This window comes from Cheilinus undulatus, linkage group 19, assembly GCF_018320785.1.
Source record: "Cheilinus undulatus linkage group 19, ASM1832078v1, whole genome shotgun sequence".
NCBI classification, from domain to species: Eukaryota; Metazoa; Chordata; class Actinopteri; order Labriformes; family Labridae; genus Cheilinus; species Cheilinus undulatus.
The window spans coordinates 17,195,492-17,267,580 of record NC_054883.1 but is presented as its reverse complement, the minus strand read 5'-3'; positions in this window follow the sequence as shown (position 1 = coordinate 17,267,580).

Genomic DNA, 72,089 nt, shown 5'->3' with positions numbered 1-72,089 from the left:
AAACCAAACAGTCACTATCAAACAAAACATCTCTGTGACTTGTTAATAAATATGTTGGTACAAACTGTTCCACGCTGTCAATATGAACTTTATCTAAAAAGTAGAAAAAATAAAAAAAAACAATACATATTTATTTTTTAAACACACCATTTAAACTGCAAAATTTGACTCCAGATATCCCATTATTTGAAGTTCTTTGTAGAAGAAGATGATGAAAATATTCAACATTTTTCTGCAGGATGAGGCTGCAAAAAGTGAACATTTTACACTCATAATATTTATTAGATATTCATCACAGTTTGTCGCTCAGGGATAAAAGCCGGATATTGCTTACAGAAATGTACGATTGAATGCTGCTACAGAAGATGAAAATAAAAGGCTAAATAGATCCAAAAGCTACAAATGCATGTTATCTGTTATCCAGGGTTCACTAGAGTGAATCCAAATAAAAGCCGTACACTGTGCTTTTATCTGTCTAACTCAAGTGATCAATGAGTTTGTGCTCATGTGTTTATGTATCTCTCTTTCCCCTCTGTCAATTTCTAAAAAGAAATAGTCTCTTTTCATGGCTAAAGGTTAGCTTTTGATTTTGAGAACCATTAGTGACATATCGATTTTTTAAAAGAAGAAGAAGGAAATAAGAAAGAATGACTGAAGGGGCCTAAGAGGAATATGTTTCCTTTGCTCTCCCCATGTCAAACACCAGGAAAAATGTAGCAGTGTATTGAAAGAGAGCTGACGACTGGAAAGGAAGATTTTCTTTTTGTTAAAGGAAAATACATGTAATGCTTGTTTGGTGTGGATGTCTGTGTTTGATTCTGAGCAATCCTTCCACACAAATCTGCATTAAAGGTGTATATTGTACAACATAATTTTGTTACATACAAAGATTACAGGCTACATACCCAGCCTACAGAGAAAAAAACATTGCCCTCTCTCATAGGAGGAGACCTGAGGAGACTCTGCAAAAGGGGTCCAGGGCTGAGTTTCCATTAGCTGGCTTTTCCGGTCTTTGGCCGTTTTCAAGTTCGGATGTCAGGCAGATAAATATTACCGGTCTGGCAGAAAGCATGCTAGTGAACAGAAAAGTAAATACTGAATACTTACTTAATGTATTTTGTGTTACCTTGAAGATATGCTGCGAGAATCCTTTCATATAAAGTCAAAGTAGCCTAATCTTACAACTCTTACTGTCCTTGTGGTGCTGGGGTTGTTTATCTCCTCAGACAGCAAGCACATGGCTAATTTAGTTGCGTTTGTATTCAAGATGACACGAATGACGTCAAACCAAGCCAATCTCTGAGTGTGCTCAGTGCAACTGGAAACTGTGCAGGGAAAGTTGGCCGTATTTCTAGAGGACTGTCGGTCATTTTGACCAGCAACAAAAAAGTCTAGCAGAAACTCTGGTCCAAGGTGGTGAAAAGTCTCGTATGCTTTCCTCAGTGGCCATTGCCTACACTTTCAGGCAGCAGATCAGCTTAAGTTTCAGCACAGTTGGCAGTCAGCTGGTTGAGTTGGGTTTCTTCCCTTCCTTTGATATCACCCAGACAGGAGTGCTGCAGAAAGCCCACTGGTATCCGAAGGACACACAAACTCTTTTCATGCCTCAGAAGGATGATACCAGGCCTGCTCTCCTCCTAAAGTTGAATCGTGATGCCACGAGACTCTTAACTTGCTGGAACCGTGGAAGGAGCTTTAAAAAAATGCTTCAATTTTCTTATTATATCACTCACAATTGACCGGGGAATATAGAGGAGGATGACATTTCAACAACCATCCTATTGCACAGGTGGCATCCATCACTAGATCATGCTTGAAGTCTCTGAGCTCTTCAGAGTGACTGGTCAGATTGAAACACCTGAATCATTAAGTAACAGGCCTGGCCAAATACTATTGTAAATATGGTGTGGATAGATCGACAGATAGATAGATCGATGATAGAAAACCAATAGTTCCTGCATATAAGGGGCAGACTTGCCACTTCCAACACAGCAGTCAAGCACAGTTAATGCAGCATCTACATATATAATTTGGTTGTACCCTCCTTAACAGGAAGTAGTCCAGATTGGCTGTCTGATTGGTGGCTCCACTGGCCAATCAGAGGGCCAATAATGGGTTGGTGCCTGCTTTGCGTTAATCTGACCCAACACACATATTTTTCTAAGATTGTCATTGTTACACTCTCTGGTTCAGCTGGTTTGGGCATTTGAGATCTCTTATAATTCCCCTGGGTAAGGTCTGGTTGAGTTCAGGGTTGCATGCATGTGTTAAAGGTGGTTGATCCACACTTAGACACAGCCATGGATTCCAGCACAGCAGAGCAGGAGAGTGTTACACAGCAGTGTGGGCTGGTGTTACTCTGGCAGCGTTAACGCTCTCATCAATGCCATTCACTGTCCCACTGGATTCCCCGTTCATGTGTGGGTACATGTCAGTATTTAGATGTGGCAGGGGTATGTGCACACAAACACACAAGTGTTCCTTTATGTCTGTGCTTCTTTGTGTCGATAGGATGGAGGCAGAGGTAAAAATGAATGAATCTGTCAAGTGAGTTGATGTACTGCAACCTCAGGTGTGTGCAGGTGTGGTGAAAAAATGAGAAAACCTAGGAGGGAGGCCTGAGTGTGGTTGTATCCCAGGATTAGCCCCAGGCGAGGTCACGGTGGGGTGAGGTCCACTGAGGCCAAGCTGCCGATGGAGGTGTAGCAGAAAGAAGGGCTTACTGTCGGTTTAACACCAGGTATAACACACATACACACATTACAATACCTGGGTCACACCCTCACTGGAGCACTGTTACAGAGTGTAGATGTGTGTGTCAGTGAGCTGTACATCCATTGAGTGTGTGTGGAGATCAGGGAGGGGTGAGAGTGGGGTTGATGGAGTCTACTTGTCACCTCTATCCCATTTGGGAAGGCTGGAGAACAGCCAGAGGGGGTTTTAATTTGAGAATTGTGGGGAAGGAGGGGGAGTGAGGGGGATGCAGGAGGAAGAAGGGAACGGATGATGGACAGAAGAGAAGGATGGATGGGAGCAGAACATCAGGGGACTTAAAAAGGAGTCCTTGATTTTTCTAAGCAACTATTTTAGGAGAATAAAATTAGCTAATTGGTTATGGTTAGATCATTAAGTGTTATTGATAATAATACCCTTTATCAGTACTCCTTTTTGATTCGAGTCCTAATGTAGAACTATCAATCCTTTTCTGTTGTTTGGTTGAAACTGTTTATTTCGTCAACTAAAACTATGACTAAAAATGTTAGCCAACTATTTGTCACGTCAAAACAAAATTATAAAAATAATCCCTAGCTTTGAAAACTTTTGGAAAAATTAAAAACTAATGTAGAAATTTGTCTGAAACCTACACTGCCAAAAACAAAAATCACCCCTTTGGATATTTTATCCATTTATTAATTTTATAATTCAATCAAAGTCAGTACAATTTGTTTTTTCACAAAGATAGAAGTTCTTTCATGTCAAAGTGAGAACAGATTTGTACAAAATACTGTCAATAGAACTAAAAAGTAATAATAAATAAGTGACTGCATAAATATTCACCCCCTTTAAAGTGACTGACCTAATCCAACAAAGGTCCAGCCAGTTAGTGCTAGTAGTCTTCCAATTAGTGACATGGGATCACCTGAGTGCAGTGAATGTGTCTCAAGTGACTGTAGTATAAAGACACCTGTTTTTGTTAGGTCCAGTCACTGGTTAATCAGTATTCTTGGCCGCCAACTGAGTGAGCGTGCAAGAAGGAGACTAGATAGAGAAGCCACCAAGACACCTATGACTACGCTGAAGGAGTCCCAAGCTTCAGCAGCTGAAATGGGAGAGACTCTGCAGACAACAACTGTTGGCCAGGTTTTTCATCAGTCAAAGCTTTCTGGGAGAGGGGCAAAGAGAAAGCCACTGTTGAAGAAAACTCAGATTAAATCTGGACTACAGTTCACCAGAAGGCATGTGGGAGACTCTGTGGTCAAGTGAAAGAAAGTTCTTTGGTCTAATGGGACCAAAATGGTGCTGTTTGGCCATTAGACAAAACATCTGGTGGACCCCAAGGACTGCATATCACCACGAACACACTATCCCCACTGTGAAGCACGGTGGTGGCAGCATCATGGTGTTTGGGATACTTCTCAGCAGCCAGCCCTGGAAGGCTTGCAAAGGTAGAGGGTGAAATTAATGCGGCAAAATGTAGGAACATCCTCAAGGACAATCTTATTCAGTCTGCAAGAGAATTACCTCTAGGGGGAAGATTTATTTCCAGCAAGACAATGACCGAAGCATACAGCGAAAGCTAAATAGAAATGGTTGAAGGACAACAAGGTGAATGTTCTTGAGCAGCAGAGTCAAAGCCAAGACCTTAATCCAATATAGAATTTGTGACTGGACTTGAAAAGGGATGTTAATGTCTGATCCCTGTGCAACACGTGAGAGCTTGAGCAGTTTTGCAAAGAAGAATGTACAAAAATTGCAGAGTCCAGATGAGCAAGCCTGATTTGAGTCTTATCCACACAAACTCAGTGTTGTGAATTCAGCCAAAGGTGCATCTACGAAATACTGACTTGAAGGGGGTGAATATTTTTACAGTCACTTATTTTACAATACATAATATTTAATTGACATTACTTTGTAGAAATTACTTTGACATTAAAGAGTCTTTTTCTAAAACAGTCATATTTTATTGACCATGGTTGATTTATCAGATCAATAACAGGGTAAAACATCCAAAGGGGTGAATATTGTTTATAGGCACTGTACATACACTCCTGATCAAAATCTTAAGACCAGTTGAAAAATTGCAAGAATTCACATTTTGCATTATTGGATCTTAAGAAGGATCTAAGTAGAGCTTCGAAATGCAAAAAGAAGAAATGGGAGTGAGACAAAAAACATCTCAGTAAGCAAATTTATTGAAAACAACAATTAAACTGAAATAAGCCATTCATCAGCTGATCAAGAGTTTAAGACCTTGGGCTCTAATTTCATGGTGCAGCGCAAGGTGGCGCAGAGTGGCAGAGCGTGGCACACCCCGCGCAGTGGTAATTTCGTCCGGCGCACCACCATGCGCAGCCAATTTGGCAATTTGGTAGACCAGGGGGAGGTGTTGACAGATTCAGCTTGGCGCAGTGACAATTTCGTGCCAAAACACTGCGCGGAAGGTGCGCTGAAAGCCCGCCAGCTCCAACCTGGTCTATTCTCGGCACAGGCGAAGCGTGCCCGGTGTAGTGGTAATTTAGCTGACAGGCGCGCAGTGTGCACACGTCACCAAGACCTCACAGGCAGGTTTCCAGAGAGCCAGGCACATTCAATGCAATAAATGATCACAACAACCACTATTTAATGTAACCGTCTGAAACAGCATATACATTTGTATCTATATAAATTGTCCTGTCACATCTGATGTCAGATCAAAGATGTTTGTCACGCGTAATTGAAACTCAACCTGATGGCAGCTGGGACTGATAAAAACTAGCGAGTTCACATCTCTCAGCCAACCACAAACACCCACGGCATCCGATACGGAGTATATATTTGGCTTCTCTCATCTCATGAAATTCAAAAGAAAAGAAAAAAGAGAGAGACGCTCGCTGAATAAATGTAAGTCAGTCGGTGTCTTAAGGATTTACCTGTCATTGCCCATATTTCTCTGTTTTAATCTTTACTCTTAACGTGATCTAAAAAGATGAAGTACATTATTGCAAGGAGGATGAGGAGGAGATACCGGGAGAGAATATATCACCAAAGGTTCTCCTATTTGGCGATGACAGAGCAGGAATGCAGGTGGATCACAAGCATGATGCCTGGATTAGCCTGCTGCTGTGTTTAATGTAATTGTCACTTAATTTTGTACTCCTATTCATGACACAGGAACAGATTACATCTGTCTCGCGAGGTGGTCCACGCGGTGATGCACATCGTGGCCTCTGATGCACAGCCCGGTGGCAACTGTGTGCCTTCTTTGCTCTGACAGCTTTTTTTTTGGCCCTTCTCCTTACATCATTGAACCGTTTTTTTACATTGGGCAGTGGTTCTCAGAATATCTGGGCAAACTTGATTGACAATATTAGTCTGTTAGCATTACCATATATTCTGGTACTGCGAGCTTAGACCTCCCGGACCAGCACATCAGTTTCCTCCTGGGAGAAGTTTGGCTGCCTGGAGCTGCTGCTGCTGTCTTCGTCCATGGTGGTGGCGAGGTGAAATTGGCACTGCGCCTTGCCCGCAGCGCATTTAAAGGCAAGGAGAGGCGTTCATTTGATTGGTGAAGATTACACTCGGCTGTGTTAAACCCACTCACACCTTCTCTCCTCCCTCTTTGCCACTTGCGCTGGTGGGAGGGACGGAGGCGTGAGTGCGCCGGACTGCGCCGTGCACGAAAATTGCAAAATGCCCTGGACACACCCCGTTGGCGCGGCGCAAGCGCGGCGCAGGGCAGGTGCGCCGCGCCTGCGCCTGGTCTACGAAAATAGAGCCCCATAGCTCAAAAATAAAAAATGACAACCCCCTCAAAACAAATAAAATTTCTTAAAAGGACTCTGTAATGAGTAGCTCCACTGTTCTTGTTCATCACTTCAAAAATTCATTTGGGCATGCTTGATGCGAGTGTTTCTGGCTAGTGAGAACGTTGCTCCAAGTGGTGAAGATGGCCTCCCGAAGGGCATCCATAGTCTGGAACTGATGTCCAGTTTTATAAACTCTTTTAAGAAATTCAAAATGACTGCCTGCAACTTCAGCAGCGATGGCGTGTTGCGAGAGGCCTGGCTTCAATAAATTCAATAAATTGCTAACTCAAATGTTTTTTTTTTTTGTCTCACTCCCATTACTTCTTTTTGCATTTTGAAGCTCTACTTAGAACCTTCTTAAGATCCAATAGTGCAAAATGCGAATTCTTGCAATTTTTCAACTGGTCTTAAGATTTTGATCAGTAGTGTATATAATGGTGGTAGTGGTCTTTTAAATTAATACTGACATATTCTACATAATGGCCAAATTACACTTGGCACTGTCTGTATAGCCTCCATGTAAGAACCGTGGTCAGCCAGGAGCTCTGCTAAGTGTTATCTCCTGTACAATTGACACTCACCTGTGATAAGCCCCTCTTACAATCCCACTCAGAAATGAAAAAACCTTGTCCTTTTAAGAGCAGGTTTTTGACAATCAATGCCATCAACTGCCTAAAGGTAGAAACACTCTATGTATGCATGGTCACAGCTCTTAAAGACCAACATGCCTGAGGGGGAAGATGAGTGCAAATACATTTCAAGCTTATGCAACGCAGATAGGCTCCAACATGACAGCTTCGCACTGTTAGAAAATGCTCTCAGTGTTACATTAGAGCTCCTGACGAAGAAATGAAATATGTTCCTCAACCCAAAGCCTGATGGATGGCATGAATGAGCAAGCTGTGAAAAGGCAAGAGAAACTGCGTGTTAATAGGCCATTAAAGAAAATCTCTCTCCAATTTCCATATAACAAGGACTAATGTTTTCTCAGTGCAAGGAAAGAAAGAGAGGGGGAATGAGCATGTGGCACACTGAGTGATGGAATGATATTGCTCTCTCTTTTAGTTCATGCCGGGGTTACCTGCCCCGAAGGCAGGAGCCTTTGATTAGCTTTTTGTCTTACAGCTGAGAAAGCTCCAGCGAAGAGGGGAACATAACTCAGGAAATTTACAGGCACCCGGAGAGAGAAAATAGCTCTGTCTCTGCGCCTCTTCTCTCTGAAGGAAAAGGAAAACTGAACACTTCATTCCCGGAAATAACAGCCAAGATGGCAAGATGGATTTTGTGGTTTTTCTCCTTTTGCAGTTTTGTTGGATCTGGAAATGAGGGGAACTGATTTGTCTTTGTGGATGTGTTTCTATGTGTATTTTATTAGTCAAACTTTTGCTGCTTAAACATGCCACATTTAAGGAGTAGCTTAAGCCCCCAATCACATCTATGGATTAACAGCTACAGTATGTGTCAGAGTAAATTTCATTTACTAAAACTTTACAAAAAATGTTCGTCAACTTACCCTCCCAATCTTGCGTCTGGGCTATATTCCAGACACGCAGTGGTTTACTCCAAAAATGGCGTTGATTTGTCATTATTAATTTCAGTGTTATTCTGATTTTGTTGCTTCCACCATGGGTGAGTCCATTAGGAAGTTAAAAGGTTCCTGTTTGCTGCAAAGGATGGTCACATTTTGAGGTTTTCCTCCTCAAAGGTGAACTTTTCTCCCATCAGTAGTAGCTCTGTGCGAACTGATGATCTTGTGACCTGTTGCTCATGCTACAAGATGAGATGTAATGATGATATAGTGATGATCTATCATTAGAAGTGCCTGGATCGTGGTTGTTGTTTGGATGCTTCACACATTCCTGCTGTTTGGAGTTGGTCTGCTTCATGTGGATTAACACAGTTTGGCAGAGGCCAGCATTGCAAATACAAAGGGGTGCATATCTAGAGTGGAGTGGGATGGCACTTTTGGGCTGTGCCAACACCTGAGCATGTGCAGCGAAACTGCAGAGATTGACTAAAGAGAGATTGATTTGCCTACGCTTTGCATGATGATAGCTGCGCAAGTGTGGTATGTGGATTTTGGGGGTATCCTTTTTTCCACAAGGATGACGAGACAGAGACTAGCTCAGAATTGTATGTTTAGGTTTTTGTCAAGGAAACTATAACGAGGCTAAAATGGGCTAGACTGTCAGATGTTCAAAATCCATACTAAATTCTCCTATGTGCCTATAATCTGTCAAAACACAAGCAGAGATGAGGTGAGAGAGCATTCAGGGTATGCAAGCAGGCCCACCTCTCCTTATATGCAGATCACACATAGCACATAGGGCCTTGTCATATTTAGGGGGTCTTGCTTTCTTTATTGTTTCTCTCTTTCTGCACATCAGGCCAGTGTTTGCATGACAAATATGATAAGCGGAATGTATATAAAGCGTTGGCCAAACATCAGCTTTAACTGGGCATTAGACGCGTACCCAATGAATCTGAATATGATTCAGATCTCGGGGGTTTATTTACCTTTAGAATTAAAAGACAAAAAAACAGTCATTTAAGGCATTGTTATGTTTACTTGATCTGATTCCAAAAGACAATATTTGTATCCTGATTTGGAAGATGTGAACATATTAGTGTCAGTTCCTTTTTGTTTCTGAAGAAAGTCAAAGTGAAAACAGCCTCTTTTCTTTCAAGCTCAGATTTAGTCAGAAATGTGTTGATGAAGCCCTCACTCCATTTCTGCGTGATGATTCATATCAAAGAGTGAAGCAATAATTCACTCACTTCAAAGTGTCTGACAATAACAAAAGCAGACTAGCTCGGCAAACACTCCATTTAATTCAGAATCAAAGCTGATGGAGCAAAGGGAAATCGGCAGCTGAACAGCGAGCCGCTGCATAATATTGTGAGGATTATTAAATTTGCCGGGTGATTCCATTAAATAGGTTTTTATGGTGGAATAAGGGGTAGTGTCAGTACACTTGCAGGCATGAGCGACCCTCCTCTGGAGTGGAGTGTTGGCTATAAAATGTTGAACCTCACTTGGCTGATTGTTTCACCGTGCTCTTGTACTCTAGCACTCACAGCTGATTTAACTGCAGAGTGCACAGAGGGAGAGCGTGGCGTACGACTGAATGCACTCCAGCTGGTGAAGCGGCCTGCAGCCCCCGTGCAGAATTAGTAGTGCACACGGTTCGAGGAGAGGCTCTCAGTCAGAAAGAGAACTTGAATCACTGTGAGATGTGTTCAATCACCAAATTATAAACATGCACATATCAATTTGCACAGGCACAGTTATGCAAGTGCATGCACAAATAAACACTTGCATGGCTGCTATGATGCACAATCACACACAAGCAAAGGCCAGCCAACCAAGTTCAATCAAATTAGCCACCATCCACCACTTTCTGATCACCCACAGTTAGGGTGAGATTATTGTAATGATGTTAATCATTCAAAAACTGAAGTGCATGTGTAATTAGCTGAAGTTTGTCTCTTATAATCGCTTTAGGTTTCCTATGGAAGCTAGAGGAATGTAAGTGCTGTGGCAAGAGAAAGGCTGTAAAGCGCAGTCTGAAGTATTTCTCTTTAAAAAAAATAGATTTAAAACCTCCTGGGTTCTGATTATAAACTGTATGATCTACAGTCCCTCAATGTGGGGCAAAACATTAAATACAGTGACGATGAAAACTACTTACCCCTTTGGATGTTGTACCCTTTTACTGATTTTACAAATAAATCATGATCATTATAATTGGCTTTTATTTTTGACAAAAATAAAAGTAAAAATAACAGCTCTTTAATGTCAGAGTGAAAAATAATGTCAGTAGAAGTCTCACAGTGAAACAGTTAATCAGTATTCCTGGCTACCATTACACCATGAAGACAAGAGAACACTCCAATCAACTCAGAGAAAAGGTTAATGAAAATAATAAATCAGGGGATAGATACAAAACATTTTCCAAGGCACTGAACACACCCCAGAGTTCAGTCAAATCCTTCATCAAGAAATGAAAGAATATGGCACATGTGCTAATCTGCCTAGATCAGGCTGTCCTCACAAACTGAGTGAACATGCAAGACAGAGACTAGTGAGAGAGGCCACCGAGACACCTACTCTGAAGGACTTCCAAGCTTCAGCAGCTGAGATGGGAGAGACTCTGCAGACAACAACTGTTTCTGGGTTCTTCACCTGTCAGAGATTTATGAGAGAGTGGCAAAGAGAAAGCCACTGTTGAAGAAAACTTCTCTGGACTACAGTTCACCAACAGGCATGTGGGAGACTCCATGGTCAAGTGGAAGAAAGTTCTTTGGTCTGATGAGACCAAAATGGTGCTGTTTGGCCATCAGACAAGTCTCCTAAACACTGCACAGCACCTCAAACATACCATCCCCACTGTGGAGCACGGTGGTGGCAGCATCATGCTGTGGAGATGCTTCTCAGCAGCCAGCCCTGGAAGGCTCTCAAAGGTAGAGGGTTAACCTATTTAATTTGCAAGAGAACCACGGCTTGGGAGAAGATTTATTTTCCAGAAAGACTTGAAGCATGCAGCGAAAGCTACACTGAAATTGTTTGAAGATAACAAAGTGAATGTTCTGGAGTAGCCGAGTCAAAGCCCAGGCCCTCTTGATATCGAAGGATCTTGCGTAACAATCTCCAAAATCTCACTCTTTCATGTTGCAGAATCTAGAGAATGCTAGGGGACTGTCCAGTGTTTATTTATATTTGATAGATGCAACAGTGAAGATGACCTCATGACTTCTAAGGACATGTTCTCAAAATATAGAATCACAGTTGTTGTCTCATTTGTATTTATATTTAAATTTATTTCTTGCTTTCATATTTTATACTCATGCACTTTACCTTGACTTTTTATGAGGATTGAGTTTGTCTGTATGGGTTGATTTGATTGTATTTCTGAGTGTGCAGTTTGAGTGTTTTTGTAGTTTTTGCCTGGAGGGACATGTGTGTGTAATTTCATTGTATATATGCAATGACAATAATCTGTTCTGTTCTGTTCTATTTTATTCTACATCTCATTTCCAGGATTCTTTTTCTCCAGGGAGACTGTGATTCACTTCACCCTTGTGTCCTATTAATCACCAGAAGTGCATTAACAACCTGAATTATGGCTTTAAAAATGCAATCATTTCTGCCACTATTTGAGATTCCTCCATTAAAGCGTTACTCCTTCAACAATCTTGGTTCTGAAAAATAATGGCAGACAACTTGTCGGCTCATATGATTGAACATTTTGGTATTTTCTATCCCTGTTATGATGAATGGTTAGCTTTGAGGGAGTGATTCGGGGATGTGAGGTTTTAGTGATTTTTAAGCTCAGATTAAGTTTTGATTCATTACCAAATCTTGTCCAAGTAATTAAAGAAAAAATGTGTCATTTATTATATTTCATTTAGAATGTATGACTCCATGTCTTCACTGAAGTGGCTTTACGATCTGCAGCCCATGAGAGCCTGTTGTCTTTTCAGTCATTGGTGTTGCAGTCAAACAAACAAGCTGGCTCCAGTACACGGCTCACAGGGAAGATTTTGTCAGCCAGAAGCAAAAGGGAGTGGACTAAGACTTACTGGTACAGTAGAGCAGGGGTTCTCAATGTTGGGGTTGGGACCCTATTGGGGGTTGCGAGACACTGAGAGAGGGTCTCCAGATACCTTTAAAAAACGAAGAATATTTTTAGATAACACTCTTGCAACTTTACACCAATTTTGTCAAATCTTAACACATTTTTTTTCATTTTCAACCCATTTTTTGTCTATTTTAAACCCTGTCCACCACTTTTTTCTACCTGTTTTTGCCACTTCTAAACCAAATCTTGCCACTCTCCACCTACTTTTAGCTCTGTTGATAATTATTGCAACTGTTAACCCCTATTTACCACTTTTTATGCCACATTTCACAATTTGATATGCCCATTATTGCCAATTTAACCCATTTCTGCCTATTTCTGCCCCAGCTACCCTTTTTTGCCAGTTAATATCAATCTTCATCCCATTTCACTAAATTTCCACCATTGTTGCCACTTTCACACCATTTCAGCCACTTTTTAATCCCCTCTTACCACTTACCGGTTTTGCCACTTTAACCACATACCTTTATAAGGCAAGTGACTATATATGGTCACTTCAGCGGCCTTCCAAAATGGCGTCGCTATGTGGCCCAGTGAGGTCAACATATCATGTGACTTCTCTCGGCCATTCACCAGAACTTACACTATGTCACAGATAGTGACATCACGCCTTCGGACCAATCAGCAGTGCCCCAGAGCTTCTCTAACTTTCCTCTTTCCCAGCGCAAAGTAGGGATTTCTTCCCCTACCTACTCACAGAAAAAGTGCAATAAGACCAGAACTTAAGATGGTAAGTTGATGAAACTCACACATCATATGTTTGAATAGTTGTGCTAAGTGTGTAGATAGGTGTTGTTTGTTTAGGATTAGCAATATTAGTCAAATTTCTAGTGTGAAAAATGAAGTGATCATATTTGATCATTCGCCTGGATCAGGTAAATGACGAGATGTCTATTTTTAGACATACGTCCGATGCCGGTAGTAGGTCACACTACGTACTGTTTTACATATCATGCGTGATAATGTAGGACAATAGTACTCAATAGTGAAATAGATGTTGCCACAAGTTTAAAAACATTATACAGTGATGCAGTGAGACATTTACACCCATGTTTAGCTATAAATACTGAAATATTTGTGATTTTGGTGTGATTGTGGTGTGAATAAATTATGGTTTCTGTGAAAAGCTTTGAGTGTCATGAAAGGTTCTGTATAAAATCATTAATATTATTATCATCAACAGCAAAGCAGCAGCCTGCAGGAAAACCACCTGGAAGAAGCCTGATCTGGATAACATGTACCTGCCTGAAAACCAACACCCTCTCCCTCAATCCTCAGATTGTCTCATTCTTAGACTGTCTCCATATATATTAGCTATTTATATTATTTTAGTTTTCAAAATATATATCTATTATGTATGTTTTTCACATATATTTGCACATAAGTTTATATAAACTTAAAACAAAAAGTAAAGAAATTTGTGTTTGGTGCATTATTTCCTTGTTGTAACAATGCTTCTTGGTAATAAATCTTATACCGTTGGAAAGCCTGTTTAGTACCCTTTTAAATTATGCCACATTTGTAAGGATCATGCATTTGTGGGATGAGCAGCAGAGCTGAGTATGTGGGTTGTGCCCATTAAATTTAACAATTTATTCATTTAACAAACAGAAGCCTCAGTAGCGTTTGGAAGAACCACACACAGCCACACCAGCCTGGCACCTCCTCCTCATGCTAGTCCCAAGCCTGGTCACACACTGCTGTGGGATGGCATCCCATTCTTCAACCAGCATTTGTCGCAAGTCAGCCAGCGTGGTTGTGTTGGTCACTCTGGCACCAACAACACACCCAAGCTGATCCCACAAGTGTTCAATAGGGTTGAGGTCAGGACTGCTGGCAGGACATTCCATCCTCTCCACTCCCAAATTCTGGAGGTAGTCTCTGATAAGCCCCGCTCTGTGGGGGCAAGTGTTGTCATCCTGGAGGATAGAGTTCTTGCTGACAGGGTGAAAAAACAGTATTCTTGGGGTGTTGTCTTCTTGGGATGCCCACTTCGCAGCCTGTCTCTGACATTCCTCGTTATATGGAACTTGGCCTTCAGTTTGGAGATGGTACTAGGGCTTACCCCAAACAATGCTGCAACTTGGTTTTGCGGAACACCAGCTTGAAGTTGCCCAACTGACCTGCCCTATCCAGATCAGTCAAACATGGCATGTCGATTCTTGCAGCAGACATCTACTGACCACTGTAGCAGGGCCCATGCTCACAGGTGCTGCCCATCAGGCACCTGATGGGCAGCACCTGGGGGTACCAGAAGCTCAAAACAAGAGTCAATAGCAACAGCAAAATACGCTGTTTGGCATTGGCAGAGAAGATTTGGCACATTTTTCATGGGTGCAACCCACATACTCAGCTCTGCTGCTCATCCCACAAATGCATGATCCAAATGTGGCACCATTTAAAAGGGTAATAAACAGGCTTTCCAATGGTATAAGATTTATTGCCAAGAAGCTTTGTTACAACAAAGAAATACGGTACCAAACACAAATTGCCTTACTTTTTGTTTTAAGTATATATGTCGTCATATTGTTACATATAGTCTAAATTTGTTATTTATGTTGTAGCATTATATAACATATTTACATGTGTGTGTGTGTGTGTGTGTGTGTGAGAGAGAGAGAGAGAGAGAGAGAGAGAGAACGAGAGATTTATATGTTTGATGAAACATGTTAAAATTAAATGTTCTTTCAAGTTTTTATGTGTTTTTCTTATATTTTTTTTTATCCATACATCTTTATGAAAAAGTTTTACCCTAAACGGGCAAGGAACCATATTTGGTCACTTCATTGATCTTGATATTCTAGTTGAAGATGTGAAATTTTCAAAAGTGTAACAAAAGTAAATCACTACTGTGTTGCCCTGCAATGACACTCTAAGGTTGAAATTTTCAATTTCCAGGTATTTCGATGAGTGCCTGATAAAGGGTTAAGAAAAGATTGTATTTAACTACAAGGCTTCATGCATAGCTACCCAGTACTTTTACTTGAGTAGATTTTAGACCAGTACTTCTACTTAGGTAAATTTTAACCATTGTAGCTGTACTTGTACTAGAGTACAATAGTATTGTACTTTTTCCACCTCTGTGTGTTGGTACACAGGACTGGGAGGCTTGTCCGTATAATCAATAATACATTCAACTTCAGCACTCTCTGCTGTTCAATGCTTAGTTAATTCAAAAAAGTTACTTTAGGAGAACTTTTGTTTTCCATCAGGACATGTTGCACTGTCAATCCAGCATACGGCTAGCTAAAGCCCTAGGGAAGGAACTGTAACAGCAACATAAGGCTTGTAAACAGAAGCAGAACAAATGGAGGCTGAGTCGTCCAGGATCTGTGCAGCCATGAATTCAGTCAGACTCAAAACAACACAGACACTGAAACAAGATAAGGCTAAAAGGCCCAAAGTAGAACAAAGATGGATCTTTCATATGATCTTGGTTCCATGATTGCATGTAGGATGGATATCAGTGGCATACACAATTTTTTCTCAGTTTTCCCTAGTTAGACTGGCTTTTACAGTCTTGTTGGAGTGTTTATGAAAAGAGGCCGTGTGAGACTAGGGAAATAGTGAGCCTAAACCCTCAAAGTTTATGGAGAAAAAAAGTCTTGGGTGCAGCTGCGAGACTGCAGGTCTCAGCTGATTTTCAATGTCCAGTTTAGATCTGTATTTTGTCTTGTTTAAGGCCTATCTCACACAGGTAGGATGTTTCGAAAGGTAGGAGTGTGGTCAGAGCTCTCCCAGGTCTTGGGCATGAACTGCAGCTGCATCGTTCAATCTAGGGTGACTTCAATGAACTTCTCCTGCTCTGCAATGCTGAAGACATCAGCATTTTGAAAGTAAAAGCAGTAGTGGCACCGGTGTTTGGAAGGTCCAGTCACTGGTTAATCAGAGTTCCTGGCTACCATTACACCATGGAGATAAAGGAACACTCCAAGCAACCCCGAGAAAAGGAAATTGAAAAATAAAAATCAAGACTTCGAGGCAGGAGAAAGCTTTAAAGTGTTGAATCTGTCAAATACCCTGTTTATATGCCTTGACCTTGTCTCTACCTGCAGTATCAGAATTTGTGCAGTCTTTTTTGTTTCCTCTTAAACATATATTTGGAGGGGATGCATGATATTAGCTAAAAAAGGCAAATATCTAACCTTGCAGAGCAGATCGAATAGCCCGTTTCTGTGTTTCTCACTGGCAAATCCATCTTGCAAAGCTCCCGTCTGAACAGATTGGGCCCTATAAGAAACTGACAGGACCAATCAGGAGTAAGGGGCAGTACTTCCTAGCGCGGCAGAGTTGTGATGTAATTGTCACATGTTTTGTTGCTCTGATTGGCCCGTAAAGATTTGGCAGAAAGAACGTTTATTCAGTCACTTTAACAATTTTTTTTCAAAGGCTCTGCCCTTTCCCAAACACAGTCTATGTGAGGTTTTCCAGATGGCGTCTCAGGTAAGCAAATATCGGTATCGGCAGATATCAAAATTTCTGCCAATATTTACACCTGATATTTTGGCCATTAATATCAGCATACATTGACAGTAAAATCTGACCGTATAGTATACTAATAAATTAGTGGAGTTTTAGGCTGGACCAACAGACCTGTGTAAGTTCAGATCTTTTTCTTTATTCCTTCTCATTCTTTAAACTTTAAAGTGTGTTTTAAGAAAAAAACAAAGAGTTTGTTTTTTTTCATTCTCAAACCTTTAACTGTGTTCAAAAGTCTGACTTTTGGGTTATGTAAAACGTATTTAGATATTGGTTTAAATGAATCTGTAAATATCAGCATATCAGATATGGGCAAAAATCCAATATCATGCATCCCTAATTTTTGGACAAAAGCAATAAAACAGAACATAGTCCTGTTATTCATCTATTTAAAAAAGAGATTTGAGTTTTCAGAGTGATGATAGAAGCAGCTACAGAGGTTAGTTTTAAATCCATAGTTGAGCCTCATCTACATACATCACATGATTTCAAGTAAACACGTGGAAGTATCAGAACATGCAGAGATAATCTGAGAAACCTGAGTTCCTGTGCATGCAAGGAACCTGAAATTAAAAAGGAGAAAGATGCAGAACTTAGAGAAGCTGATCTTTTGTCAGAAGCTAACAAAAGGAACAATAACAGAGAAATATACTAAAAGATCTGTGAGCGAACACAATGAAATCCAATTACTGTGAGTGTGCAGTGTTTGGCTGCTTTTGTTAGTGACAGCTTGCATGGCCACATCCACCCAGCCCTCTGCTTTGTGTACTTGTGTGTCTACACCTCATTATGTTTTCATTTCTGTGAAGATCACTGACCTTAAATGCAACTTGTATCTTCATTGTAAACAAACCTTGTTTTGATGTGAGTGCTACAGCTGAACCAGGCAAAGGTGAAATGCCTCAATACTTATAATGGGCTGCTGTTTGCTTTGTGCAGAGCAATGACATAGACATGTGTATCTGAAATACAGCCACAACCATAGGGAAGGCAAAATCACAAATTTTATTTTAAATACAAAATACGGTAGAACAGAAAAACTGATAGTTGACTAAACATGACTTCTTTCCATCCAAAACTTCGGATTCCAACTGAGTAGATTAACAGGCTGTCAGACTATGGTTGTGTGACTCAAACTGCAAAGTCCTGGGCGATTAGACCCCTCTGTGATGATTTCACGTATTTGAAGGGGTAGTGAGGCAAACAACAGGAATATGACACCCCCCTATAGAGTCTAGACACTAGTGGTGGAGTTGAGAGATGCAGGATCAGATGAGGACTAGACTTCAGCAAGATACCTGTGAGGATCTGGACTAGACGCTAATTCACTGAATAACGGTGGCTGGGGTGGAGGAGGGTTGCAGCATCTGCACAGAATGACTGGTTGACTGTGAAAAAGGGAATGACAGATTTAAAATCTGACAGGTGCGTGATGATAGGTCAAATAAGATTGTAGCAGAGTCTGATCAGCTGAGTACTTGGGAGATTGAATGCCCATAATCAGCTGATTGTCAGAGCGGGAAGACAGAAAGAATGGAAAAGGGAGAGATGTGAATGGTCGGTGACTAAAGAATGAGCAAAAACAATCTTCCTGCTTGAACTTTCACTGAGTTCCATATAAACGCAAACTATTTGATTAAATATGTATTTGAATTAACTAAAAAGGATTTTCTTAGGAGGAAGTAAACCAAAGTCCCTGGAGGCTTTGATTAAAAAAATTCCTAAATCTTGGTTGGTATGACCTTTATTTGGTCCTAAAAGAAAATAAGGGCACCCAAGCCGTTGATTGTCCTGGAGGAAATCTTATCTAGTCTCACAGAGATAATAACCTCATCTTCTAATTGTCAAAGGGTTTTCTATATGTTTTCACATTTATTTTATTCTCTTCCTCTACACGCCTTCCAGAGGCTGCCTGCCAAGAAGCATACCCACTGCATGATGCTGCCACCACCATGCTTCACAGTGGAGATGTTGTGTTTGTGGCGATGTTGAGTGATTGTTGTCTTGTCTGATGGCCAAAAAAGGCTATTTTTTTTCTCATAAGACCAAAGAACTTTCTTTCTCTTGATCGTGGAATCCCCAACATGCCTTTTGACGAACTCTAGTCAAGATTTAACAATTTTTCTTCAACAGAGACTTTCTCTTTGCCACTTTCCCATAAAACTGACTGTTGTAGAACTCAGGTAACAGTTGTTGTGTGCAGAGTCTCTCCCATCTCAGCTGCTGAAGCTTGGAAGTCCTTCTCCCAGAGTAGTCATAGGTGTCTTGGTGGACTCTCTCACTACTCTCCTTTTTGCACAGTCACTCAGTTTGTGAGGACGGCCTGATCTAGGCAGATTTAAACATGTGGCATATTCCTTCCATTTCTTGATGACAGATGTGACTGAGCTCCAGGGAAAGTTCAGTGCCTTGAAAATTATTTTGTATCCACTGACTTATACTCTTTAATAACCTTTTCTCTGAGTTGCTTGGAGTGTTCTTTTGTCTTCATGGTGTAATGGTAGCCAGCAATACTGATTAACCAGTGACTGGATCTTCCTGACACAGGTGTCTTTATACTGCTGTCACTTGAGACACATTCACTGCACTCAGGTGATCCCCATTTCACTAATAATGAGACTACTTGCACCAATTGGCTGGAGCTCTGTTTAATTAGGCCAGTTATTTTAAAGGGGGTGAATATTTATGTCATCATGGATTTATAAGATTAATAAAAAGGTAACACATCCAAGGGGGCAGATTGGTTGTATAGACACTGTACATGTACTACAGTTGTCAAGATGTTGTCTGCCTATAAAAGAACACTGCTTCAATCATCAGGTCCTCTTTTTCAACTTTCCTTTTAAAAGAAAACCTTAACCAAAGCAATCTTTTTTTCCTTTATAACTTCAAGGTTATACATTCTGGCTTTTCCAATAAAAGCTGATTCCAGAAGTATGCAGAGGACCACCTTTAAATAACCTCCTTTTCTGCCAGTGACATAGACCAGAAATATATCTTCTCTGTCCTGTTTCCTGGTTAAATAATAGTCCTAATATCTTGGAAAGCAATTCCAGCTGTATAAGTAGTAGGGATGATAACAGCTGCAGCAGAAGCAGAGGTACTTAATGGTGTCATCTGTCATTCATTGCATACCTGTGCAGCTGATGACTAGTTGTAGTTCCATCATTATGATTATGTCCCTCTCAGTGGGGAATCAAACAGATTCATAGCAGGTGAGCTCTGCCACTGAGCCTGACAGCTCAGCCCATTTATCAGTCACATCAGTAATCTTTTCTTTCCTCTTCCAAATCTGGACTAAATAAAATCTAAGCTGGGGAGGCATGTAATGTGGGTATGGTTTAACATGTGTTCCTTATATACAACATGGTAGTTTTACAATAACTCATTCATGATACTATAGGTTCTTTGCAGTTTACATCATGCAGAAGTGGAGAATTCCACATTAGTGATGGGAATTGAGGCTCTTTTCAGTAATCTGGATCATTTGGCTCAGCTCAGCATGGAATTTCCCTCTTAAGTAGTTTTCTCTTAATTGGGCTCACCTGGCAAACTAATTATCACAGGTGTCTGAGATTTATTTCAGTGATCCAAAGAGCTCTGGGACACAATACCATCCATGAGTTTCATTGAAAAACAAAAAAATTGAATGTTTATGACACTAAAATCCAATTTGCATAATAATTTGGAACGCGGTGTATATAACTTTACTACCAATGGTTGAATGGAAAGATATGGCTGGAAGAGTCTTGATTATTGTAATGCACTATTTTGGTGCCAGCCAAACCTCTCTTAGTCATTTACAGCTTGTTCAAAACGCAGCAGCTCGTGTTTTAACTGGTCGACATAAATATGACCACATTTCCCCCATTTTAACATCTCTTCACTGGCTTCCTGTCCTTTTAGGATTGATTTTAAAATTTTGTTATTAACTTTTCAGTCTCTAAACGGGCTGGCTCCTCCCTATCTTTCTGACCTTTAAAAACCCCATATTTTATCTCGTACTCTCACATCCTCTGATCAGTGTCTTCTGACCGTCCCAAGGTCAAAGGTTGAAGCTCAGGGGTGACTGAGCCTTCTCAGTAGCTGCACCAGAGCTCTGCAATGCTCTTCCTCTTCATGTTTGACTGTCCCCCTCACTGCCTATCTTTAAAGGGATACTTCAACATTTTCGCAAATTCACCCATTGCCATAATTCCTAGAGTCTTAGTAATAGGTCCGTTACCTTTAGTTGTCGGTGCAAGCTATTTTTAGATCGCCGCTGCCGAGTTCGGACCTGCTGTGCCAACTCAATGTAAGCAGACGGTATTCCAGCTTTCCCTCATCAAACTCATCAAATACACAATCCAACAACTCCAAAACACTCCCGTGGACAAGTTGTGACCTGCACATTGACTATACTATGAAATAATCGTGGAGCATTAAGAGACGGAGATGTTTTAAAGTTAAATGCAAAGCCGGAACTACACTCCAGACATGGCTGCTGCACTGTGTCACTCTGCCCAGTGGTTTACTCAAGAAATAGTTCTGAGTATTTGCTTCATGTGTCGTAATGTTACATAAGTATACGTTATCTTTTATGTTTTAATTGATCCATTTATGTCCTCCAGTTTTTATTTTTGTCCTGCGTTTGTGTTTTATTGTTTCTTTTAATGTTTTTAATTTTTACTGTACAGAACTTTTGTCAGCCTTTTGTTGTTTTTCAATGTGCTTTATAAATAAATTTGGATTGGATTTGGATTGGAAAAGTGGGCGATAAAAGAAAATATGAAATGTTCAACATACAGAGTGCTAAAAACTTAGCAGGAGAGAGAGACAAAAAGAGAAGAAAAGAGCTGGTATTGTGGAGTGGCAGCTGAAACCCAAAATGCTTCACTTCAGATTGACACTTCAGTGAGGGCGAGCTAGGTAGAGAGACAAGACAAGGGGGGTGGGGGTGGGGAGGGGGGCTTTTTAAGTAGTATCCTTAGGCGAAGAACAGAGTTAAGTGTTCCCTTGCAGTCTTCAGTGTGGAAATGAATGGTTGACTCTCCTTGAAAAACAGAGTTGCTATGACAACTGGCCTTTTCTCCATTTCTCTTAACCCCACCATCCACACCCCTATGTCTCTCACACATATAAGCAGTGTTGGGAAAGCTACTGGTAAAATGTAGTGAGCTTAGCTACCAGTTACTCTTCATCAAATAAAGCTTCCCTACACAGAAGCTGGCTAGCCACATCTGAACTGAGTCAAATACAGTCCTAAGGTTGGTTCATACCCTTGCATTTTGCGTGTTTACATCTTGGATTCTGATTCTTGTTGGTATAGAGGGGTGTGGTAGAGTGCTGTGGCTACGTGGTCTGTCAAGGTAAGATTTTCCAAAGATAAATAAATGAATAAAATTAAACACCCAGTGGCTGAATCCTTTATAGGCACCGTATCAGGAACTTAAAAGTCACATATTTTACCCGTTTAAGACAAGTTTATTTTGGTCTCAGAGGTCCCCAAAACATGCCTGAGAAGTTTGTTGCTGAAAAAAACACTCTACTATTGGATTTTTGCATGTCTAAAAATGTCTAAAAATGTTGAGCCCTGCTCAAAATGAGCTGTTCTGTGTCTGTGGCTTTAAATGTTACTGAGCTGTCTGACTCCACCCCTGACTCCACCCCTCTCAGGAAATGGATGTGACTTAATGAATGTGGCTCTCCTGATCCTCTTCCCAACATCATTTGATATGCTTCAACTACTGTCCTTAACACACACACGCAGTGGCGCGGTAACGGTTAAACTCTCCAACAGCCACTGCATGGCCAGGTGCTTGATACCAGACCTGAAAGCCCACTCAGAGACCCGCCTTACCAGGTAAGTGAGAAAACAAAAGGAGCTGTGGTATCACCAGCAGCTCCTTTTGTTTTCTTACACTTCAAACAAAAGATGGTGCTACATTTCTGCTTCTGTGCCCTCAAACCTCCTAAAACAGAGCTGCTCCTATGGGAGCCACACCAGCCATTGCCAGCAGCTTTGGGAATAGAGCAGTAGCCTAAAGTGCCAGGGCATGGCATAACCATAGACGCCACTGCCAGTGCGGGTTTGCTCATATAAAATAATAGGGGCGATCGTTTTATGGCGTCTGATGGCCCCTGTGATTGTCTGCCTGACCAGTTTAAAGAGGATTTTTTTGTTCAAAAGACCTTGAAGGAAACAAAACCAGTTGTCTTTATGTGGTGGACCAATAAGAAAGCACAAGTTCAAATGAGGCCAGTGTGATTCCAGCTGTTGTTGACATGTTTAGATGTGGATTTGTCTGACCGTTTAAAATGCATTCTATTTCTTGCTTATGTAACTGTGTGTGTGTGTGTGTGGGTGTGTGTGTGCGTGGGGGTGCATGTGTGTGTGTGTGGTCCGAGACGCCAGCTTTAATGAGCTGAGAGAGCGAATGGTGCATCAATGAAATCGATAGCAGAATTAACACATTGACATGTTAGACTCATTTGCTTTCTGACATTTCCCTCCATGCAATTAAGCAGCTCAGATATGCAAGTCGGATCTGATTAATGCACACGGGCTGACCGCTCTTGGCTCGGTTTAGCATTCAGAGTGTGAGGTGTCTCAGATCCTCTCCAACCATCAGGAGCCGGTGTCTGGACAGGCTGCTGGTTAGCCAGGGATGCTGGGATCAGACTTAGAAACAATAGCTCTCAGAGAGCATGCTGGGAATTCAACAGGAAAAACAGTTTTCCTTTCCAAGAACAAACAGAAGATAAAGAGTTAGATTAAATATAGAATAGGACAACATGGACTCAGGCCGAGCTGTGGCATCACTCCTCTATTATCAATTACAGTTGACCCTTTGTTAACCCCCTCCTTCATTGATTAGATAAGTTAGATAAAATCACCTTCACATCAGAGAGAATTAAAAACACCCCTGGATCTGACTTACTTTTATGTGCTTACAGTGTTTCTATTAAAAATTTCATTTCATCAACAAAAACCCTTGTTATATAAACCACTTCTTTGTCGTGTTCACTGCATCCTTTGGGTCATTGTCTTCCTTTTATAATAAATCTTCTCCCAAGCGAGCTCTCTTGCAGACCGAATAAGATTGTCCTCTACTATTTTCCTGTATTTTTCCAAAATCATTTTACCCTCTACCTTGACAATCCTTCCAGGACTGGCTTCTGAGAAGCATTCCCACAGCATGATGCTGCCACCACCGTGCCTCACAATGGGGAAGGTCTATTTGTTGCAGTGTCCACTAAACATAGAGTCTTGTCAATAAGCACTATTTTAGGCTCATCAGGCCAAAGAAATTTCTTCTGCTTGACCATGAAGGTCCTTCCATCTATTGATGATGGATTTGTCTGAACTCCAAGGGATGTACTGTGCCTTGGACATTTTTTTAGCATCCATCCCCTGACTTATACTTCTCAGTAACCTTTTCTCTGAGTTGTTTGAAGTATTCCTTAGTCTTCATGGTGAAATGCTAGTCAGGAATACTGAATAATAAATCCATTGCAGGGGATATGCCTCTAGGAAACCCAGAGAAAATGTTTGGGAAGGGTAGAACTTTTGAAAAAAAATCTGATAGGGTGATTCGACTAACGTTCTGTCTGTCTAGTTTATAACTAACCAATACTGGAGCCAGCTGGTGAATCAAACTCGGTGATAAAGGAGGAAAAATATATTTTCCACCAAAAGCTTTCAGCACATTCTTTGCGCTCCTTTAAAAAGTCACATATTTGACCCCTTTAAGACAAGTTTATTTTGGTCTCAGAGGTCCCCAAAACATGTCTGTGAAGTCTGTTGCAGAAAAAACACTCCAGTATTGGAGTTTTGCGTGTCTAAAAACCCCTCTGTTTCAGCCCTGCTCAGAACAAGCTGTTTCTGTGTCTGTAGCTTTAAATGTTACTGAGCTGTCTGACTCCGCCCCTGACTATGTCTCTCTCAGGCAATAGATGTGGCTCTCCTGATCCTCCTCTCTCAGGAAAGGAGGGCAGAACTTTCTTCTAAGTGGGGTGTGCCAACCGAACCTGGGGGCGGAGCTAACTCTCCACATGACAAAATGAGGGGAAAACCTGAGAAGAGCTTGTTTCAGCACACATTTTCTGAAAGCTGTGAAAGCAGCTTTGTGTGTGTGTGTGTGTGTGTGTGTGGGGGCGGGGGGGGGGGGGGGGGGGTGTTTTTTTTGGGGGGATTGTAGACAGACCAGGGGAAATTTTTTTTTTTTTTTTTTGCTAGAAAAGGCTGAAAAGGTGTATTTTGCATAATATGTTACCTTTAATAAAGAAATGTTGATCAGTTCAGATAAAACTGTCACTGTAGCTACTTTGGAGCAAATCACTCCACCAACAGCCATAGTATACCTGCTTACAATACAACTTAAAGCTGTAGTAAGTGATTTATTTTTAGTGTCATATGCCAACAAAAACAACACAACCTGTCAGGGTCTTGTTATTAAAGCCATCTAACAGAACAACACACTTCTGCAATGCTTCCTCGTGCTGCACTCTCACTTGAGGAAAACCAGCAAGGGACAATGCTTCAGCTAATGAGGAGGCTAGTACTCGCAGCCAATCATGGCTCAGGACACAGGGAGCGTTCCTATTGGCCGCTGTAGTAGGTGCGCTTCTGCCTCTCAGCTCAGTGAGAAGTTGATACAATGGTGGAGTTACCAGCGTTGTTCGGTCCTATGTAGACTTTGTTCATGCCGAGATGAAGTGTTTTCTTGCCTGTAATCTGGGCATTGATTTCAGTGGAAAAGTGAGGAGGTATGTGAGAAGAGGGGCGGAGCTACGGAGCTCAAACAGGTACGGGGTAGCACTGATTCTACGTGGCTTTCATTGAAAGTTACAGGTGGTAACTTGGTGGTCAAATATCTTCACCACCAAGGACGGCTTTTAGTTGAGTTCTTTGCTCTTCTTCTGATAAAGAAATTTGGTTCTGTTGGGCCAGTTCTGCTAATTATATTTAACAAAAACACCTGTCTTCATACTATAGCAAAGTCTGAGCTATATGCTTTACAGTAACCCCTGCCCATGGTTACTACCTTGCTCTCTTCAAATGATGCTGATTGGTCTGTCTCTTCCCAGGATGGGCACAACAGCTTCAGATTGGAGCTTTGCAAGATGGAGCTGTGTATCCCACAAAACATGCAGATGATATCTATAAGAAGTCCCAGCAGCTTTTGTTTCTCCAGAGGAGGCAAGAACCTTCAACATCAGACAGGATACTTCAACAGCAGCACACCGGTCACTCATTGAATCAGTCCTAATGTTTAACATTGTCTCCTGGTAAGACATTTACACTGGAAAAAAAAATGCATCTAAAATGACCAGAAGCACCCATATCCATCTTTCAGAACTGAAGCAGAAAGGCAGTCTGCATCAAGAAGAACCCTCCACACCCTCTTTACTACTCATTTCAACTGTTCCCCTCAGGCAGCTGCTTCAGAGCTTTGGCCAAAAGGAAGACTTAGAAAAACTCTCCTATTCCCACTGCACTATTCATTTTCAACAAGGCTGGATAGTCACTGCTTTTTGACATGCTTTTACTCACTTAACTGGGTTTTTATCTGAGCCTAATGTGTGTGAATGTTTACTGTGTTGGTTGAACGGCTTACCAAATGTAATTTTCACTGTCTGATTGACAAAGCTGTCTTGATTCTTGTGCAGGGGCATAATGAGTTAATGTGGACCACCATTAACTGAAGTGGTAAGTTAATGTACTTGCTAATTAGTAGGGGTATTAGAAAATCTTGAAACATACTAAAATAATGTAATATTTTTTCACATGATACCGTATTAATATTTTAAAATGTTGTATCTATATTTTATTTACAGGGATTAAAGCAAAAGAAAAAAAAAAAAAAACTTTTGATATTAATTTTTTTTCAACACCAAATCATATTACCCAACCATCAACCTACCATGCCACACGTGAAGAGCCCTTTTTTCTGCCTATCAGTCACTTCCCAGAGGTTTTCATGTAAAAAGGGGTATACTGTGTACATGCCCTTGGGCTAAGGGCATGTACACAGTATACTGTTCTCTAATAAAGCATTCGAGTTGTAAAAAGACTTTCACCTACACTATCAAGATTCTCAGGACCAATAGCATTTTAAAGGAAGAGGGCGATTTTGAGCAGCTTTTCTGTTAGTTTGCTTTTATGTAATTTCAATGTTTTCAATCTATTCAATAAAACACTTTTTGCAAGGTTTAACTCAGATATAATGTAGTCATACAAATATTCAACCATCTCCATAACTTTTAAGTGCAAGTTATTTATTTTTCTGCTTTTTGGCAATGAAACCAAATCCCTTAAGTGACACCCATTTCTAGGGTCTTTCTGAATGAGCTACAGGTTTTGGGGCTCTGACTCCAGCAGTGGAGGAGGAGGCTGTAGCACAGGGGTTTCAAATTCATTTAGGGCAGGGGCTGGATTTGCTCCAATGAGACGTCCTGTGGGCCGCACAATTTTTTTAGCAATATCAGTATGACCAACGACTAATATTTAGGCTGCTGAAATTTTTATAAAGAGAAACGATCCAATACTAGATGTATGTACCATTTAATGAGTGCTGCATGTTTGCACACTAAATGGTTAATTATCTACCTTAGAAGGAGAATTTATCTGCAAGTAATGTAAACAGGTCAGGCAAAAATATGCTGACCTTGTAACATATGACAAGTTTTACAGATTTTAACGTTTTTAGAATCCACTGATGACGAATTTACAAGACTGGAATATCATTCAACATGACTGTTTATGGCTTTAAAACAGCAACCTATTCACAAAACCTGATCTGAGCCCTGTTTAACCTGGCCTGGGCCTGCCTACACAGAGTCCAGAGAGGAGAAAGAGAGAGGGAAAGGAGGGAGGGAGGGAGAGAGAGCGAGAGAGAGAGAGAGCCTCTCGCTCTTTCTTGCGGAGAGTTGCACTGCTGCCCTGTTACTGTTAACAAAGCTGCAAACCCTCACCTGCTGAGTGAAAACTTGACTTTAAACACATGTATGAGCCCTACAGTCGTTCTTCTGCATGTCCAATCTACCTGAATCCCCCTGACAACACTGCACACGTCATGAACTGGGGCATCTCCGTGCGTCAAGATCAAACATGCCGACCTCCCATTCCTCATGTCTGTGTCCAGATTAGGATTAAATGTTTAGCTATAAAGTTTTGCTTTTGTCGTTATGAGAGGAATTTTTATTGTTTGATGAGACCTGGAGTTAAATACTCCACAGGATTTATAAACCATGTCCCGTTTAAACTTAAGTGATCAAGACCATAATGTCACTTCTTGTTGACATAAAATTAAAACATATGTAAATAAAATTAGTTGATATTACTTTGTCATTAGAGATTGTAATAATCAGGGATTAAATGAGACAAGAAGATTGAACTGAGTCGCTCTCAGATGCGAGATACGATGTCTGCGTCACAATTACGCAGGGAAAACATTTGTCATCCTGAGCGCAGCTGTTTTAATCCCTCTCAGGAGAAGTTTGGTTTTACAAGGCAAAAACCTCTGGATGCCTTTATAGACTTATTTAAACTCCTATCCATATCTCTGACCCTTCCTGTCACATCAGTGAGCTGTGATGTCTGCGTCGTTTAAAGAATGAGTTGAGGAACAGCAGCGGAGACTCTGAGACCAGCACCCTGGTATCCTACTGCTGGCACTAAACTCAGAACCCGAGCCCTGGACCAAGCAGAACTCATTGATGCCTTCGCCCTCAAACATAACAACTGGAAGACTGGTTATTATGAAGACATCAAACTAGAGTGTTCTTTTGGCTGCAGTGTGTTAATTAAATGCATTTGTGGATTGAGGCACCTGTTTTGAATTGTTCTTATCTCTTAATGCTTATTCATATTATGGATTTAATATGAATTAAGCCTTTTGTTGGCTTTAAAGCTGCAGTGTTGTTGACTGGCAGCAGAATTTGGTGGATTTTTGTGACTGAGGCTGTAGTGTGCGTGCATAAAAGGCACGGGCTGCACTAACACTACACTTTGATGTCAAGTGTGGGGGCCAAAAAATATCTTCCTGTGGGCCGCAATTGGCCAGCGAGTTTGAGACCCATGGCGTACTATAACTTCAACCCTGTCTTCTTCAACAGTACATTAACGTCACAGAGACGTCAATAAGTAACATGTAGTTTTTTCCTCCCTTTCATTTTCCAAATGACAGAAATCCTTCGTGGCGACGGAGAACTTTAATCCATATATTTATTATTTTTATATATATTTTTTGATGATTTTCTTTGTTGGTGTGGTGGTTTTGTGATGTAATTTCAACCTCCGACCACCAGCTGGCCAAAGACATTCATCTGCTTGATTCCTCCCTCTTCTCCTCTGTTAAGATGAGATCACGCGAGCCTTCTGGCCTGAGCCGTTCACTCGTGTCTATCTGGCAGTTTAGCTTCTGCTGCATTTGAAGGGGATGTGTGGAATTAATTTGGGCTTCCAAATTTACCCTTAGAGCTTGCACCTATTTTTTTCACCATCATGTCTAGTCTGGACTTTTTGTCTTAAAAAGCCTGTGAAACATCAACCCTGTGGTGCCCAGTCAAGCTCTATACATCCTTTCTTTCAGGACAACCTCGGATTTAAGAATATATCTACCATAGTAATTTCACTTGAATTTTACAAAGTTCTAACACTCTAACGACAAAAGAAAAAAAAAGTGGAATTGGAAAGTCATAGATTTGTATGGATAACACAGTAAACAATACTGACTAAGCCGTTTCTTTGCACAGACTTGTTCTCCCATCTCTTGGGGACAAATCAGTGAAAAAATAAACATTCTGTAACTAATGGTTTTCAAAATATCTACATATCTACAAGAGAAGTCCATGCATTTTTTTTTTTTTTTTTTGCAGTTAGATTCATTTGTGCCAATCCTCAAATCAGCAGTGACGCAACAGTTTGCTATGGATCAACAGCCCCTCCCACAATGCATTGGAGATTAACAATATGGCAGTGCCCATGGCAGAAATCTGAAGTAAATGATTGAAAATGGATAAAAATGGATCAAAAGATGTTTTTTATCGGCTCTAACAATGTGGATTTAGTCTTTAAAGACCCCAAAAAGTCACAGAAGTTCCGTGCTTGCTAGAACGCTGTCCTTAAGGGCCACGGAGACACAGACAAGCTAGGGTATAAAGTAGGGGTGTGACGAGACACTTATCTCATGAGACGAGACAAGATTTGGGCCCACGGGACACGAGACGAGATGAGACGAGATTTTACACTTTTTTTTATTTCGGAAAAAAAATGCATGGGTGGATAATATATCTGTTATAAAACCGAAAGTCATAATTGCAATGCCCTCAGGTCTATTCAAAACTGTTTGAACTAGTGTTGAATAGGCTATCAATGCTTCCAAAGAGTATGTCTTGTCTAACTCGGACTCAAACTGTATATTTTAATGCTTTTCAAATCAAACTTTTCATTTTAATAGTCTTTAAAACCTTTATTTAACTACTATGCACTCATCGCAACAATTACAATAACTATTTTAATATTATATTTAATTATGTACTATAAAAGCATTTAGATTATTTTGAAAGTACTTTAAGCACTGTTTACAACAGACTAAAATATAAAGAGCTGCATCAGTAAAATCAAACTATGTCTCATCCTCTTTAAGGATATCCATATTTAAAACATTCAAAAGAAATATTTATGTCAATAACATGTTTGCTGAAATTTAGATACATTGATTATTTTATCGTTTTGTGGTCTTTTTTAATCATATGGGCTTTGGCTGTATTGGACACGACGCACAGAAGCGTGTGTGAAAATGTGTGTGCATGGTGAGCGAATGTGTGTCTCTGCCTTGTCTGCTGTCAGACAACAAACATGGCCCGTTTAACTGGAGCTAGAACTTCGCTTTTTGGAGCTAACAGTGGACTCTACGGCGCTCAGACAGAGTTGGTTTAGCTAAGTTTACCATTGCAGTAAATGGCCAGTCGCGCTGCTCATGTTAAGCTTCTGATTGATGCGCAGCCATCAGCTGATGGATGTGTAACTGACAGACGGTGAGACGAGAAGGAGACATGATGAAGCAGCGACTCAAAGTTACAAAGTCACAAATAGCTGCACTTTGAGCGAGTCTGTGCGCATAAACGAACTAAATAAATGCTGTGTTCTCCTAAAGGAGACGGCACAGGTTTTCACCAGAAGCATTTCATCATTTCATATCATTATGATGAACTTATTATGCATTGGCGGATGACGTGTGGCCCCAAGCGGAGGAGGGGATGGGGGTTGGAGTGGTCATATTAATGGATCACGGAACAGCTCCGTTTCTTCATCAGCTCTCTCACCAACTGTTTTAAAGTGTCCAGGGCGTCTTTGTGATCTTTAATAACTTCCAGTTTGGTACTGTTTTCTGTAAGGAGAGCTGCAGCTCCAAGTGTCTGCACAATATTGATCTCACGAGGCACGTGGCACGAGATCTCATCACACCCCTAGCATAAAGACAAACAAAAAATTGTAATTAATTTGTCTGATTCTGTTAAATTGAGTAACAGGGCTGTGTGGGTTAACCTGACACTACCAAGTTAGGCTGATTATTCTGGAATTTCTGAAAAGTAAAGTTCACAACAACTATCTCTACATTTTGACTAAGGACACATGGAATTTGCACAGAAACTATGTGTTGTGAAACTATTGATTATTTAAAATGTTATGGGTGGGATGCAAAATGCACTCCAATTCTGGAATGCAAGATCCTGATTTATCACAGCAAATTAGGAAGATCCTTTTCTCCAGATTTCAAAAAGGTAGTTGTAATGCTAGATGATGCAGGACAATATGACATTTTTTTATTTGGAAACAAGCTTGTATTTAGCTGTTTTTTTTCCAGGCACATATCAGTGACCCACTGAGAAGGCCTATGCTACCCACTCTTGGGTCCAACCTACAAGTTGAAAACCTATCATGCATGTATTCTGTGCTGATAGGCTGAAGGCCATCCACAGGGTCAAATCCCCCCAAAAAATACAAAATGGGGTAAAAAAAATAAAAATAAAAAAATCTCCTGGATTATGATGTGAATGTCCAGAGTTGCTCTATAGATATCCCAAAAACACACTTTAACCATGGTATTAAATTAAGGCCCCAGTGTCACTGTGATTTATTCAAGAAACTTGGCCTTACTCTAGTCTGACTCTGTCTGTGAGATTAACAAGCAGTTTTCTTTTCAGCATTTTTCAAACTTTCATGCTTTGAAACAGTGCTTTGAAAGATGACCCATCTGGATCAGCAACGTGTGTTAATAAAGATTCAGGTTTTTCAAAGCCTACATCACAAGATTCTGTGGCTGCTCTAAATAAGTCGATGGTTTCCATTGGCACAAACAGTTGGCCTTAGAGTGGCATTTTGGCATCATCAGCCTGGACGTGTGAGGCACAGGTGGCTGAACCACCTTGTCCTTGTCACAGCAGGAGGTGCTTGGGGATAAGTTTGAGGGCTTTTTGGGAGGCAGCCTGAAGGCTTCTGAAGCCCCCTGAGAACACATATGGGCCCAGCCAGAAAACGTCTGGCCGTGAAAGCAGCTTCAGCGATCCCACCATGGCTCTGCTTGGCCTGTCTACTGATCCATCCGTCCATGAATGACTCTTTTCAGCAGCCGCCTCATTCCAGTCACACTGCCACAAAGCCCTCTCATCCAAATGCCCTACCACGCTCCCTTTCTCTGGATTGCTTCGGCCCAGTGGTATCATCTGTCTACATGCCACTTGGCAACGCCCAGTGCGATTTGTGGCTGGGCAAACATTTAACTAAATGTATCCCATTCCAAATCTAGGATTACATCCTGCTGTTTCAATATTTGGGCACTTCTGAATAGCAATGGCTTTTGAGGCAACAGGTCAAGTTGGCCAAACATCGTCCCGCATGGAGGAAGAGCACAGGCCAGGGCTGTTACAGAAACCAATGAAAGGCAGCAAAGCGGAAGCAAACTAGGTCAAGACCCTCAGATTGTACATTGCACAGTTTCCTCTGTACAGCAGGTTATGTCAATACGCCTTTGGACATGAGGGAAAGACATCCGCCCACAAGCAGCGGAGAAAGACGAGTCAGCGGTGTCCAAGCTCGGATGTGAACAGACAAGTCAGTGAAATGTTTTCTGAAGTTTCACCTGCTGTTGTCAGTGTTATCTGTCCAAAGATGTAAAAGAATCAGGCAACCGAAATCCACAAAAACTTTCTATGATATTCCACTTGGCCACGCTCAAGGAGTTTTTCCCATTAGAAATAACAAGGATCAAATGTATATACTATTATCCATCCCAGAACTAAATATCAGTCTTTGATTCACTGTAAAAAGGCTGTGCTCTAATTCTATATATATAATATATATAATTATGTCAAATTTTGCCTTTTAAACTATTGTTTTGTATTTTATCTCATATTTTAAACTCATAACTTTGACTTCATAATCCCATAGTTCGGCCTTTTAGACTCACAATTTAAAAATTTGAATCAGATTTTGACTTTTGATTTCATGATTAAAAATTTTATTTCATATTTTGACTTTTTAAACTCATGATTTTTACTTCCTGTCCAATATACTGTATTTGCCTTAAAAAAAACATTTCAATTTCAGTTTCACGTTTTGACCTTTTTGAACAAATAAATTTACCTTTCTCTGATTGTGAGCCTTTAAACTTATCTTTTTTACTTTTTAATTTAAAATCATTTATCATAAGTGCTACATTTTTTTTTTTTCATATTTTATTACTGGTGAAATGAAGTTGACTAACCTGACATGCCAGATGGATGTGTTTCACACATCCATCTGTAAAGCCGTCCAAAGACAGCATTTGGGAAAGGGCAAAGCCTTTAAAAAAAACTCGGAGGGTGATTAGATGAACGTTCTGTCTGTCTCACCTTTATGGGCCAATCAGAGCAACAAAACACGTGACGGCGAAGCCACTATCGAGGAGTAAAGTCTGCATAGCAGCATAATGCAAACCATGCTGACTGTAGACATGTCAGTACATACTTTAGCAGCATCCATGCAAATGTCTTCCACCATAATTGCACTGGCCTCTTCTTGCTGATGGCTTATGTCACAACCCTGCTGTGCCTGAAAGTACTGCCCCTCGTCACTGATTGGTCCTGTCCCTTTCTAACCGGGCCCAAACGGTTCAGACGGGAGCTTTACAAGATGGATTTGCCAGTTAGAAACACGGAAACAGGCATATCCATCTACGTTGCAAGGTTAGAGGCTGACCGCTTATGGTTAAAAAGGGGACCCCATTAGGCCCTCAGGTTAGACCTGAATCCAGAATCCGACCCCTGCTGTGATTTAGTTTGACACCCCTGATCTACACTGTGAAGCATGGTGGTGGCAGCATTATGCTGTGGGGATGCGTCTCAGCAGCCAGCCTTGGAATTGTTGTAAGATAGAGGGTAAAATGAATGCAGTAAAATATTGGAAAATATCAGAGGACAGTCTTATTAAGTCTGCAAGAGAACTACAGCTTGGGAAAAGATTCTTTTTTTTTTTTTTTCATAGTAAGTTTCATGACAATTCAAGGGTTATGAAAATGGTTTGATGTTCTTGGGAATCCTTTCACTCTCATACTGATAGCCTGATAAGAAGGATGTCACAACAGTCTTGTTTTGAAAAGTAGAACATACAAAGCTACTGACAGCAGTTTTTTAGGAAAGGATCCATGGCTAAATTTTGTCTTTTGGCCAATTAAACAAAAAAATCAGAGCCAGACTAGCTACTGTACTTATGCCTGCTCTGGTCTTGATACAGAGGTATTCTTACCGCCTGATGGCTGTTCTGTTAAATTGGGGGAAGGATGTGGGGAGAAAATGAAGAGGGATATTTTCTAAACACATAAAATGTCTCATAAAAAGGCACTGTTTGGTTTTGTAATACCATGGTTTGTTTGCAAAATTAGATCTCCAGTTACATCTGAATGTATGACAAATAGAATAAGCCAGAGCAGCCGTATCACAGAGCAGGAGATAAGGAAGACAAAAGCCAGCAGATGACATTAAACAGAGTCTAGAAAAGGCCTGATAGCTTCTCTTCTCCTCAGAGGCTGGGCAGAAAATTCAGTATCAACACTGATCCACACTTCCATCACCATGACAGCTCAGTGCATTATAACACGGGATCTGTTATCAAGGCTTTCACAAAGAGATGACTTTCCCCTTCCTCTCTCCACCCCCTCTCCCATCACAAAAATCAATATTTATAATTTTACAAGATCAGGACAAATCCGCTGCAATGCTGCCGTTATTAACACAATAAAAACATCACAGAGACAGGTATTTGCTGGGAGCCCCGACAGGATTAAGGGTCCTGTTTTCTCCTTATCTCTCTCTTCCTTCTTTTTCTTCCTCCCCCTCTCTTTAATTCCCACTTTCTCCTCCCAGCCATACAATAAGCCAGCTGTAAAAGAGGTTATATAGTCCCAGCTTCTTAATATCACCGGCCGGTTTTAAGTAATGACATAAATAAAAAGGACTATGATGTATGAAGGGGTTTGCACAGGGGTGGGTGGATGGGCTCATGTCATTGTACCCCCTGGGAAGAAGCAAGGAATCATGGGAGAAAACAAAAACAATTGAATGCATCTATCTGCTGCAAGCTTCTTGCAAAGATTCCCAGCAGACACTGCTTCCCTGCCCACTGATTCAGATTGTTTTATTTAAAAGAAGACTTCTGTTTTTTTCTTTTTTCCTGCACTTTATGGTTCTATATTGATGATATTTGCTGTAATTCTAATCTCAGGGTCACCCATCCTGTTGGGTTTGGTTAAACTGGAATCAAGTCTGCTTGCCAAGTTAGTGTGGCTCATTTATGCTGATGTCAACTGAACCCTCCTTTGGACCTAAAAGATGGCTCTTGGTCTGCTTTTTTGGACTTGGATGCAGTCCATTTGTAGTGAGAACATTACTGCCTGTAGTAGAAAAATTTAGTGATGGGAAAACCACATCCTTAAGTGATCTGGATCTTTTCGGTTGGCTCCGTCTTTTTTTATTTGCTACCATTTTGGCTTCATGAGCACATCAACCCCCATCAAGTAAAATCTACCAGGGCTTTAATAAGGTTTTTAAGTTTTTCAGTCTTCAGATTTTTCCTAAACGTTTCCTGTGTAGCACCTCAAGGTGTAAAATAAATAAATCCAGATTTTCACATTGGCTATTCACACTTAGAACCACCATGTAAGTAAAATTGACCTCATAGGAAAGCATTGATTTTTTTAACCGATCACTCTTTTTGGATGTGATTGATTATCATCCAACCAGTGGTCTTGTTCTTTCTACGTATGTGATTATTCAGCAACATTATACTCAAATAATCAGCCAGTATTACTGTTACTAGCTGTTTTAGCTGTATAGAGATTCCTGGTGGGTCTAGTGTCTAATCATCTCAATCTGGCAATGTTTGAAAAAAAAATTGTTTTGCATTTATTTTACTCAGTGTATTTTTTTTTTTCTTTAAAGATCTCATGACAATTTTCCAAAACATTACACTCCTAAGACGTCTTGCAGGCTGAAAGAAACCGCCATCATCCTATGTATCCTGTACTTAAGCTTTACCCCGCATCACTCCCAGAGAGGCTGAGCTGTTGATTTCTTTATTCTAGGGCTGTCATGTTAATCACATTAATTGCAATTACCTAAGGCCCACAATTGATGCGCAATTTTTTAAAATAAATTGTGATTTTGTCCCTTTCAGCATAATTTATGTTAAGTCATCTGCATCTTACATTTACCTTTTCACTCTTCACTCTTTTACAATCAATATCAGTTCCTATTTCCGTGGTAAATTTCATGACACAATCTTCAATCTTCCTTTAAAGCCCTGCATGCACCGTGCAAATTTCATCAGATTCAGAAACTACTTTTGAGTCGCACACACAGCTCATTTGGAAGTCTCACCGACTTTCAATGGTATAGTTGGTTTGTCGTGCATTGTATAGGGGATACGATGAGTTTCTAGGACCCCACCATGGTCACACCAGCTGCTCCCAACTGGTTTGATGGATTTCTGATATGTTTGATATTTGGGTTGTTCGACTGCACACATTCCCATGGAGCTCTGAGCAAAATCCTTAACTTTGAGGCATTTTTCCTTTGTAAACTGACAAACAATGTTTTAAATCAACACAGACACGGCAAGTTTGCTTCCCGATCACTGCCTTTCTGTGTGGAGTTTGCATGCTCTCCCTGTGCATGCGTGGGTTCTCTCCTGGTACTTTGACTTCCTCCCACCACCAAAGACACGCTTGTTAGGTTAATTGGTGACTCTAAATTGACCATAGGTGTGAATGTGAGTGTGCCTAGTTGTCTCTTTATTAACCTTCCTTTTGGAAAAAATTCTTAATTTATTCATAATAAGCACAAGCTATCCAGGACCATCTTCGACATGCAGTAATTTTTCTTTAACCATGGTCTACTGTCCACAGCAATGCCTAAACCACCCGTTCCTGTTATATTTGGGTTGTGCTCTCAATGAAACCTTCAAATTTGGATCTCAAAATAAAACTTTTCTGGAGAAAAATGAACCCTCCCTTCGACTAAGCTGGGCCTGATAAAAAGAAAGAATGTGCCTCTCTGTTTGCTTTTGTTGGTCACTGGTTTACTTGTCTACAGAGATAAACAGTGCTACTATTGTTTCTGTAGCAAACATCTAAACAATCTCTTCTCTGAGGAAATGTCAGACTAAACACCAAGCATGGTTTAAAATGTAACTCATTTGCCCTTATTCAGTAGAATGATTGTATAGTCCCTGAGCTGCAGCTTCAACCAGTTCCTAATGTGCCAGAGCGCATTAAAGAACAACAGGATCATCCAGCATACAGGCAAAGGGTATTGCTTGATACTTTGCTAGCATGTTGGAGCTACAGAATTACCATTTTCACCATCTCTCCATATGTGTCTTTCAGGTTATGGTTGTGACTTGCATTGTGTTTTGCAATATTCCACACATTCCAGCTGCTGAAGGCAGTAAGGTAGGGTCTAGTCAAGATTGCAGTCATGCCAGCAGTAAAATCGATGATTTTCTCCCATGTCTTATGCAAAGAGTCAATGCATTCCATTTTTACTGCGAGCACCCAGTGCATTTTTGGATACAATCATATAACTTTTGCTGATGGCATATATGGCACATGTCCTCCATTTGAGCAGGCTCAAAGATTCTCAAAAAGCAACACATACTGTATCAAGAAATTCAATAGCAGATGATTAAAAAGGTCATTGATATCTATCAGTTTGGAAGTGGTTGCAAAGTGAACCACAGTGAAAGCCATTATCCACAAATGGAGAAAACTTTGAACAGGTGTAGTGCCACTTCTTGCAGGTCATGATGTTCGCTGACTCGTGCATTCCAGTGTGAAAATGTAGTGTAATCCAAATGAAGAAAAAAAGGCAGGTGTAAAATAAAACAATCCGTCAGTTTATTACAAAAAATCTAAAAGTTACAAATAAAGTTGACAGCTAAAGCTTTCTTTGCCTCTATAGCCAAAATAAATCAACTAAGTTTCTATAAACCTGTCAACTACTATGACAACAACAGCCAGCTGACAACTGTTGCCCCCTGTAGGTGTCCTCACGTCATTTTACTGTACTTGCCTGTGCTTTACGGCAAAAGGTCAGTTTGCAGTAGCAGGACAAACTGATCAAGCACAGATATCCTGATAACTTACAAATACTAAAATAGATAGATATTAGAAAAGGATTACATGTAAGACTATCTTAAAATCCAAATGTAAAGACAAATAAATAAATTACTATTTAAATGAGGCAAAATATGCAGAACTATACCCAAGTTACTTTATGGCTCTAACAACAGTTGGGGGGGGGGCTTCTTGGGCTTCCCTGGCCTTCCCTGGAGTGGTCAGCCTTCCCTGGATTGGTTGACCTACCAAAATTACTCCAAGAGCGCATTGACAACTCATCCAGGAGGTCACAAAAGAACCCAGCTTGCAGAGAGAGCGGAAGAGCATAGCCAGGGAGGAGCAGTTTATATAATGAAGCATGAGAGCGATTAGCCAATAGCGTACTTAGTGCGAATCAGCTGGCCAACGGCTTGCGTGAATATGGCAGTGCTTGACCTGTTGGCATGCCTGAACTTATGCTCGATTTTTACACTTGTTACGTCAGTCTCACGGTCTCATAAATCTATATAAAATAAATTAACCACTAGCGTATACATGGTCATTATCAATGACATTGCTCATAAGCAACATCTCTTTGGGTGTCACTGGCAAGACTGTGTGTCCAATGCAGATGTGCTCAGGAGGGTGAAGCTGGCCTGATCTAACTCACCACACACTGGGTTTACAGGACCATGTGCATACCTGTAGAGATAGGGCCAAAGACTTGGAGGATGGTCATCAGGAGGCCGGAGCAGTACAGGACCAAGGTTGAAGCATATGCTCCCATACCTGACCTGACCTGGCAAACAAAACATAAGGTGATTAAGTGGATGGCAGTCTATCTGCTTGTATGCATGTACTTTATACCATCCATTGCAGATCAGTAAGGTGTGGCATGGATATTTTTTGTCTTGTTCCTTGTGAGGTTTGATGCTTTTTAGTGACAGAGAACTATGAAGGGGGAAAAGTGCACTAAACAGAGCAATCTCACAAGTACAGTAAGGACTTGTCTGCTGAGCGATCATGACTGGATCATGTCAAAGAGATTTTGTCACTTTTTTCTGTCTCTTCTGCCAGCTTTGTCACAGTGAAATGATCTGCTGTAAATGAAGAGAGTGTTCCAGACAGAACTGCAGGAATGCTCAAACTGCGACAGAAAGTGATTTTCGAGCAATTTCCACCACCTTGGCATTGTGAGTCATAAGTGCTTAAGTGAATTGAGTGCTTTAGTGCTGGAACTCTGGCCGGAGTGATAGTAATTTAGTCATGAATGAGTCTCTAAAAGTTGTCACTTTATAACTTTATTAAAAACCTTTTTGAGCCGGTTTTTAAAGCTAGTTATGCTTTGAAGCAATGACTTGCTGTAGTCTGAAACTCCACTGATTGGGGTTGGAATGACCCCGGAATAAAGAGCAGGCCTCATGTTGGATTTTTTCTGTAACCCTCTGAAAGTTTCTCTCAACCCTCTTCAGGCCTAAAACCCTGCCTTTTGAAAAACACTACATTAGACCATCCTGGCTGTCATGTCAGCCTGAATCTCGTTATCTCTACAGAGAGACCTTGGCTAACAGGACCCTGACGACCTCCCCTAACGACACGTCTCCATGGAGATAAGCGGACATCACCTGGAAACGACGACTGCAGGTCCTAATGGCAGGGAGGACAATTTAAAGCCATTTCATGTTAACACAATCACGCAAACTCTTGTGTGGGCAAAGTGTCTCTAGGTTACACATTCTTGGAAGGTTGCAGAGATCCACACGTGCCTTAAACACGCACGGGCACACGTAGAAGCTTGTATTTCTCTCCCCTCGACTGCCATGGATATAAAGACCACACATTTTGCAGTGCAGACAGGCACAATTGGGACTATTTGTGCAGGCCTCTCAGCTAATCTGTCAGCTGATATTGAAGAGTAATCTGCAGGAATGAATAGCACAGTGTCTTCGCTTTTCATCCTGTCATTTCCCCTTTTACTGTAATTGAGAGGTGGCACTCTCCCATGTGAAAAACATGCTCAGGAACCCGAGTAGTCACCAAACCACCGAAAACTGATTTTGAAATGCCTAAATTGTTCGTATCTCAAGAAAAATGAGTTCCTGTAAATCCCTGGAAGATGGTTTTTGAAGGCAGGCGACTGCTGTTATTTTCAGAGTGAAGTGACCGAGGAAAGACAGATCCTCAACTTTGGCTTTATTATTAACACACCAAGGTTATATCTTGGAGCATACTATTGATTGTTAGTCATTCCTAAAATCACCCAGTGGTTACTCTCAGTGGAGTTAAAGCTGCTAAAATTAGAGGGAAGGTTGTTATTTTGAAACCCAGGATAATCTTCGTCACTCACGAGCACTTCCCTAAAACACGGACATCATCACAGACATGCCTGGCTTGACCTGAACTTCAGTATTATGAAACTTCAAATCTGAGACTTTGACACAGAAACCTCCTTAATATCAAAGTGAAAACAGATTTCTACAAATTATGTCAACTAAATAACTTAAATGTAAAATAAAATGACTAATCGCATTAATATTCCACCCCTTTAAAATGACTGACCTAATTCAACAGACGTCTAGCCAACTGGTGCTGGTAGTCCCACTACTATTAGTCTGATCTAAATGATAAGGAAACCGATATCAGTTTCATACCGAGCCCATAATGGGCACACAGGTATGGATGCCAGAGAGTAAAGCAGAAAAAGGTGAAATAACTTTAACAGAAAAAAGGCAAAAATTGGTCAAAAGTGGTGAAAAGGTACAAATGAGCAGAAAGCAGCAACAGGGTTTAAAGTGTGAAAAGTAGGGAAAAACTGGGCAACAAAAGCAGGAAAACTTGGGTGAAAAATAGGGGTAGAAAATCCAAGAATGGGTTAAAGGGGGCAATGAAGGGCAAAAATGGGTAAAATATGGTAAGAATGGATAAATAGTTACGAAAAAAGTAGTAAATATGAGCAGAAAACAGAAAATAAAGGGTTAGAAGTGGCAAAACAGTGGCAAAAATGGGTTAAGAGTGCCTGGGAGTGGTAAAAAAAATGGGTGTTAAGTGGCAGAACAGTGGAAAAGTGGTGAAAAAAAGGGTGGAAAGTAGCAAAAAAGATGGGAAAAATAGACGTTAGTTGGCAACACACCAGTGACATTTTTTGAATCACTTGTTAAAACTCATTTCTATAGACTTGCTTTTATGTGATGTTATCTTCTGTCTTGTACTTCTAGATCTTGTACTTCTCTGTCGAATTGGACCTTAAAGCCTCTGTCTCTTCTTATTCTTATTGATTCTTATGCAATATCTCCACTTCTGTTTAGTTTTAAGAGCCCCCCACCTGCTTTTATTGTGCCCCACTCTTTTTACAGCTATATCAGTCTTACCTGACTATTATCATTATGATTATTATTACGATTAAAATACTTTACTGTCTGAAATTATAATTTTCACATTATGACTTATTAATCTCTACACATTTTAATTGTTTTTATTCTATTACTGTTTACATTTCTATTCCTTTCTGTCTCTTTCTTATGTTTTAAATGCTTTCACATCTCTGGTCCTTAGGTCTCTTTAGTTGGTTCTGTGTTGCCTGGATTGGTCTAGGTTATTCTGGGTCTTTATTCTTGGTCTTCACTTTTAATCTGGAATCTTACACATCTGTGTTTTATAATGTCTTGCTAACTTGACATCGTTTCCGTGTTCTACTGGATTAATAGGTATTATATAAAGAAAGTTTATTATTATTATATTACGCAGTGGCAAAAATCTGCATAAGTGGCAAAAAAGCAAAAAAGGGCTAAGTAGAAATGGCAAAAAAAAAAGTCCAGTTATGAAACAGTGGCAAAAATGGGAAAAAAGTGCCAAAAAGTGATAAAAAATGAACAGAAAGTAGCAAAAGAGTGTTAAAAGTGGCAAAAGATTAGCAGAAAGTAGCAGAACGTTGTTAAAAGTGTGAAAAGATGGGAAATGAAGAGGAAAGAATGGGTGTTAGGTGGCAAAAACTTAGAAAGAAAGTGAAACAAACAAAAAATGAGTTGAAAGTGCCCAATAAAGCTGTAAAAAATGGACTTTGAGTGGCAGAGGAGAAAATGGACAAGAAGAGGCAGAAATGGATAGAAGTCCCAAAAAAGTGACCAAAAAAGGGCATCAAGTGGCAAAACTGTGGCCAAATGTATGTAAAAAATGGGTTTTTAGAGAGGCTTATAGAACTGGCTAAATGTGGGTGCTCAGTGGTTAAACAGCAGCAAAAATGTGTAGCAAATGTAGGGAAAGAGGTAAAAAAAAAAGTAGCACAAATAAATTATTCCAAAATCAGAACGCAGAAATAGTTTGACAGACTTTTAAGCTCCAACATGAACTAACTGTTAGCCAGGACGCTAGCACCAATGCTTCCAATCCAAAACACATGCACTGATATCATCCCACCTGGCGAGGGCCCATTCTCTGGGTTTGTCAGGGTTCCAGCCAAATCTGTGGGCAGGTCTTCAAAGGAGAGGTACAAGGCTCTGTTATGTTATTTCCACCTGATTTAAAGTGCATGTTTATAATTCTGTTTTCTTGTCAATTGAAATAGCCAGGAGTCCTGTGGAGTTCTTCCTGGAGCATCTGAGAGGTGGACTGCAGCCGCTAGGGACAGAAACAAAGCAAACTGTTGTGTGAGCTTTCCTATTTAGTATTTATTGCAGTGTTACTTTTCTTGTTTTTTGCCATTTCAATAAGTTGAATTCAACTGTGTGATTTGTTTTCGCTTTATTGTGGTAAATTGTGGCAAAAAACCTTGACTGAATTTTAAACCTTATCTTTTGTCTCTCCTTTACCCATGTTTTGAAAATAAAAACCTGTTCAACACTGAAATACCTCTGTTTGTGCTGCTTTATTATTTGCTGTCTGTGCTGCTGTGTCGTTATGTCTGCTTTGGGTTAAACAAAAGCATTTTCTTTTCTGTTGAGTTACAAGAAAAAAAAAAGATAGTTACTTACAAACTTCAGTATTGTGACTTGAGCCTTGATAGGCTTCAAATCCAACAGCATATGGTCAGAGTCTGGAGAAGATTTAAAAGTTGAAAATAAAGCAATCTCTGAACCCTTTCAAAACCTGTCTTTATTTTCCTCTGATAGACAGCATACACCTCTTAACCTTGCAAAGCTGATGGATTGGCCAGATTCCATGTCTGCCATCAGGCGAATCCATCTTGCACAGCTCAAGTCTGTAATGATTGTTCCAGGTCTGAAAATGGATCTGGCCAATCAGCATTATTTGAGGAATATGAGGTAGGTAGCTACAGGTGGGGTTTAGCTGCACTGGAAACCAGTATGTTCTATGGCTGCCATTAGAGTAGCGATTAGCTCAGATGTAGCTATAGCAGGGTTTCTCAACGTTTCACCCCCAAAATAAAGGTGCCAGAGACCGGGGATCCCCACTGTACCTGAAGGTGGCTGAACACAGCCATGCGCATTCAAGAATAGTCACGTGGAGGCAAGGTCGCACATGACTAAGGGGGGAGCTTTCTGGGATCCATTCAAACTTGGAGCCCATGTTTAAGTTATGCTATGATATCCGTACATTTAATCAAATAATAATCACTCTTACCAAAGCTACAAATATCCCAAATATCTTTTCTTATTCATTTGTGCCTTAGTATACAGCTGTCTTAAAAATTTAAACCCATTTTTCTTAAAGACAGGATTAAAGTGGGTTAAAAAGTGCTAAAATTGGTTAAAAATGGCAAAAATTGGTGGAAAAAGTGGTGAATTGGGATTTTAAGAAGCGGCAAAAAATCAGAAAAGAATGGCAATAAGGGGTTAAGTGGCAAAAACAGGTAAAAAATTGGTAAAATGGGATTTGAAAGTGGAAAAAAGTGGTTGGAACTGGCAGAAATGGGTAAACTAAGGAAGAAAAATAGGCAAAAATTAGCAGAAATGGGTTAAAGTGGCAAAATGGGCATCACAAATAGTGAAATGTGGTTAAAATGGGCATCAAAGTGGTAAAAATGGCTAATTGGGCTAATAATGGGTGAACAGAAGAAACAACAGGCAAAAATTGACAAAAAAAAGTTTAAACAATGTGTTAAAATGTGTTAATACTGATGGGAAAAAGCGATGAAAACTGGTTAAAATCAGACACAACTGGTATAAAGTAGCCAACTTGGGTAAAAAGTGGCTAAAAAGGGTCCAAATTGTGCAAAAAAATGATGAAAGTTGCCAATGATCGTGGCAAAATTGGGTAGGGAAAGTGGTTAAAAAGTGACCCAAATAGATATTTTCAATATAAAAACCCCATAACAGTTTGACACTCTTTTTAGCTCCCAAATGAGGGAACAGTTACTCAGGATGCCAGCACCAAAGCTACTGATAAAACATTTTTATTTTACATTTAACTGATTTCATGCATATCTTTTCATTAAAATGTCTAATATATACAGTTTATATCATTTTAAAAAATATTTTCCATTTTTAAGGCATCTGGCGACCCCTTCTTCTCGCAACCCCCAAGATTGTTCCGACCCCAACGTTAAGAACCACTGAGCTATAGTACAGCGTCAGTTTTATCAGAGCTGGACTACATTTCTGTGTAAATAACCACAACGAAAGCTTTTCTTGGCAGAGAAGATGTTGTTGCACATCTACCGACCAGTCTAGGCATGAGTTTTATCCACAAACAAGCTCCACTGTTCATAAACAATGGGAGCACCACCATGTTAAGCTCAGGTCACTACTGGAGCTGCACAGACCTACATACAGAGTTTCCTGGCTACCACAATAATCCATGTTTATGGGTTCATATTTGAATGAAAGGCCTGTGCAGTCAAGCCTGCACCAGCAGTGAAAGGTGACATTGGTGTTTCATTTATGCTTGTTAGTTGGTTCATTTTTTTGTGGGATAACAGTGTAAATTTGCAGAAATCTGAGCTTTACTAATTGGACCAACATGAAGTTATCTATGCTGAAATGCAGGGTCTCTCAATCAGTGGTGTCAGAGTGGATGTCAAACACCTGCAGGCACAGATCCCAGCTCCTGTCAGACCAGTTAATACAGCTCCTTTTATGACTGACATTTTGACATTTCCTTACGGGGAAGCACAAGTGTAATTAATAACTTTAATTATGGCTGCAATCATTTAGACTGTGTCAGATTGACTGTGCCCACTGTGCTCACTGGGCTTGAAGCTTACTGACTACTGCCCTGGTCATTGTTTAACTGCAGGAAGCCTCACTTTGAACTTGCTAAGTGGCTTAGCCAGACTTCATGGTCACTATTTTTATACATAAATAAGTTATAAATGAGCAAAGAATCAAAACTGGATGAAGAGGGAAAAAGAAGAAATAAGCCTCACTATGAAGCTGAAACCTTGCAGTCCATGGTGATCTTAACGATAGATCTCTAAAGACAGTCAATCTATGTTAGGCCTCATATGGAAAGGGGCCCAACTTTACAACCATATATGGTTGTACATATGCTATATACACAAATCTGACGAAGGTATTTGGCCTCACCCGTTAATTATTAAACTCAGGTGTTTTAATCAGACCCTTTGCCACATGTTTAAAATCAGACTCCATTTGCAAACATTTGTGATACAAAATGGGTCGTTCTGAAGAGCTTAAGCATGGTGTTGTGCTGTTGCAATAAGATGATCCCTGAAATCCCATCTCTGCTGAATATTCTACAGTCAACTGTAAGTGATATTGGTGGAAAGTAGAAGCATTTAGGAACAACAGCAACTCAGCTACTTAGTGGAAAACCACATAAAATCACAGAGTCAAGGACTGCTAAGGTGCATGGTCTGTAAGAGTCACCAACTCTCTGCTGATTCCATAGCTGAAGAGTCCTGAACTACCACCGGCATCAATGTAAGTACAAATACTGTGCAACAGGAGCTTCAAAGGATGGGTTTCATGGCCGAGCAGCTGCATGCAAGCATCACATCGCTAAGTCCAATGCCAAGTGTTGGATGGAGTGGTGTAAAGCACACCATCACTGGACTGTGGGGTAGTGGAAATGTGTTCTGTGGAGTGATGAGTCAAGCTTTTCTGTTTGGCCGTCAGATGAGTGAGTCTGACTGTGACTGTGAAGTTTGGTGGAGAAGGGATGATTGTATGGGGATATTTTTCAGGGTTTGGGCTAGGCCCCTTATCTCCAGTGAAGACCAATCTAAATGCTTCAGTATACCGAGATATTTTGGACAATGCTATGATTCTAACCATGTGGCAACAGTTTGGAGAAGGCCCTTTTCTATTCTGACATGACTGTGCCCCAGTGCACAAAGCAAGGACTTTATAGACATGGTTTGATGAGTTTGATGTGAAAGAACTTGACTGACTTGCACAGAGCCCAATCTCAACCCCAGTGAGCACTTTTGGAGCTGTAGTGGAGATTGCAAGTACCAGTACCTGACCTCATAAATGCTTTACAGGGTGAATGGGCTCCACTCCAAAATCTTTTGGTAAGCCTTCAAAGAAAAGGGGGGGCTTTAATAGCTGCAAAAGGGGACCCAAGTCCATATTAAGATGCATATTAAATTATCCCATCTTTACTCAGGTGTTCATCAATGACACTTCACTGATGTCCTCCCCAACACTGCTTAGTAACTGCTGAGCTGAAAAACCAAATCAGCCAGACCAATGCAGGCAGAGATGGCAGGATGTCACAATATAAAGTTTCAGTTGTCTTAAATCAAACACTCCTTTTAACTTTATAGTGAGCCATCTACAGTGGGCTTAACAATTACCGAGATGAAAAAAAAAGATTGTTACAGACACTGCTCTGACCCTAGACAATGATATACAGTCGTATACAGTACTGTGCAGAACTTTTGGGTATGTAAGGTGAGAACTGAGTCTGAAGTAAGGCGAAAATGTGTCGGATAAGCTGACTGAGAGCACTATGGAGTGAGAAGGAGGATTGTCTTGGATGTCTTTGCTTAGCACCAGGGGCACATGATAATAATCTGTTGAAAAAATAACAACGTCCACAACTTTAGGTCAGAGTGGAAGTAGGATGTGATTAAGAATGGGCAAGGGTACTATCTGGGAGGGTAGTAGGTCTGCCAAGAGCTCCTGGTTGTGCTGTGGATGTCCCAAGGGTCTCAAAAACTGCCAGTGGTCTTCGGGCTATTACCAGGTGTGAAAAGGCCCAGACAAAAGAGGCGCAGAGCCAAGGTCAAGCTCAATGACAACATGAATGCCGGCATGTTTCAAACTCTGGCTTCCCTTTCCCCCCTCTCCAGCCCCAGTCTGTGGCACATCAGGCCCTATGATGAATCCTTAGCACCCTGCATACCCAAAACGTATGCACATGTCTGTAAATTGTTCCTTTAGAAAAGCCAAACAGAGGATGTAAGACAAGCATACCAATGTAAACACATTTTCCATTCAACCCTTGCCTTTTTTCCATTAATACAGAAAAATGTCATGGTTAATTGGATACAAATGTTTTATTGTGACATCTGCTGCAGCTTTATGCTACAGGTTTGTCTCTAGGCGTGGGCATGGCTCGTTCCTTAAAAGGGAATTGGACTGAGGAGCTAAATGTGACAGACATGCTCTATGTTGTTCACCACCACACACCAGACACCCAGAGGAATGAGGCTTCGCAAACCAATACTCTCACATATAAACATGCACACAACCACACACTGTAGACAGCCTTACTTCACAGCACCCCGTGCTTTCTGCTTTCAAATGAGACACATCCAAGACTGCTAATTTACAAGGAAACGGCGCACCCAGCTCTTTGTCCTGCTTCCATTAAGAGTGTATGAGAAGGTGACAGAAAAGAGGGAACAGGCTCGCAGGCTGATCTGAAAACCACAGCTCTTTCATGCTCGGTCTGACAAAGTAGCACTCTCGCCGCTCAAGCAAATGGAAGATATCACAGGCATTATATTGCTGATGCTCATTAACAGCAGACAGCCACGAGAAAAAAAAAAAATCAATTGGCTCCCTGATACACAGTCACAAGTCTATCTTCAGAAAGGGCAGAAAAACAAATCCTGGCCCGAGAGATGTAATTTCAATGTGCCTTTGTTTGCTGGTTTTGCCAAGCTTAAGCGAGCATGATAAAAACATGGCGTGTGCATGAGTAGATACAACGTGCATTGAAAACATTTGTTAGCAGAGGAATGGCTGTAAATGCTGAGCAATATGAGAAATGTAAAACTGCCTTTTCTTAGAGCTTAAAACCATTAGGCAAAGCTTAGCCAATCCAGATTAAAAAGGAAGTGGCTCGAAGTCACAGTTTACAATTTTAGGTAAATTCACCATCCAGAACTAAAACTACAACCTGGCATTTCTACGCATCAGTGAGGGATACAAGCACAGCTGAGTGAAAGTGCAGTGGTGGGTTAAGTAGAAGGACTGGGGTAGCTTTTTGGTAGTGTGATTACTTGAATTTTTTTGTTTGTTTGTTTCTGCAAACACAGAGAAGCAACAGATTCAACTGACCTAACAACTCAAGCTCTCTCTGTCCCACTGCTTGAAACGGAAATGCACTAAATCAGGCTCCTCCTGCTCTGTAACATTGGCTTGTGTTTTGACAGATGGTGAAAATAGTGCAGAAATATCATGGATTTTGACTGTCTGGCAGTCACTCCAGCATTTATGTCTTGGTCACTTTCCTTGATGATAACTTAAAGGTCACATATTTACCCCATTAAGACAAGTTTATATTGGTTTCAGAGGTTCCTAAAACATGACTGTGAAGGTTTTTGCTGAAAAAATACCGCAGTATTGGATTTTTCCATGTCTAAAACCTGACTCCGCCCCTTTCAGGAAATGCATATGGCTTAATAGATGTGGCTCTCCTAATCTTCCTCTCAGCTTGGAGATAAGGATAGGAGGGTGGAACTTTCTTCCAAGCGGGGATGGCCAACCATACCTGGGGGCAGAGCTAACTCCCCACATGACATCATGAGGAGAAAATCTGAGGCCTGTTTACATCCACACACATTTTCTAAAAGGTGGAGAAGGGGGGTGATGAAGAAATATTTAATAAACACTCCAAGAACTGAGGTGAGAGGAAGACACGAGAGACGAGATAACTTAGATTGAGCTGTTTACTAGTCTTGGCCAAGGAGAAACAGTGACATCTGTCTAAAGGTCACCAACACATGAAGCTGTGAGGAAACACTATTGGAACGAACAGCATTTTATCTACTCAAGAATGTGAGTTTAGACTATCAACCAAGGAGAAGAGGAGAGACGCCAGAGTCTCCATTCCTGACCGCTCAGTGTCACCTGGGACCTTGGATAAGCTTAACATTTATGAATCATCAGAAATGTAAGGAATATTGGAAATTTCCTTATGGGGGGGGGGTATTGTGGACAGGCCAGGGCCACATATTTTTCCCTGGAAAAGCCTGAAAAAGTGTTATTTCCATTATATGTGACCTTTAAGTTTGAGTTTTATGATCAGAAATCTATTTCTTGATGGCCATAGTGGGGTGTCAATGTTAAACATGTTATCAACTGACACTTTTTTAGTCAACTTCCAAAATGTAACCTGGTCATCCTTTTGTCAGAGTAGACAATTGTGACATTTCTTTTGGACTGGATTTGGCGAAAGGAGTTGGAAGTGCTTGAGCAAGATTACCTTGGCCTGTGGTTGTGTGACAGAATGTAATATCTTTTTATACAGCCTTAAACATCAGGAGTCTGCTTGGATATGGACATTCACTCAAAATGTAGTTGAGTTTGAGGAGTTTGTGAAAATATCAGTAAAAAAAGGCCAGAATGCTGCTAGTGTAGTCATGTAAGCAGCCCTTAACAACTCTGTGTAACATGCAACTAGACAACAAACCAGCCAGATGGAGAACAAACTGTTGGCAAGATACACTTCAGGCAATATTGCAGTGTTGAGAGGGTATGAGACTGTTTTCAGTGTTGCATTTAAAGTCTGACTCTGAAAATAAAAATACATGTGTGAGAGAGTTCCCAACAATCCAAACAAGCAGCATCTTACTCAGCCTGTTAGCTGATTCAAAAAGCAGGTTAGGGTATTATTATTATTGGAACACACAGAGCATTTGTTTTGGCCCTGCTGCTCACAGCTGCTCAGACAGCTAAACAGCTGCATTTTACAATACAGTACAGATTGAGTTTGTATGGTAACTAGGAAACAAATGAGTGACTAATTAACTAGTTAATGAGGTAATGAATGGATGACTACATTTTAGTAATCCAGGAACTCTAAGGAGTACAAAACCATGGACGTCATTAGGACCTTTTTGGAGGGTCTGAAAGGTGTTTTGTTTGATCTTTAATGCACTGCTGATGATAAATACTGTCAAAATAGCAGAAACAGGAAACCAAAGCTACTGAATGAGGTGGAGTGAAACGATGTTTCTAAGAGAGCTGCAGGTGTGAGGCAGGGCTGGTTTAGTCATTTCGAGGCCCAGGGCAAAGACCACTATGTCCCTGCCCTCTTTAAGTAAAAGCATTTATAATCAGTGGAAAAAATAGAACTTTTTGTCTAAGTTAAAGAAAAAAAGCCACAGAACGACAGTAAATGTCCCAGTGTGAGATATAAATACCCAAACAGCCAACCATAATTCATCAGCTCTTTGAAAAACATCTCAGAGCTCAAACTAATATTTTAACACGTCATTAGACCAGGTGGAAGTTGCATAAATAAGGAATATATGCTCATTATTAGTAACATATCCTTTCTTCTGCCACTATAGATGTTGGAATTTATGATGGGCAACCTTAATGTTATTAATTTAATTGAATGATTGATTGATTGATTGACAGCCCCTTTGTCTGACGTTCATTGTGGGCGTGTTTAATAAAAAGCCATGCACCTGCAGCTGATGTGTTCAGTTGTCTGTGCGTGGAGCAGCAAAGGAGTTGAGCATCTCCTGTTCGTTTTTTTTTTTTTTTTAAATTTATTTTCTGCGTAAGTTTGGTGCTTTATATTTTAAATGTCTGGGTTCCCAATGTAAAGCCGCTGTAAAGCTTATATCTGCCAACAGGTTATGGGCCCAGTCTAACTCAGAGACAGTTTGGCGTGTTTCCACTTTGTGTGATGACAGCACGCTGTTAGCACCATGAGTAGACGAGTCGCAGACACAAGCCGCTGGTCTTGGCTCCTGTTTGACGGAGATGAAAAGAATTACGAACTATGGGAAACGAAATTCTTGGGTCACCTTCGTTTGCAAGGGCCGAAAGACATTATTTTAAATGAGCCCAACAATGACGATGAAGCGGAGCTGCGAGAGGATGCAGCAAAGAACGCTGAGGCATATGCTGAACTTATTCAGTTCTTTGATGACAAAAGTTTGTCCCTGGTAATGCGAGAGGCAGCCGATGACGGGTGGGGAGCTCTGAAGATTTTAAGAGACTATTACCAAGGTAAAGGAAAGCCACAAATCATCAGCCTTTATACTGAACTGACTTCACTCCAAAAGTCAGACAATGAAAGTGTGACTGATTATGTGATCCGCACAGAGACCGCGATCACAGCGTTAAGAAATGCCGGTGAAACATTGAGTGATGGACTATTGGTAGCTATGGTTCTGAATGGGCTGCCTGAGTCCTTCAAACAATTTGCGATCCATGTCACACAACTTGAGGAGACCATATCCTTTGCCGAGTTCAAAACAAAGCTACGCAGCTACGAGGACACTGAGAGGATGCGCGCTGCAGCAACAGATGACAACATGATGAAGGTACAAATGCAGCAGAGAGGGAGACCCGCCAGCTCAGGTGACCGGGGAGCTGAGAGGGCAGCAGCGGACCTGGTATGCTTCAAATGTGGCCTGAAGGGACACCCGGCAAGAGCCTGCCAGCGCAAGCTGTGGTGCAGTCGCTGCAGGAGCACCACACACCGGGACTCGACCTGCAGACGGAAACAACGCAGAGACCAAGACGACGCACGCAAAGTCTCCGCGGAGAAAGACGAGCAGGACAACAAAGAGTACGCCCTCCGAGTGAGCGAGGCCGCAGGTGTCGACGTGAAGGGCCTGATGGTCAACTGCGGGGCAACCTCGCATATCATCACAGACCTAGCCAAGTTTAAGACGTTTGATGAGAAGTTCCAGGCTGAGACACACTGCGTAGAGCTTGCCGACGGCACGAGGTGCAAGGGGGTGGCAGAGCGCCGCAGAGATGCAGAGGTCTGTCTGATTGACAACAGAGGCTGGCATTTGAACACCACACTGAGGCAGGCCCTGTAAGTCCCATCCTACCCACAAGACATTTTCTCTGTGAGAGCAGCCACTGCCAACGGAGCCACTGTGACCTTCAAGAAAGGGAAGGACATTCTGATCCACAGAGACAGTACGAAATTCCATATTCATGTCCATGACAGTCTGTATTATTTGCACACTGTAAATAATGATGATGAATGTGATGATCAGTGTAAGGGATGTTCTGATATGCAGACATGGCATGAAATTCTGGGGCACTGTAACTACAATGACATAAAAAAGTTACAAAGGGTTGTTGATGGCATGAAAATTAAAGGTCCAAACAAACAAATCTCCACATTGTGAAGTGTGCACTCAGGGAAAGTTTTATCAAACTAGAAACAGAGACCCTGATGTGAGAGCTAAAACACCTCTAGAGCTAGCACACACAGATTTGTTAGGCCCGATCTACCCAGAGTCCAGAGATGGTCATAGATATGCACTTTCATTCACTGATGACTTTTCCAGCGTAGTGTTTGTGTATTTCTTAAAGAACAAAAGTGACACAGTGCTAGCTACAGAGAAGTTTCTAGCTGATACAGCCCCATATGGCAAGGTGAAGTGTCTCAGATCAGACTGAATACACAGGAAAAGGTTTCCAGGCTCTACTCATTAAACATGGGATTAAACATGAAACATCTGCACCTTACTCTCCTCACCAGAATGGCACTGCTGAGCGCAACTGCCGCACACTTTTTGATATGGCACGGTGCATGTTGATTGAAAGTGGTCTGCCCAAACAACTGTGGACTTATGCAGTCCAGACTCCTGCTGTGGTGAGGAATAGGTGTTTTAATAAACGCACAGAGCAGACACCAATCCAAGTATTGACAGGCAGACGGCCTAACCTGTCTAGAATGCAGAGGTTTGGGTCAGAGTGTTTTGCTTACAAACAAGACAAGAGAAAACTTGATCCAAGATGTGAAAAATGTGTTTTCATTGGGTATGACAAAAACAGTCCTGCATACATTGTCTATTTTCCTGACACCAAGAAAGTGCAGAAGCACAGGTTGGTAAAGTTTGTGGCTAAAACAGGTGTAGAGCAGCAGACATAGACTAACTTATCACCTATAGATGACTTTATACAGTACAAGTCTAGAGGTCCAGATCACCGTGTTCCACTAGAACATAAGCCTGAAGTGAGCCACCACCAGCCACAGCCAGTAGAGGTCAAGTGTGAGCCTGAGCCTAGATGTTACCCTTGTAGAGAGAGGAGGATGCCAGACAAATACACAGACTGCAGAGTGTCTAAATATGTGTCTGATTAGGAGACTGATCAAGTCCAGATTAACATAGATTACTGCTATCGAGTCACGTGTAACATACCTGTTTCATTCACAGAAGTTGTAACCTCGGATAAGTCAAGAGAGTGGGTCAATGCAATGGATGAGGAAATGCATTCACTTAGAGAGCAACACATTTACCCTAACCAGCTTGCCCGAGGGTAAGAAAGCAGTGGGGGGTAAATGGGTGTATGCTGTTAAAAACAATCTTGATGGTTCTGAGAAATACAAGGCCCGATATGTTGCAAAAGGATACAGTCAAAAGATGGGTGTTGATTATGAGGAGACATTTTCTCCTACAGCTAATTTGACTTGTATCAGAGTGCTGATGCAGAAAGCAGCACAAGAACATTTGATTTTGCACCAAATGGATGTAAAAACAGCCTTCTTAAATGCACCAATAGACTGTGAGATTTATATGGAACAACCAGAGGGGTACGAGGTGAAATCTCACACAAATGAAAAGTTGGTGTGTAAGCTAGAGAGGTCACTGTATGGGCTAAAACAATCAGGCAGGAATTGGAACAAAGTTTTGCATGACTATCTAACCCAAAACAAGTTTGTACAGAACCAGGCTGACCACTGTGTTTACACAAGGGAAACAGAACATGATAAGGTGATCATGGTTATTTGGGTTGATGACTTAATCATTGCAGCAAGTCATGAAAATGCATTGAAGGTTGTGAAAGACATGCTTACAGCAAGGTTCAAAATGAAGGACTTGGGCAAACTTAGACATTTTCTTGACATTGATTTTAACCAGAGTAATAACTGTGTAACAATGTCACAGACAAAATATGTTGAAAAGATCCTAGAGAGGTTCAACATGCAAGAGTGTAAGTCTAGATCCACACCATGTGAGCAAAAACTTAACTACACGGATGATGAAACACTGAGTGATGTCACAAGATACAGAGAAGCAGTGGGTAGCCTCATCTATTTGACTGTCTGCACCAGACCTGATTTGAGCTTTGTTGTAAGCAAGTTGTCCCAGTACTTCACTGAACCTACCAAACAGCAATGGGGTACAGTTAAGCATGTACTGAGGTATCTCAGAGGCACAGGTAACAAAGAGTTGTGTTACAGGAAAAGTGATGAGAACATGGGTATACAAGCATACAGTGATGCAGACTGGGCTGCTGACAGTGACAATGACAGACGGAGTACAACTGGTTATTGTGTAAGCCTAACAAAGGATGGTACCTTAGTGTCATGGAAAACCAAGAAGCAGCCAACTGCAGCACTGTCCACTTGTGAGGCCGAGTATATTGCTCTAGCCAGTGTTTGTACCTCACACAACTTTTAGAGGGCTTAGATAAACATCTGTATGCGTTACCTAAAGTATATGAGGACAATCAAGGTACTATTACCTTAGCCAAAAATCCTGTCAGTAGACAGAGGTGTAAACATGTTGGCATTAAGTACCGCTTCATAAGATCTGTGGTAAATGGCGGGAAAATACTCTTAGAATGTTGTCCTACTGACCAGATGGTAGCAGATTTGATGACCAAACCTGCAACACAATTTAAGTTGATTAAGTTTGCCAAGTTTATGTTTGGAAATGACTGAAGAAAGAAAAAGAAATGTAAAGAACAAAAAAAAAAAAAAAAAAAAAAAGTTTATTTTTGCATTAATGTACTAATGTGAGAGCAAGTGGGGGTGTTGGAATGTGCCCTCAATTATTATTATTTTGTTTATGATGGGCAACCTTAATGTTATTAATTTAATTGAATGATTGATTGATTGATTGACAGCCCCTTTGTCTGGATTCATTGTGGGTGTGTTTAATAAAAAGCCACGCACCTGCAGCTCATGTGTTCAGTTGTCTGCACGTGGAGCAGCAAATAAGTTGAGCGTCTTCTGTTCGTTTTTTTTATTTTCTGTGTAAGTTTGGTGCTTTATATTTTAAATGTCTGGGTTCCCAATGCAAAGCCGCTGTAAAGCTTATATCTGCCAACAATAGACATTTTTATTTTGCCTGTTGCATCCCATTTAATTACACAATAATCCAACAATTCACAGTTTCATTTTATTTGAACTATGGATCAGTTGATCTGTGGATCTTCCTTACATCCACGGTTTGGATTGTGGCTCTTGCTAAAGTATTTTAAGACATGACGGCTCTTGAGTAGAATAAGGTTGAGTACCACTGGTCTAGACAGTCTTTAGACATAGAGAAATATCAGTGGCAGGCAGAAATAAACTAGTTTAATTTGGAAAGCAAGAACAGTCTGAAAGAAGAAAGAGAGGAGTCATGAAACCATATATTTCTAGATATTATATACCACATTTATAATTTACTAAATACATTAATGGATATGTTTTTTTTTAACATCCTTTCCATGAACTTACCCCAACATACAGACTTTCAAATACCAACTCATAAACTCACTCAGGCTGTTATTAGAAAAAAGGAAGCCCTCCTGAAGGTTCAGGAAAGGACAGACTTCTAAGGAAAAGAGACTGAGCCAGATTATAGGTGCTGATAAATGCTCTACAACCAATAATAAATTATTAATGATGCATTTTAAGGTCTGGGTGGTGCATGCCATGTACCAAACACTACCTGCAACCCCCCCCCCCCCCCCCCCCCCCACACACACACACAATCTTTCAATCCTAGTGATGATCCTGCACAAAACACTACAGCAGGGGTGTCAAATGTGGCCTACTGTCCATTTTTAAATTGTCCCACAGCAAATTCTAAACATTGAATGGAATCTGGCCCACATATGAACATGAAGCTTGTGCTTTACTGTATTGTACTTCTTTGTTTCAGCACAAGCCAGTGCTACCATGCTAATTCTGTCAACAAACATTTTGACTAAAATAGTTTTTTGTGACTTAACCCTTAGAGCTCACAGCTATTTATTTTTCTACCATCATGTCTTGCCTGGACTTTTTGTCTTAAAAAGCTTGTAAAACATCAACCCTGTGGTGCACCATCAAGCTCCATACATCCTTTTTTTTCAGGACAACCTGGGCTTTGAGGATATCTACAACAGTAATGTCACTTTAATTTTTTGAAAAATTATAGGACTTAAGACAAAAAAAACAATAGTGACTAAGCCGTTTCTTTGCACAGACTTGTTCTCCCATCTCTTGGGGACAAAACAGTGAAAAAATAAACATTCTGTGACTTTATGTTTTCAAAGTATCTACATATATACAAAAGAGTCCATGCTCTTTTTGGCAGTTAAGGAAAAAGAGGAAAATAGAGTGTCTATATGACATGGTTCAAAAGTTATTAACATTTTTATAAACTGTGTCACTTCTTCTTGTATACGACAACACCGTCCTCAGAGACCCTGGAAAGTTGGCCAAGTTCCAGGCTCACCAGAAAATGTTCTGTAAGAGCTAAAAATGCATGGGGAACATAATTAGAAAAGCACAATGGAGAGCTTTCACTGGAAAAAAAAAAAAAAAAGAAAAAAAAAAAGTTACTGCCAATGACTTACGGTTCAAAAGTTACCAAGCAATTTACAAAGGGGTGTGCCGGCAGCACAGACCCGTGCCACATGAGCTCCAAGGGTTGATAACGAGAACACTGTAAATGCAAAACATATTGGCAACCAAAATAATAACAATATCTTTATTGAACATGCCCTGATGGATGACAGAGATAATAGCAGCAACAATGGTGTTTTAGGGGCAGACAGGAGTACCCAGGTCCGACCAGGGCCCCATGCAATCTGATTGGCCTCCCTAAAACCCGTAAAAAGATCGTATATTTGGCTTGTCAGCCATTAACTAGCCATTTAGGCATACCCAATCACTTTGCCTATCATGACTGGTTTCACTAACTTTATCCTCAAGGTGAGGCATATGAAAATGGGCCCACTATCCTTATATATTTTCGTATGCAGCCCTCAGTGGGAAAAGTTCTTACACCCTTGCACTACAGGTTAGCATATGGCTGGCTGGCCCAGAAGTAGCATGATGTTAGGCTGCTAAATCTTATTGTAAAAGTAGCACATTGCTATCATCCCCACCCTTCATCATAAAACTGGCAAATAAATAACACTATGAAATAATTCATCTGTGTGCATTTAAAAGGACTGGGTAGCTAAACAGCTTACAATAGAGCTTCTGTTACATTTAGCACAACAGATAAAGGGCTGGTTTACTGTTTGAAAATCAAAGAAGGCTCATTGCTGCCTTGTTTAAGTTTCAACAAAGGTGTCAGTTATGCGAGAGTTATCAACCTGTAACAAAGCGAGACCTGCCTGCCTTTGGAGCAGCGGTGATTCATAGCTGGCAGGTGATGTCTGTTCAAGTCTACACTGGTATCACTGTCAGCGGCTTTGGAAATAAAAGACACCTCCACAAAGATATTTCTCAGGTGTCGGTCTGAGTAATCCTTTATTTGACCTGTGCTACCTTTCTGTGCACAGCTATGTCCCAGTGGCTCTGCTCTCTAAATATAATAATTACACCGACATACAGGATGATAAATGTAGTGATGTGTTGGGAGCAAACCCCGCAGCAGTGAGTGGTCTTGTTAAATGGATCTCAGCCAATGCCCTCCAACCAGGACATTAGGGCTTTCTACTTCATTATTTCTCTCTAGAACCCCATAAAAAATACAAGACCAGTCGTATTTCACTAAAATATAAGACACAAACTCGATCAAAAGGAGGCTTTCTTTTCTATCTACTGTCTGACTGTAACAGCATATAGAAGCACAGGCGAGTTTTCAAATTTAAGCCCACCAAAAAGAGGATTATGTGGTGGGAAGGTTTATGAAAACAAAACTGATGCACTATTCTATAAATAAAATGAATTCTATACATCTTTGTGCAGGCCATTATTTATTAACACCAGCCCAGCTCGGCATCTCATATGCTAACCTGCACAGAGTTCTTGCATCTGTAAAATGTAGTCACTCTTACTACATTACGTTACTCTTTTGTTTTCCAGCTACTATGCAAACTTAATCCGTACCATATTGCATAATTCAGTTGTTTAATCAGGTTTCCATCCCTGTGCTGCATGTAGCTTTGCACAATGGTCAGATGCATTCACCTATATATCAGAATGTCTATTTTGATGTGAAGTTTTAATGCTATCACCACAGCTTTACAGATCTGAGCAGCTGTGAGCAGCAGGGCCAATACAAATGTTCTGTGTGTTCCAATAATAAAACCCTAACCTGCTTTTGAATCAGCTTCTATTGTTGGGAACGCTCTCACACATGTATTTTTATTTTCAGAGTCAGACTTTAAATGCAACACTGAAAACAGTCTCATACCCTCTTAACACTGCAATACTGCCTGAAGTGTATCTTGCCAACAGTTTGTGCTCCATCTGGCCGGTTTGCTTGCTGGTTGCATGTTACACAGAGTGCTTACATGGGTACACTAGGACTTTAACTCAGCATTCTGCCCTTTTTTTACTGATATTTTCACAAACTCCTCAAACTCAACTACATTTTGTGTGAATATCCATATCCAAGCAGACCCCCAGTGTTTAAGGCCATATAAAAGACATTACATTCTGTCCCACCACCTAAGGCCAAGGTAACCATGCTCAATCACGCTAATCCCTTCCCCAAATCCAGTCCAAATATCAGAGCTTTTAACAGCTCTGAAATAAAGAGCACAGTCCTCTTGTACTTTGGCAGTCACTATGTTATAATTCATGTTACCTTGCTGTGAAATATGACACCATGCAGGCTAGGGCTGCATAGTGTCAACCAACTGTCCAGATGTCTTTTTGTACCTGCATGCAATATAGACATGAACGTTTCTGTGATAACTGTTGAGCAGGGGTTAGATTAACAATACAAAGCTGTTGGATTTCACATCTGGAACATCCTCAACAGTCCTCAATAAACTTCAATACATCCAGAACTCCGCAGCACATCTCCTGACCCACACCCACTCCCATGAACACATCACCCCTGTCCTCCAAAACCTCCACTGGCTCCCTGTCCCCTACCGCATCAAATTCAAAATCCTCCTCCTCACCCACAAAGCCCTAAACCAACAGTCACCCCTCTACCTTACTGACCTCCTACACCATCACATCCCCTCCCGTAATCTCTGCTCTTCAAACCTCAATCTCCTCTCTCCACCAATAAGAACCAAGCACTGACCCTGGGGGCAGAGCCTTCTCTATATCTGCCCCCTCCCTCTGGAACTCACTCCCTAAACACATCCAAGACTGTACGAACTTATCCACACTCAAATCCATGCTCAAACTCACCTTTTTAAAATGGCTTTTAATGTTTGATTCTGTTGTTGTCCTGTCACTTTGATTGCTTGCTTGTTTGTTTTCTCTGTTTGATTGTGATATTGTCCAGTTTAGGCTTTTTTTGTGTAATGTATTTTATTATTTTTGCACAGTGTCTTTGAGTTTTTGAAAAGCGCATTATAAATAAAATGTATTATTATTATTATTATTATTATTATTATTATTATTATTATTATTATTATCTGTCATCAGGCAGATCTTCAGTGGAAATCTTACTTGGGGGGCTGCCAACAACTAAAAATAGTTACTGATGCAATCAGTTGCTAGATAATCTGCACAACTACAGCTAATCCAAACCCTCAGATTTTGAGATTTTTGTTCATTTTTTTTATAACACAGAAATTCAACATATAAAGTCAGCTGCATTATTGTAATAAAACCTGATGTGATTTGTCTCAGTTGATCTTTTAAATGAGTTTAACTAGACTCATCTGTTTTGCCAGTATGTATGAGCTGTCTTTTTAGTCTGCTGCCAAACATCGCTATACATAATGATAGTGACTATTAAATTCACATCCTGGGCCTACTGGCATGCGTGCAGTAAAGTCAGCTGTGAGCTGGACTGTTGTGGATCTAGAAAGGACTGTGATTGTTTCTGAAAGATCGGGAAGTCCTCCACTCCTCTGTCTCTGCTGGAAAGTTGGAGGTTTTACCTTTCTGCCCAAAGATGGAGAAAGGCTCCTGTCCCCCCTCTCTCTTCTGAACTGACTGGCTGTGAAGAGCTGTGTTGGAGGCCCCTGGTTGTGGCCTTGGGCTGGCTCTGCTGGCCAGAAAGTGACCAAATCATTAAAACAGCGTTTCCACCGGGCCGTCCGGGTTGATTGAGTATGGTTTGGTACGGTTTGGTACACTAAACACGAACATGGTTTGCGTTTCAGACACCCGTACTCTCACTTGGTGGGCGGGCTGTAAAGGCATGCATGTGATGTCACATGCAGCGTGAGTCTGGAGCTCCTGTTGCTGAGTTGTTGAAAGGATGAGTGACAAAAATCAGTAGGGAATAAGCAGTAAATGGCTTTATTTCAGCTGAAGTGCTGTATTTAAAAAATTAACTACATCTTAATTATGTTAGCCACGGTCAGTACAGATCTCAGCTGATGGAATACGTGTACAGAAACGTTTGGAGTCATAATGGTACGTTAATATGTGAATATATCTAGCCTTTAACAGTTTATATGACATAAAATAAAAGTTTAGAGCTGTACCATGAGAATCTGCCACATTGAAAATAAACTAAAGGTTTAACTGGTGTTAAAATCAAACTAGATTAAGTCAGAAACCCTGGGTGCCTTGATCTCATTTAAGAATAGGCTGCAAGCCAACCACAGAGGCTCCCACCACCAGAAACATGCTTGTTAGGCCATAGGTGTGAGTGAAAGCAAGCCTGGTAGTCTGTCTCTATATGTCAGCCCTGTGATTGACTGGGGACCTGTCCAGGGTGTACCCCGCCTCTTGCCCAATGACAACTGGGATAGGCCCCATCCCCCTGTGACCCCCAACCGGATAAGCACTATAAAAAATGGATGAATCTCTTAATCTGCAGAGTTTTTCCAGCATGCCATTGGGCATTACACCTTTTAACACTTTTGCACCATGAGTGTAGTTACCCACTCAGTTAGAGAAGTCCCACCTGTGTGGAAGGAACACTAATATGGCAGGATAGGTACACAGTGCACTGACTATGCTAACATGTTTGATTTAAAAACATTTGATTGATTGAATCACGAGTGATTAACGGGAAAAAAAGGAGTAAGGATATCCATCCCTTTGGGTTTCCCATGAATAGGACTGACTCCCAAAGAGATTCCTTGTCACCTGGGATTTACTCCCCACAGCTTGATCATAGTTCCACACAGCTCAGTTTGAAGTGAGTCTCCTCTGTGCTTGATCTGAATATTCTTACTCTTTCCCTCATCCCAAAGGACATCCATAACACTTTGAAAGCTGCACCAACAGAAATTGTCCTCTTTAGCCCATAAAAGAGAATAAGTAAAATTCTTAATGAGTGTTTTGTAATAGAACTAATCACAATACAGATCATCTTATTGTTAAAATGAAAATCTGAGCTGTAATTAATAAGATAAAGGTTTTAGCCCTTAGTTACCATGCCAAACACGTATAGAGCCTTGTGAAGGAAACAGAGAAAAAGCCTCTCTTGTACATTTTTATAGAACTCTGAAGACAGGGAGTCATAATTAGGGCTAATTAGTACTCATTTGCATGTCTGTGATAAGGCCCAGCATGGCCACAGTGTGAGTTCAGTGTGAGTTTGGGCCTTTATCTGAGAACACACTGCCTCATTTGTGCCTTGGCAGTCAGCCTGTGCTCTGCATCAAGATACTTTATCAGTGGATCAGCTCTTTTGATCACACTTGTGTGAGTGTGTTATATGTTGTCTTGTTGAACGTATACAGTGCTCTGCAAGCTTCTTTAGTTACCCTCAGTCTCACCCCCATTTGAATGAAGAGTATCTTAAAGGGATATTACACCATTTAAAACCCTATTTGTTCAATTCAACAGCAAAAAATCTAAATGCTGCATGACTGCTACTGATTATGTTAGGAACATGTGTCTTTAAAATGAATAAATAAAAAAAACACTGTCAGTACATCCCAAGGAGACACCTCGCTTTCCCTTACAGATTGATTTATTATGAACAACTCATTTCTATAGGGTTTAGGGATCTGATAAAGACAATTCAATCTTTAGTCTTTCAGGGTTATCAGTTAGTATTTTCACCCCATGTGCAGTGTTAGAAAATTTTCTCAGCTCTAACAGTATTAATTGCACGAATGCCAAATTTCTGATGCTTTTCTAATGAGGTCTCTGACATGGGCATGTCTATGTGTATTGTGTGGCTGTAAAAAATGGTAATGACAACAATTTAAGACGATTTCATGTAGCTATAGATAAGTAAATACAGTAGACTATAAGAAATAAAGAATTTAGCCCTCATGTGATCCTGAGGTAGGCTTTAAATCTCCCTCAAACCAATTTTTATTGTTAAAAACTTTACTTTAATTTGCGCCATTAACACATTAACATTGTGTTAATGTCAGTTAACACCAATTTTTCAGTAATACTGGCTGGAAGGTGAGAGTTTTATTGCCTTTATCTTGGTATGTCTGTCCATCTATTCATTAAAACCCTGACCAATCAATTTATCCATCCAACATTCATCCATCCATCCGTTCGTCCATCCATCCATCCATCCATCCATCCATCCATCTGTCCATCCAAACATTTAGACATTGATCAATCAATCAATTTATCCATGCATCCATCCATCCATCCAAACATTTAGACATTGATCCATCCATCCAACCATCCATCCATACATCCATACATCCAAACATTCAAACATTTAGACATTGATCCATCCATCCATCCATCCATCCATCCAAACATTTAGACATCCATCCATCCATCCATTTAGACATCAATAAATCCATCCATCTTTTTGTCCATCCATCCTCTGCTTATGCAGGGTTGAGGTAGTAGCAGGCAAAGCAAGTCATTCCAGATGTCCTTTTTCTTCATGACTTTTTCCATCTTCACCTTCAGGATTCCAAGGCATTTCCAGGCAACATGTGATATATAAATATCTCCAGAGAGTTCTGGGTTTGCTCCAGGGTCTCTTTCCTGTTAGATGTGCTTGGAAAACCTCTGTAGGGAGGTGAACAAGAGGCCTCCTGATCAGATGTCCAAAAAACTTCAATCATCCCATTTCAATGAAGAAGCAACAGCTCTACTCCAAGACCACTTTGGATGTCCCAGTTCCTCCTCCTATATCAAAGGATGGGCCCAGCCACCTTACTGAGGAATCGGGTTTTGATGACTTGTATCCATGATCTTATTTTTTAAGTCACACCCTAGAGGTTTTGACCAAAGGTGAGGGTTGGGATGAAGACTGGTCAGTTGAAAGCTTTGTGTTCCAGATTAGCTCCCACTTCACAACAACAGTCTGCTGATGCACCATTCCAGCTGTCAGTCCATAGTCTGTCACATCCAAAAGATATATGTTCATTTGTCAAGTAACTTTGGATTTCCATGGAACTCGTTCTAATCACCACCTGCTGATATGGACTCAGCTCACCACACTTCCTCAGTACTGCAGCTTTGAATAGAAAGCTAATTAGTCAGTTGACTGATATTTGCAACTTGAAAACCAAAGAATATTCTATCAATTATTATTATTATTATTATTATTATTATTATTATTATAATCATTATTATTATTTTATTTTACAGTTTACACCATTTCTGTGCAGCATGTAACAATAATGTGGGTCCTATCCCATGACTGCCATGCCATCCCGAGTTACAGCCGCTAAGCAATAAATGACTTCAGCCATTTTGGGAGAGCTTTAGTTAACAGTCAATTATGTCCAATGTGGATGCAATTTAAGGTAACGTCTGCAGGGCTGGGTCACTTTACAGATTGTCAGTTTATAGCCTATACTGAATCACTCCCACAGGCTCTCACTCTAACAAGAAGCTAACATGTAGAGCCAAATGGTTTGGAAAATAAACAATGGCAGGCCCTCACACTCAGCTGTACAGTTCAGGTGTGACAAAGCCATTAGAGGTGAACTATACTGACTCCAATTATGTCAGGAAATGTCAAATATTTATAGTAAAGGGCATACCTTTACTGTTTTCATTTTAAGACTTAGCCCGGTGTTAATGTGTGGGAAAAGCATTAGTGTATCAATGTGACATGTCAAACCATTCAAATGTGTTTTAAAAGAGTCCAAAAACAATTAGAGAATGGTGCAAAATTCTGACCAACATTATGTTTGTGTATTCATCATTTATTCAGCCATTTACATTTCTACTTGACTAATGTCTGTTGCAGAGCTGTGTTGTATACAGTTATTAAATTTAACAGACAGCTTTTGAGTTAGCTGATTGCAGACTGGAACCATCAAGGCTGTCTTAACCCTCACAGAGGGCCTAAACGGGATGCACACATGAGGTAATCATGGCAATTAAGGTTCAGATTCACCTCTTCTGAAATAAGTCAGCAAAGGCCAGATTGTCTGACAGTTCTAAAGATTATCTTGCAGGATTTTTCTGTAGTGTGAGTCATGTGAGGAGCAGCCCAGCCACAGAATTGGAGTCCCTGAAAACCCCAGTGAATGAGCCCTCCCCAGCTGTGATTTATTAATGATATCAGTGCATATGTGTTGGATCAGTATCCTCGGTGCTACCCTCCTGGCTGACAGTTACTTTATTTTGCAGCTAAAAGGAAAGTCAAGCTATCGTTGCGTTCTGATGTTCAAATTATTTATTTGTACAACTTTTTAACCTCTTTTCATCGCTGTTTCTGACCTTTTTGACACATTTTTTTCCACATTAAACCCATTGCTGTGACTTTTAAACCACTTTTCACCATTTTCATCAGACATTTATGACACTTTTTCCTTCCTTTACCCGTATTTGCTGACTAATCCCTTGTTTTGTCTCTTTTAACCTATTTTTGCCACTTTAACTCACATTTGCCACTTTTTGCCCATTTTACCCCATTTTTGCCACTTATTTTACCACTTTTCACCATTTTTACTGCTCTTTGTTGCCACTTTTTTACTTTCTCAACCCAGATTTTCTGCTTTATCCCTTTGTTGCCACCCTTAACCTATTTATGCCACTTTTAACCCATTTTTTCCTCTTTTGAACCCCTTTTCTCCACTTGTTTCTGACAATTTCTGACAATTATAACCCATTTTAACCAAGAGGGACCTGGATGCAGCCGAGGAACTCAACTTCACACCGGAAGTTATACCAGCACTGCCATATCTTGTCTTCTAATACCAAAAGTCACTTGAACTGAACGTCTTCTTTTTTATTTTTTTCATGCGTCGCCACCCTATCTATAGAGGCAGGTCTGCCACAGAAGGAAATTCAAGTAGCCGAAAAATACGGGAGCTTTTGGACTAACAAGCACAGCAATAATATTACATTGATTTTAACTAATCAATTTATAATCCAAATTTACGTATCACTGCTGACAGACGTAATATGTGAAGGGAGATTGGCTGGCTGGCCGGGCGTCAACGTCATAGTGATGACTACCACTGTAAGGGATTAGCTTATGTAGCTTTGGTGGCAGTTTTATCAGATCTAGACAGCATTTCTTCATTTCCCTGAAAGCTTTCTTAGAAGACAGAAATGGATGGATGGATTTCTCAGAAGAGATCTTTATGCTCTTTTTCCAACCAGCCTTGGCATGAGCTTGATCCACCATAAACCTCCACTGCAGGTTAACACCAGCATCATCTGCCTGCTGAACTCAAGTTACTTACTAGAGCTGCACATGCCTACTATCTCATTTTTTTCTTGTTGTTGTGATTGGCCTGTAATGGATGTGATAGACAGAACGTTGGTCCAATCAACCCCTGAGAATTTTTTGAAAAACTTCTGCCAATCACAAAAACACTTTGTATTGGAGGTTTCTCATATGGATGTGAAATATATCACGTGAAACAGTTTATCTGGCTTGTTGGGATATTTTAAGCTCTTTTTCCACATAGTGGAAATTGATCCGTTAAAACAGAATGGTTTTTATTATTATCATTGTTTTGCCAACTAAAAAACATGGCTTTTCTGCCCTTCTATCTCCTTTCTACATAATATCCTTAATTACCTCCTCCAGTCTTTCCTCCCAGTTCATGTCTGCTCCCCTTCCTTCTTCTCTGCCTGTCTTTGTCCTTGGTTTTCTCCTCCTATTCCCCAATCCCCCCCGTATCCCTGTCTCTCTCCTTTTCTCCTCCATTTCCCTGACTCTCAGTGATCAGGGGAGGTCAAGAGCGCTACATAGAAGTGAAGAGGAGATAATCCTACATATTAAAGCCTGTAAAGGCTGCTAATGCCAGATCAAATAGTGAGGTATTCACAGCCAGAGAGGCATGGACGACTGCGGCTGATCACTATCACAGGCTGGCTGAAAAGATGGGTGCGCTGCTCACTGAGCCTTTGTCAGTCACAAAGAACTGCACAGTTCTCCCATACAGAGCTTTGTGGCTGGATTAAAGTGTATCAGATAGCTGGTTGGGGTGCTTATAATGGCTGTTTACAAGTTACGTCCACTTTTGGTGTATAAATAGATTATAGGAGACTTCTTAGATTTAAAAAAAATCATACTAATAAATCACTAGATTTGTAACATTTCTGTTATAATACTCAAACTTCTCCAGGTGAGAGGCTCAGGGCAGATCTTTTGACCTCATGGTTTGGTTTGTGCTCTGATATTCATTTTAAGTTGTGAGGCCTTCTATAGACAGGTGTGTGCCATTCCAAATCATGTCCCATCAGTTTTATTGACCATAGGTGGGCTCCAATCAAGATGTAGAAACATCTCAGCAAAGATCCAGAGAAATGGAAGGAACCTGATCTAAATTTTGAGTGTTGTTGAATGTAGGGGAGCATGGGGTTGGTTGTCACATGGGTTAGTTGTCACACTCATTATATCTTGCTACCAGAGGACCCTTTCAAAGTGTGAAAGGAAATCTATAGATTAGCTTATTATTGACTCGCTAAATGGCTGTTAGACTATTGTTAGCCTTGATGCTAGCAAGAATGTCCAGATGGGGTTGGCTTTCACATTCTCTTTTGGGTTGGTTGTCACAGCTGTTTCAGGGGAGGTATGGGTAAAGTGTTGGAGGTTCAACCATGGGGCACACAAGCTCTGCTTAGTTGGAGTGTGCAGACCCTACATTTGCCATCACCATAACTCAGAGAGTGAATGCATGTAGCCTAGTTGAGAAGGCTATTTTTATTAGGCCTGTTTGTTTTGTCCTTTACGTTGCTACAGGCCCAAAGGCTGGCCTAAAGATATTCCTGTTCATGTTTCTGGTTCATTTTCTGATCAGATGCATTAATTATGTTATTTGTCAATGCAGTTGAAGTTTTAAATTTTGTTCTGCTTTCTTGCCTTCTTTTTCAGATGTTTCCCATTGAAAAGAACTGTCACAAACAACCCCCTGGTGATTCACAACCATCCCGGAGATGGGATTGGTTGTCACAATGTGTCATTGTCTTTGATCATTTATTGCCTCTGTTTCAGTAAGTTGAAAAATGAGAGGTATACACATTTTAAGCCAGTACTTAAAGCTTCAATTCAGTGTATGAATGACTATTAAGAGATGTGTTGATGATGAGCAATTCACACCAGAGTATAAAGTGTGACAACCAACCCTGTTCTCCCCTACTTCTTAGTTTTAATGGAACCTTCAGATATGTGCAAGTTACCAATACCGTTGACACTAATACACCCCCACTCCATCACAGATGCTGGCTTTTGAACATTGTGTTGATGACAATCTGCATGATCCTTTTCCTCTTTAACCCAGAGGACTTGATGGTCATTATTTCCAAAAACAATTTAAAATGTGGACTTATGAGACCACAACTTTTTCACTGTAGGTCAGTCCATCTCAGATGAGCTCATGCCTAGAGAAGAGGGTAGATATGGCCTTCACTTTGCATGGTAGAATCTTAACTTACATTTGTAGATGCAGTGACATATGTACAGTGTTGGGGGTAACGCATTACAAAGTAATCCATTAGAACACTCAGATAACTTTTTTGGAGTAACAAGTAACATAACGTGTTAGTTTTACAATTCAAGTAATCCCGTTATTAGTTACATTTTCATAAAAGTAATCCGTTACTGAAAGAAAAATCCCAAATTTCCTCTCTTCCGTGGCTTCAAAAAGAGTGAGCTCAAAAAGTGTGAACTTGTTAAAGAGCTGTAAATGTTTTCCTGTCTGTAGGTGGTGTTTTCAGGCTGCACAGATACAGATTATAGGCTGTAAATTAAGCTGTACATCGGCATTAGAGTCTGCACATTCAAATGCAGAAGTGCGGTCATTATCTGTCGTTTTTACAACCGCTGAGTGGAACGAGTGGCTAAAGGGTTTTAATATTTAGTAATGCAGAAGTACTCTAACGCGTTAGTTTTAGAAGCAGGTAACGCAGTAACATAACAAATTACTTTTCTCAGTATGCAACGCAGTAATCTAAAGAGTTAGTTTCAAAAGTAAAACTACCCAACACTGCATATGTGTAACTGTCAGTGTTTTTTTTTTTTTTAAGCGTTCCTGAGCCTGCATTGTAATATCCATCACAAAATGATGTTGATTCTTAATGCAGGGGGGCCTTAGGGGTGAAAGGTCACATGCTTCAGTGTTGGTTTTCAGCCTTGCCCCTTGTGTGCAGAGATTTCTGCAGATTCTCTGAATCATTTAATGATATTTTGGACTGTGTCTGGTCAGATCTCTGAACTACTTGCAACTGCACTTTGAGAAATGGTGTTCATAAACTGTTGGGCTATTTTGCCCACAAGTATTTCAATGTGGAAGAGTTCACTCCATCATTTATTGTGAATGACTGAGCCTTTCAGGAGCGCTCTTTTGAAACCCATTCAAGGTAGTCAAGGTACTATCACCTTTCACCAGTTAGTCTACTTACCTGTGGAATGATCCAGATGTTTTTAGCATGCCACAATTTCCCCAGTATTTTCTTGCCCCTGTCCCAACTTTTATGGACCATGTTGCAGGCATCAATTCAGAATGGGTTTATTAAAACTCATAATTTATCCATCTGATCCTGAAATATATTTTCCTTTGCAGTATTTAATTAAACATAGGTTGAAAAGGACGTGTGGCCTAAGTCACTGTATCTCTTTTAGTGTAAATTTGACAGACTGTCCCTTTTTTGAGGGGGAAATGGGGATTGTAAATATATAGCATATGTTATTTCTAAACAAATATCCCCAAATGGCAAATTTATACCACAGAGTGGGTGGAAACACTCAGACCTTTTGCCCTTGGCTTGGCTATCTTGACATAATTTGGCCCCTTGGGGAAACTAATTGGGGAACCCTGCCTTAGATATTTTTTCTTTATTTCACTGTGTGGTTGATTTAAGGTTCCTTTGAGGTAAAAACAAGAGGAGGGAGAGCAAATTAGGATTCAGATTGGATTCATCACTAACTGAATGCTTGCTGGCTCTGTGATGTGATGCATACTGTATGTGGTAGGTGCTGCAAGGACGCAGCTTTGTCTTGTAGCTTTATCAGGCTCCAAATATTTCTTATGTAAACCTTCAGCTGAGAGTCGCTATGGCTGCAGTGAACACAGTCAAGAATAAATGACTTAAAAGTCTGCACTTTTCAACTGAATTATGTAAATCCATTTACTGCTTACTCCCTACTGATTCCTGTCACCAGTGAGCTTTCTGGCTGGAAGCAGCTGACTGTAAGGTTGCATACGTACCCTCTATTATTAGTTAAGTAGCCTTCGTTCTACGACTGCTAATGTTGCTCACACTTCTAGGGGAGTTTAATGAGACAACCTGTGGATTGGCCTGGTTTCTGGCTGCATTCCCACTACAAATAAACCACTCAGCAGGTTTGATTTCAGCTCTCTGCACAAAAAGGAGTTTGATTGTTGTGGTCACATACTTTATGTCCAAACAAACTGGGTCAAAGAAGGAACACCCACTTGCTTCAGAAATACCTCTCCAATGATCCACTTTAACCAAGAGTCCAAAAGCAACATCTGTTTGCATTCTGAGGTTGACTCAAGATGTACAATATTATCAGCATGTTATCGCCATCAACAGATTTGAAAATCCATCCATCCATCCTAAATCAACCTTAAACAATGGTGAAATATACACCTGCCTCATTAGGTATACAGTGCCGTGAAAAAGTATTTGCCCCCTTTCTGATTCCTTACTTTTTACATATATATCACACTTAAATGTTTTGGATCATCAAACCAATTTTAATATCTCACAAAGACGACCATAGTAAATACAAAATGCAGTTTCTAAATGAAGATTTTATTTATTAAGAGGGAATAAAATCCAAACCTATCCGGCCCTGTGTGAAAAAGTAAAATTTACCTCAGCTTTCCAAGAACTGTGGTTAATCACAGTTAACCTATGATTTAATGGGGGGGGGGGCAATTACTTATTCACACAGGGCCAGATAGGTTTGGAATTTTTCCCCCTTTAAAAAATTAAATAATCATTCAGACACTGCATTTTGTATTTACTTGGGATGTCTTGATCCGAAATATTTAAGTGTGATAAATATGAAAAAAACTCAGAAATCAGAAAGTGGGCAAATACTTTCACTGCACTGTATGAGGGTTTTTTTTTTTCACATAGAGCCAGGTTTGGATTGCATTTTCCTTTAATGAGTGATATCATTTATAAACTGCATTTTTTTTTTTTTATTTATTCAGGTTGTCTTTGTCTAATATTAAATTTTCTTTGATGATCTGAAAAATGTAAGTGGGAAAAATATGCAGAAAGTTTTTTTTTTTTTTTTTTGTTTATTTTAAAGACTCAAACAAGTGGACTGGGTCTGGAACTACACACACCATTTTCAGCAGGGACCAGCAGGACACTACATGTACAGTTCGTCTACAGTAGGAGTGTGTCTGCAGTCATGTATTTGCAGACATCACAGTTAGCAGTACAAGAGAAGCAGGAGCTTGTGGGCCCTGTAATCACACAGAGTGGCCCCAAAGTCTAGGCATTAATCATTGTAAGCAGCTGTGACAGGAAAATCAAAGACTTAGCCCCTATAGCTCTGCTCTCTGCCTCGCTCGCCCCAATGGACCCCAGATGCTCCAGCTTACTAACTGTAGACTTCAGACAGAAAGAGAAAGAGAGAGAGGCGTCATGCAGTAGTTTCTACCAGCCGGGAGCATCATTCATCTTTGTCCAGAGTACATGTACCGTTTGCTAAGCCATCATTAAATGATGATGTGTGCTGCTCTGCTCGACCACACACTCTCTCACACTGTATATCCTTTATGCTTAGAAAGGCACACACACAAAAAGGTTGACACATGGGTAAAAATCGACTGAGTTCCTTGAGCTTGGTAGTGTTCTTCAGAACGATTAAAAGTGCTCCTCAATAATTGTTTCTGTCGGATGTAATTACATTAAATCTATGTGTGTTAATTAAACACTGAATCAGACCTGAATATGTTTAAATCAGTGTACAGTTATATTTAAAGCAACAGCAGAGATTAAACATGTTGACCCATTAGTTTATATTAAACTGATGTTTATAATTTCATCCTAAAAATTATCAGAAAAAAATCTTAGAATTA